The following is a 72089-nucleotide window of genomic DNA, read 5'->3' on the forward strand; positions in this document are numbered from 1 at the left end:
AGGGACAAGGTAACCTAAAAGTTTTCATGGACATCATCTTTTGTGTGCATCACTCTATGTCTATGGATATCCTTGTTTGTTCCTTGTGGGACTAACCCATGTAGGTATTGAAAGTGCAATTCACTCAAATGGATAGCTCCAAGTGATCTACATCAACATTGAGCATCCACATCTTCAACATCTACATGAAGTCATCATCGACAAAACCCAAGGTTAGTTCATCCCTCTTATGGGGGACATCACATCTAGGGGGAGCTTTACTCTAAGACTTGAGCTAAAGCAACTCTAAAGATGTGAACACAACAATGCTTTATGTAAAAGTGGTAACCCCACTTGAGCTTAAACGATGAGTATGACCTATGATCAAGTGTTCTCACTTGACTCCTAAGTCAATATACTCATATATAGATGACCTTGTCATCGCAAATTGCTTGATAGATGCTAGAATTGGTTGTGCATGCCTTGCCACATATTTCATTTGCCATCTTATTGTGTGAGCATGATGGTTGCATATTTTACTCATTCAAGGACATCCACTTGTTGTTTTGATTGTTTGGTTTTACTTCCTTTTGCCAAGTGGATGGACAAGAATGCCTAAGTACCTCCTCTAGCTATCTATGCTTTTCTCGTCTCAAACTCTATTCATGCTGCATCACAAAATTTGATCAAGTCAGATTCGAACCACTCTGTGTGAGGAGCGCTCGGAGTCCCCGATTCGTCATAGACTTAAACTTCCAAAACCTCTTTATGATTCTCGGTCTGACCGATACCCCACTTTCGGTCCTACCGAGATCATTAAGTTGATCTAGGTTTTCGATCTCGGTGTAACCGATTTGAACATTTCGGTCACACCGAGTTTCAGTAACTGCACGCAGTTATGAATCTCGGTGCCACCGAGTTGTTCCACTCGGTCACACCGATAGGGTCGGGCTATATATAGTCACGGGCAAAATTTTGGAAATTTCTCCGAACCCCTTCACCCGCGCGATAGCCTGCTCTGCCAACGTGGTCTCCGGATCGTCTCCTCGCCGCCAGCCGCCTCCAGCCACTGGTCTCCATCGCCGTCAACGGGAATTCTGCCCCGCCGTTGCGCCGTAGAGAGTCTCCGCCAAACTAGGGTATGGACTCGATCTTTGTGCTATTCCCCAATCTGATTCCTAGCACATTGTGATCATATTGATTCTAGCCACGTTTGATAAACTTCTATCCAGTCAATTAACTCATAGATTAGGTTTGATTCGAAAATTCTAGGTTTAGGTTTCTGCCGAAACCATCTCGGACCCACCGAGTTGAAAAACTCGGTCCCACCAATTTGGCTTATGCCATTGCACAAGTGAGACTCGGTCTGACCGAGAATTACTTATCGGTGTGACCGATTTTGGAACTCTGTGAAACCCTAGCAGTCTCGGTGCCACCGAACTGTGACTCGGTCCAACCGAGTTCACTAGTTTAGGTTCCAAAACAGCTTCGGTATCACCGAGTTTGAAAATCGGTAGATCCGAGATGATTTCAGTGGGAAACTAAAACTAAGTTTTTGGATCATTATTTTGCAAAAATCTCTGCATTTTGTGATGCTCATCCACTCTATCTCATCTATAACCTATTCACAGGGTCAGCAGTCAGAGTTTGCGGCATGTCTGATCAAAGTGATAGCCAGAATCTGTCAGAACAGCAAGTGGTGATGAGTGAGGGCACTAGTCCCTCAAGTTCTTCAGATGAGGGCAGCAGGAGCACCCCTAGCAACTTGCCAAAAGCTGCCACGAGACAGAGGAAGAAGAAAACTTCAGACTCCGAGGATGAAGATTATGTGGCAGAGGAAGAGGCCACTTCCAAGAGAGTTGAGCCAGCTCAAGGCACAAAGCCAGGCCTGAAAATCAAAAGGCCAGCAGGCAGGCAGCCCATGTCTAAGGCAAGAACTTCAACTGAGAAGCCTGCACCTAAAGAGCCAGTTGCTGCCGAGGGAAAGAAGAGAAAGGAAAGGGTCAAGAAGACCGTAGCCAGAGTGCTAGGAAAGGCTTCCATCATGGAAGAGGAAGAGGAAGAAGAGGTAGCTGCACCAGCACCCAAGGCACCCAAGCTGATGGGTGATGCCATAAGGTCAGGGGCTACTGCATCTAAGCCCAAAGCTGCCTCCAAGCCAAAACCAAAGAGGAATACAAGGAGCATTCTTGCAGCTGAGAAGAACAAGGCCCCAGTGCCTGAGACTATTGCTGAAGAAGAGGATGAAGAACAAGTTCTGAGAAAGCTCAAGCCCAAGATCCCAGACCACAACGATGCTCATCCTGTGGCTGAGGACATGAAGCTTAGAAGGGATTCAGGGCTGAGGAAGTGGAGAGAAGCAGACCCATATGCTTCAAGGAGAAGGACTGCTGTGGACTACAGATTTCACACCAAGGAGCAGCAAGATTTCTATGAGACTGTGCTGCTAGATAAGAAGCCCATTGTATGTGATATGAGATGGGTCGACTGGGAATATATCAAGGAAAACGAAGAGCACTATCCTGGAGTGCAAGACAACTTCATAGCTTGTGGAGTAGCTGACTTTGTTGGGCAGAAGCTCACAAAGTGGAATGAGGAGCTTATAATGCAGTTCTACTCCACGGCACATTTTTATCCAGATGGGAGGATCACATGGATGTCTGAGGGTACAAGGTACCAATCCATAGTTGCAGAGTGGGCACAGATCATTAATGCCCCAGAGGAGCATGATGATGACTTGGACATATATGCCAAGAAGAAGATGGACCATAACTCTATGTCCAATATTTACAAGGAAATTCCAAATGAAGCACTTGACACGTTCAAATTTGGCTCAGTGCACTATCTTCTGTCAGGATTGCCAACCATCAATTGGATATTAAGGCACACCTTATTTCCCAAGTCAGGTGATCACAAGATGATCAGAGGCCATGCGATCAACTTGCTACATGTATTTGATGTGCCTCAGAAGTTCAAGGTGATGAGCCTCATAGTGGAAACTATCAAAAGGACTGCAGCAGATCAGAAGAGGAGTTGCGGATATGCCCCTCAGATCCAGGAGCTCATCAACTCTAAGATGGGCACAGGCATATACTTATTGGACAAGGAACACCTGCCCATCCGTCCAGATTTTGAGGATAACCAAGTGGTCATGACTGAGAATGAGCCATCATCAGTTCAAGCACAAGCAAAGAAGGAGAAGGCAAGAAAGGAGAAAGCTGCCAAGATGCCAACTCAAGAGGAGGCATCTGAGTATTTCTTGAAGACTAAACAAGAGCAGCTTGGTTACTTGATTGCATCCACGCTGAGGATTGAGCAAGGTCTGGCCACCCTCACTCAGAATCATCAGAGCCTAGAGAGAATCATGGAACAGAAGTTCTATGACTTGGATGTCAAAGTAACGGAAGTTCAGTCTGCAGTGGAGCAGCTCCAGGAGGACATGCAGGAGAGGAGAGGCAGGACTACCACACATGCCTTTGCCAGAGTGCCACGAGGTCTGAGGTCGTCTGCCGTGCCAGTTGCTGACACAAGAGCCACCACCTCAGCACCAGCTACAGCCTCAGTTCCACTAGCTCCAGCATCTACTTCAGCTCCAACTCCAGCGTCTACTTCAGCGTCTACAGAAGCCTTCGTCCTTGGAGTGATCCGGACTCCACCACCACCTGAAGATCAAGCCTGAGCGTCGATCTAGTACTATGCATTTTCTAGGAACTTTTTGGTAACTTGTTGCCAAAGGGGGAGAAGATGTATAGATCATAGGCTTCGAGAGAGAGAGTGTTGCTTTTTCTCTCTTGCTTTATTTGGTGGTTTTTCAAACCTGTTTGCTTTTGAATGCTTGAGATACTACGTCATTATTTGTGAGACATTGATGATCATGTGTTTGATCATAAGCTACACTTAATGCTTGCTTAATGCTATCCTATGTGATCTTTCACTATTCTTGGTGATGAGTGCATGTATTTCATTCTTATCATTTTAAGCGCTCCACCAAGATGTATGTGACATGGAAGAGTAACCCATGACTCTAACTCCTTGTGCATTTGCAGTCCAAAGCAAATTTTAAATATGCACAAATTTAGGGGGAGCTCTTACTTGTCACATACTTCTCAAAGCGACGATATATTTCATGTTTATTATCATTTGTCGAAGCTTTGATCTATATGTTGTCGTCAATTACCAAAAAGGGGGAGATTGAAAGTGCAACTATCCCTAGGTGGTTTTGGTAATTCATAACAACATATAGCTCATTGAGCTAATGCTATTCCAAGATGATTATTTAAGGAAAGCTCAATGATTGGCATGGCATGGATGTGAAAGTGGAACCCTCAAAATGCTAAGGAAAAAGGATTGGCTCAAGCTCAAAAGCTCAACACTCTTCATTTTATATTTTAGTGATCCAAGATCACATTGAGTCTTTAGGAAAAGCCAATACTATCAAGGAGGGATGAGGTGTTGCTTAATGAGCCTCTTGCTTCATGTGCTTAGTGATATGCTCCAAAACCCTCAACTACTTTCCCATATCCACATTTGACCTAAACCCTAAGCCAAACTTGGTCCTACCGATTCTTCCTATCCGGCGCCACCGAGTTTCACTTGTCATTAGCCACTGCCAAACCCTAGCAATTCGGTTCTACCGATAGGGATCTCGGTCTCACCGAGATGGGATTGCAAACTCTCTGTTTCCCTTTCGTAACTTTTCGGTCTCACCGAAAGAGCGAATCGGTCCCACCGAGATTGCAATGTAAATTCAGTGCTTCCCCTTTGTAACTTTTCGGTCTCACCGAAAGAGCAAATCGGTCCCACCGAGTTTTCCTGACCAACTCTCTGTTTAGCTAATTACCAAATTCGGTCTCACCGAGTTTGTGTAATCGGTCTCACCGAGATTATGTTATGCCCAAACCCTAACCATATCGGTCCTACCGAGTTGCATGTCAGTCCCACCGAAAATCTCTAACGGTCACTAGGTTTACATTTTCGGTCCGACCGAGTTTGTTGAATCGGTCCCACCGAGATTGGAAAACTGTGTAACGGTTGGATTTTGTGTGGAGGCTATATATACCCCTCCACCCCCTCTTCATTCGAAGGGAGAGAGCCATCAGAACACATACACCATTCCAACTCATATGTTCTGAGAGAGAACCACCTACTCATGTGTTGAGACCAGGATATTCCATTCCTACCATATGAATCTTGATCTCTAGCCTTCCCAAGTTGCTTTCCACTCAAATCTTCTTTCCACCAAATTCAAATCCTATGAGAGAGAGTTGAGTGTTGGGGAGACTATCATTTGAAGCACAAGAGCAAGGAGTTCATTACCTACACACCATTTGTTACTTCTTGGAGAGTGGTGTCTCCTAGATTGGCTAGGTGTCACTTGGGAGCCTCCGACAAGATTGTGGAGTTGAACCAAGGAGTTTGTAAGGGCAAGGAGATCGCCTACTTCGTGAAGATCTACCCCTAGTGAGGCAAGTCCTGTGTGGGCGATGGCCATGGTGGGATAGACAAGGTTGCTTCTTCGTGGACCCTTTGTGGGTGGTTGCTTCTTCGTGGACCTTTCGTGGGTGGAGCCCTGTGTGGACTCGCGCAACCGTTACCCTTGGGTGGAGCCCTGTGTGGACTCGCGCAACCGTTACCCTTTGTGGGTTGAAGTCTCCATCAACGTGGATGTAGGATAGCACCACCTATCCGAACCACGGGAAAAACATCCGTGTCTCCAATTGCGTTTGAATTCTCCAAACCCTTCCCTTTACATTCTTGCAAGTTGCATGCTTTACTTTCCGCTGCCAATATACTCTTTGCATGCTTGCTTGAATTATGTGATGATTTCTTGACTTATCTTAAAATAGCTAAAATCTGCTAAGAACTAAAATTGGGAAAAGGTTAAGTTTTTGTTTGGTCAAGTAGTCTAATCACCCCCCTCTAGACATACTTTCGATCCTAACAACAGGGATCCAAAGATTTGGGTCCTTGAGTGGATGACAGGAAATGTCCATCATCAAGCCAAAGCTCTTGATATCATTGAGCTCACAGGCCTGCCCACTCCTGGTGAATACTATGAGCCAGGTTGTCAACAACACTAGAATGCTTTGGAGAGCATTTTTCATAAGCCAGATCCCAACATGAGTCAAATGCTGAGCATGATGAAGCCTTTGCCTCACGACACTGATTACCCATCTGAATTCTTTGTTGAAGACATAGAGTATCTGCCTCGCACCATTTATCATATCCTCAGAAAAACTCTATGGCCTGTCAAAGGACATTCGTCTGCAGCAAAGCTTGAAGGAGCAATGAAGAGTTTGGTTTTCTACATCTTCAATGGCATGAGCTTCAATGCTCAAGATTTCTTCATCAGGCAGTTGGCTGCATCTGGCTCCGACATTTTTGGTCTAAAGTTCTATGCTCCATGGGTAATGCGCCTTATCAAGCTTCACTCTGCCATTAACTATCAGCCGGCTGCGCGCAATCATCTTGTCTTCTTGCCAGAGGTTGATCTGTCTGTTGAAGCTATTTACCCAGAGCTTGCTAAGGATCCCATTTATCTTCACAATGCTGATCACCAAAGCTTCACCTAGCCCATTGAAGGAGTTCAGGCAGTCTCACGTGTTTATCCCTTGGCTGGCAACACACGTGCCCCTCGCGCTCAAACTGACGCCACTGGAAGCACCATTGCGCAAAGGCCTCGAAGGCGATCTTGTGTTCTCAATGGCCGAGAGCTTCTCGTCGCGTTACACCAGAAACCGACAAGCATCACGACTGGCTCAAGCATCAGATGCAAAGCCTCTTGGTGGATGTCAACCGCATTTGCAATCTTGCCACCAAGAATGCCTTTGTCACTCATGAAACCTGTCGGAGGTCGTGGAAAGTTTGACATTGCTTAGTGTTGAAGCTGATCTGCAGGACGATGGCTTCACCGAAAGATTCAAGTTTGAGTCAACTCCCCCAAGGAATGCTCACTTGCGTCGGACTCCCTCACTTGAAGACTCTGACTATTCGTCCTCAGCTGCGATAGTGAATGCCGGAGTCATCGATGACCAAGATGATGCAACTTCACCTCCTCCAACTTCAGCGCGTGTCGACACTGCACCAAGTTCTTCTGCACCACCGGACCTCAACGACGACCCTGTTGCCTCGCCTGCACCTCATGGGAATGAGTAGGCGCTCTATGTCTTCAAACCTTTTTGGTCCTTACTGACAAAAGGGGGAGAAGCATATGAGTTGATTGTCTTCAAGCGGGTCCATATGGGTGGTTGATTTACCTTTTGCTACTTTTGCCAAGTGCTTACAACCCTTGCTTTTCGATACATTTGGTTCTTTGAATTGTAACACTTGAACTCGATGGTCGTCTGCTACCTATTTGCTATTTTGTGATGCGATGATAAATTCCACATGTGCGATGATAACTTCCGCACTTAGGTCATTTTGCAGATGTCCATTTTTCATTATGCATGTCATTATCTTCGTTACATCAAATCATGCATGATGAATTGTCATCATAAGTTGAAGAGGATCTCCACAAGTACAACCTGCCATGTGTATTTGCCACTTATGAAGACAATACCCTATCCTTTACAATTTCACATATTTTATTCCCCGTTGAAAACTTCAACCAGTTTGTCATCAATCACCAAAAAGGGGGAGATTGTAAGTGCATCTAGTGCCACCCCTAGTTGGTTTTGGAGTATTGACGACAAACCTGGTTGAGGGACTATGGTGTTTGTGAGAATTGCAAGATAATACAGGTAGAAGTCCCTCATTGATTCGGTTTTCCTACCAGAGATGACCCCTAAAAATGTATGAAGACATTGAAGTCAAAGGTGGTATCTAAAGACATTCACATTGAAGACTATGACAAGAGAAGACATTGCGTGAAGACTATGGAGCACGAAGACTTAGTTGTTAATTCGTTCTTTTTCTTCTTTGTTGAATCATAGGAACCACCGTACTGTTAAGTGGGGTCCAAGTGAACCAGTCAGAATGACTGAAGTGATGCTTAACCAAAATCCTATGTCTTCGAGCAAAGACAATGAGAGCAAATCTTATCCAGAGCTGGATAAGTCTGCTTTGCTTGTAGCCCAAGTAAAGTTGCCGTGTGTGTTTGAAATCTGACTGTTGGAACACGTGTCAGTTCCTTAGTGACCCAGGGTCATTTCGGACAAATCAGGTCGGGTTGCCTAGTGGCTATAAATAGCCCACCCCCTACAACCATAAATGGTTGGCTGCTCAGAGTTAGTATATGGCTTTTGTCGTTTGAGAGCAACCCACCTCGAAGCTTTTGAGAGAGAATTCCTTGCGAGGACAAAGCCCTAAACACCCAGAGCCAAAGAGTGTTAGGCATCACTGAAATCTTCTTGTCTGTGTGATCTGAAGACTTATTACACTTGAGTATTGTGTATCCTCCAGCCGGTTAGGCGTCGGTTCTGAGCATCCAAGAGTCATTGTGGATCACCGGTGAACGAAGTCTGTGAAGGTTTGGGAGTCTACCTTGAAGACTTACCAGAGTGATTGGGCGAGGACTGGGTGTCCTTAGCTCAAGGGGAATAAGGTGAAGACACGGTCTTTTGAGTTAAATCTCAGCCTCCCTAACTAGACGTATAGTTGTCACAGCAACTGGAACTGGTGCAACAAATCATTGTCTTCAACGAGCTACTGGTTCTATCTTCCCCATCTCTTTATTTATAGTTTGTCCTTGTGAAGTCATTGCTTGTCTGCATTATCTTCTATCTTCACTGTGTGACTGCTTGTTCTGATTGGCTTCATACTATCTTCCATCCTAATCTATACTGCCTAGCTGCTATTAGTCTTTATGCTTTCATTTCATGGAATACTTGACTATGGCTCGCTTAGTGTAGTCTACCTTCCGTTGCATGGTAATAGGTTTATTTCTATCGTTTGTCTTCGAAACTTCCATGTTTTGAAGACTTCCAAAAAAATCGCCTATTCACCCCCCTCTTGTCGATCACTAGCACTTTCACATGCAAAAATGAATGAGCATTTAAAACATATTTAATGTTTGTCTCTGTATCTTCTGCTGACAAGGACGCAGCGAAGACATTCGACAGTTTCAATAGAATGCATATGATTTGGATAGATAGACTTAAGACAGGAGCATAGAAAGGTCAGGGTCTGATCACATTCACTTAGTTCAAAAGATTCAACTAGAAGACATAGCTATAACTAAATGTTGTAGAGGACAGAAACCAAATCAGTATATTGAAGATAAACATGAAGCCATGTTAACAATGAAGACAAACCAAATGCGAAGACTTTGCAAATGTAACGCCAACAAAAAGTATTCCAAACAAAAGTTTGGTGGTGGCGTTACCCACCGTATAGGAAGTGAAAGTGCGTTATATCGACTAGAGGGGGGGGGGTGAATAGGCGATTTTTATGAAAGTCTTCAAAACGTGAGAGTTATGAAGACAAACAGTGAAGATTATGCCTATTACTATGCAGCGGAAGTTAGATTACACTAGGCCAGCCATGGTCATGTATTCAATAGAGTGAAAGCGCAATGACAAACAGCTTCAGTGTAATAAGGATCAGGTAGGAAGAAGTTATGAAGCCAAACAGATCATACATTCATGTTGTGAAGACAAAAGATAAAGCAAGCACGCAATGGCTTCACAATGAATAACTGTAAGTAAAAAGGAAGTGTAGATGAAACCAGTGACACGTCGAAGACAATGATTTGTTGGACCAGTTCCAGTTGCTGTGACAACTGTACGTCTGGTTGGAGCGGCTAGGTATTTAAACCGAAGGACACACAGTCCCGGACACCCAGTCAAGGACACTTAGTCCAAGACACCCAGTCCTCACCGTTTTCTCCTTGAGCTAAGGTCACACAGACCTCGCCCAATCACTCTGGTAAGTCTTCAAGGTAGACTCCCAAACCTTCACAGACTTCGTTCACCGGCAATCCACAATTTCTCTTGGATGCTCAGAACGCGACGCCTAACCGTCTGGAGGATGCACAGTCCTCAAGTGTAATAAGTCTTCAGATCACACAGACACGAAGACTTAAGTGATGCCCAATTTACTCTGGCTCTGGGTGGTTAGGGCTTTTCTCCTCACTAGGAATTTTTCTCTCGAAGGCTTCGAGGTGGGTTGCTCTCAAACGACAAAAGCCGTGCACTGAAATCTGAGCAGCCAACCGTTTATGGTTGTGGGGGGTGGACTATTTATAGCCACTTGGCAACCCGACCTGATCTGTCCGAAATGACCCTGGGTCACTAAGGAACTGACACGTGTACCAACGGTCAAATTTTGAACTCACACGGCAACTTTACTTGGGCTACAAGTAAAGCTGACTTGTCTGACTCTGGACAAGATTTTCTTTCAAAGTCTTCGCTCGAAGATATAGGATTTGAATTAGGCATCACTTCAGTCATTCTGACTGGTTCTCTTGGACCCCACTTAACAGTACGGTGATTCCTATGACACAACATAAATGAAATAAAACTACGAAGGATCTAAGTCTTTGAGTTCCATAAGCTTCATAGGGAGTCTTCTCATGTCATTGTCTTCAATATGAATATCTTCATAAACCACCATTGTCTTCAATGTCTTCGTACATTTTTAGGGGTCATCTCTGGTAATAAAACCGAATCAATGAGGGACTTCTACCTGTGTTTTCCTGCAATTCTCACAAACACATTAGTCCCTCAACTAGGTTTGTCGTCAATACTCCAAAACCAACTAGGGGTGGCACTAGATGCACTTACAATCTCCCCCTTTTTGGTGATTGATGACAAACTAGTTGAAGTTTTCAACGGGGAAGATAATTTGTGAAATAGTAAAGGAATTTGTCTTCATAAGTTGCAAGGGCTCCCCCTGAAGATGTGCATATAAGTAATTTGCCTTTTGAATGCAAATGCACATGGCAGGTTGTACTTGTGGAGATCCACTTCAACTTATGATGACAATCCACTATGCATGTGAAAGTATATGAAGATAATGACATGCATAATGGAAAATGGACGTCTGCAGTAAGAGATGAGTGCGGAATTTATCGTCGCACATGCGGAATTTATCTTCGCATAACGGAGTGACAAACAGGTAGTAGACGGCCATCAAGGCTAAGTGTTACAACTCAAAGAAGCAAATGTAGCAAAAACGGGAGTTGTAAGCACGAAGCAAAATGTAGCAAAAACGGGAGTTGTAAGCACGAAGCAAAATGTAGCAAAATATAAAGGCACCCGCCCAAAGTGACCCGCTTGAAGACTATAAACATCATGCTTCTCCCCCTTTTGTCAGTGATGACCAAAAAGGTTTGAAGACATAGAGTTTTCTACGCGTTCCCAGGCGCAGCAGGATCGGTGGAGTTGTTTGGTGGCGGTGCAGATGAGCTTGGTGCAGATTCGACGTGTGTTGAAGCAGGTGGAGATGATGTCGCGTCTCGTCTTCTTCAATAATCCGGGCAGACACGGTGGCAGCAGAAGAAGAGAATTCTGACTCTTCAAGTGATGGTGTGCTTCGCATCACAGCTCTTCTTGGAGGCATGGAGTCAAATTGGAATCTCTCTCTGAAGCCATCCTCTTGCAGTTCAGCTTCATTGCTCATCATGGTGAGGCCTTTCCAAGTGCGGCGACAGGTCTCGTGTGCGACAAACGCATTCTTGGTTGCCAGATTTCTGATGCGATTGACGTCTTGCATGATGCTTCTCATCTGCCGTTTGAGCCAGTCGTGATGCCTATCTTGCTTTTGGTGAAGAGCCACAAGAAGCTCTCGGTCATTGAGTGCTCGAGCGCGCTTCTTGGGTCTTTTGGCAGCTGTGCTGTCAGTGGCTTCAGTTGATGTAGGGGCACGTGTGGTGCCAGCCATTGGATACACTCGGGAGAGAGCTTCAACACCTTCAATATTTTGAGTGAAGCTCTGGTGTTCTGCATTTTGAAGACTTAATGGTTGCTTGCCAGGCTCTGGATATATTGCTTCAGCAGATGTGTCCACATCTGGCAAAAATATCCTATGGTTGCGGGCTGAGGGTTGATAGGAGATTATAGAGTGAAGCTTGATCAGCCTCATAACCCAAGGAGCATAGAACTTTAATCCAAACAGTTCTGAGGCAGACGCTGCAAAGTGACGGATGAAGAGATCCTGTGCATTGAAGCATTTGCCATGAAGAATGTAGAAGATGAGAGTCTTCATTGCACCATCAATTGTTGCATATCGAGAGTGTCCCTTTACAGGCCATAGAGTCCGCCTTATGATGTGATATATTGTTCTGGGCAGGTACTCTAAGTCTTCAACGAAGAACCTAGTTGGATAGGGTGCATTAGGAGGCAGTGGCTTCATTATTGAGAGCATCTGACTCATATCTGGCTCAGGACGCTGAAATATGCTCTCAATTGCTTCAGCATGGAGTTGGCACCCTTCTTCAAAGAATTCGCCAGGAGTGGGAAGGCCGATAAGCTCAATTAGGTCGAAAGCATTGGCTTCATGATGGATATTGCCTGTCATCCACTCCAGAATCCATGTCTTCGGATCTCTGTTATAGCCTTTGATATGCAAAGTGGCATAGAACTGGAGCAGAAGCTCTTCGTTCCAGTGCTCTTCATCAGTGATAAATGGCAGCAAACCCACTTGCTTGAAGCAATCCAGTGCTTCTTCCAGACCAGGCAGACCAGCAACAGCTTCAACCTCAAGGCGCTTGTGAGGAAAGATGCGGCCTTGGTTGTATAGGATGCATGAATAATAGCTGCGCTGTTGATGACTCCAGAACCTATCTGATACAATCCGTTCCCTTGAATAAGGGTTCTTGGAGCGGTCGAAAAACATGTTATCTGCCCTGAAGCCGTTGATGTCGAAGGAACCAGGAGCTGATGCAGGACCTGGGAACCTTGGCAGTCGTGGGATCGGCTTCTGGACCTGGGGTCTGTACGCAATATGATAGTTGAATTGTGGTCCGGCAGCAGACTCAGGCACAGAATGTTCAGGAGCAGTAGCTTCATTGTCTTCTGAAGCTATTGTTGGGTTGGGCTCCACATTTGCTTCGGCGTTGTTTGTGGCAGCCTCAACATTTGCAGACTCAGGCATGTTCTCCTGGAGAACTGCTTCTTGTTGGTGTGGGGGAGTTGGAGCTTGTGGTATCTCTGCATGCTCTTCGGCTGATGCAGCCGGAATGTCGTCAGCAGCCTGAGCCCTTGGCCCTTTGCGAAGCCTACGGAATGTAGGCGCCGGTGGAGTTGTAGTGGGTTGGGGCTTATCTTCCTCCTGTGGGCGATCTGCCCACGATGCATCTTGTGTGATTGGCGTCAATGGACGACCAATACTGATCAGTTCGCTTGTCTCAAGCTGAGGAAGGGCTGCATCACCTTGCACATTGTCTTGGAGACCAATGTCTTCAGTGTTGGGTTCATGCACAGTCAACTGACAATCTGCGTCAGGATAGCGGACGGAGAGGGGTTCAACTGTCAAGGGCTCTGTGGGAGCAGCCCGAGATTTCTTGGTCTTGCGCTTCTTGATGATGGGTTCAGAAGGAGAGGCTTCAGAGTGTTTTCTCTTCTTAGCTTCAGCCTCTGCAGTCCGTGTCTTCTTGAGCTGTGAGGCGGTTGATCGACTCTTTGGCTTCGAGCCAGTCGTTGCAGCGGGGAAGACAATCGGAGCAGTTTCTGACCTTGGCGCTTCAGGTTCAGGCATAGCAGCCTTCTTTTTCTTCTTTGCGGCCATCCTGGGGTCAATGCCGGGACGCCCAAGTGCCTTGCGCTTCTCTGCCTCATTGTAGGCCTGCACGCAGCGATCAGCCAAAGTCTTCATGCACTCTCGCGAGCCTTGAGCTTCAGCACGCGTCTTCAGAAAGTTCTCTTTCAGCTCGTGCAACATGTTCTTGAAGTTTTTCACTTCTTGCACGCTGAGCTTGGCCACGTGCTTCTTGAACTGAGCCTTTTCATAATCAATTTTCTGCTTCAGTTCTACAATTCGCTGGGCTATTGCAAGTTCTGAAGCAATTGCACCTTGAAAGGCAACGCTGAGGCCTATGGGCAGCTGCAGATCATCGAAGCTTATGTCTGGTGTGTCAAACCATTCATCAATGAAGCTGTGGATGACGGCGACATCAAACAAAGGCAGATTGTTGAAGATTTCAGCCTCCTCCTTGCTCTTGATGAGCTGCTCAAGTGCGTCATCTCCAAGATCTTCATCGCTTGATAGATCAATGTTTTCGCAGCGCAGAACGGCAGCAGCTGTGAGCTCTTTGCCTGTGTGTGGCTGAGGCTTCTTGGCTTCTTGTGGCTTGGAGACTTGTGATATGTCTTCAGACTGCACACTGGCTTCAGGAGGTGCAGTTGCCAATGGCTTCGCTCGTGAGATTTTGGGAGAAGCGGCTGGCTTTGAAGCTTTTGGAGCTTTTGGCTTCTTCTGCTTTGGCTTCGGAGCAGCAGGGGCGTCATCTGACTCAGTATCTGCTGGAGGGTCATTCACAGCAGTCCCTTGGACTAGGATGCGAGTGATGAGGCCTGCAAGATTGGCATACGGCCCGATGATATTGGGATCGGCGTCGCGTGTGCCATCTGCCCTTGGTGAGGAGGGACCAGGGTTGAAGTCAAGCCCAAATTTCTTCTTGTTTATCTTCGCTGACTGTTGTGCAAACTGAAAGTTGCGCTTGAAGAGATTATCATCGCGGCACCAGAGAAGTGATGACGGATGTGCTTCAGCTAGCTTTGGTCCTCTCACCATGCATGGATAGAAGCCTTGAGCAATGGCTTCGACTCTGGACCTGGGTACGAGATTTTTGTATAGTACGTCTCCCCACGGTCTCTTGATGGCGCACTTCTCCGCATATTCCTGAGTGACGAAGCGGTAGTGGAACCATTGCTCTGCCCAATATCTTCGAATCCATTGGATTCGTGTCTTGCGCTGACCATAGCTTTCTTCAGGATCAGTTTTGTACATCTCTGCCAATTCATCAGGCAGATCTTTGGACATTTCACCACGTCGCTGTCTGCCTCCCTTCCTTGCTGCTGTTTCTGAAGCCATGAATAACTTGGAAGGCTTCAAGATGTTCAAAGGCTTCAAAGGCTTCCTTTTGCAAGAACTGGCTTCAGGAGAGTTGATGTGATGCTGCAAGTACTCTGCAAATGAATGCAGACTATGAGAACCAAAGGATTCTCCCACGGACATGTACCTGTGACAGCATTAAGGTGCGAGGGAAGGGGAAGAGGTCATATGCATTCTCAGAAGATTTTGAAGATAAATCGGTTTAGAAGACATAGACCTCATTGTGCGAAGACATTCACTCATAGATAAGAAGTTGGTTCCAGATTTGTACGAACCCACAGATCAGTACAAGTGAGGAATCTAACTACCTTATGAAGCACAAGTGAATATACTAGGCATGTCATGAGATGTAGCGAGATAACTAACTGATGTGAAGAGAAACTCCTTATGGCAGAAAGTGACTGAACTATGGGATCAAAAGAGGCTGTAAAAAGAGGTTTTATTTACCACACTTGGAACTGCTAGACGAAGTGACAGTTGAGGTCGAGCAGTTCGATCCTCCGTGCCCTAACTTGGCGACGGAAGACACCTACGGCGACGGCGGAGAGAGCGATGTCCGCTGTCGGCGTGAAAACGGCGTTGGAGAGGTTGCGGCAGTGAAGCGCTTCGTCGCCGGCGTCGTCGAGTGCTAGCGGTGGCGCTAGGGTTCGTGCGAGGGTGGAAGAAGGAGATAATGACCGCAGTGAATCGTATATTTATAGGGATAGAGATGGCACTGCGCTATTACGCAGGTACCCCTGGCGGTTCGCATTTGAGGCACGCGTGGCCAGTTAGAGGAAGATTGGGATTTGTTCCACGTCCCACGTACGCCTAAATTGTCGGGCGGTCGTTCCTGCTTCTCCGGATCTTATGTGGAGGAATGAGCATTAAAAACAAACTTTTATGGTTGTCACTATGTCTTCAGTTGACAAGGACACAGTGAAGACATTTGACAGTTTCAACAGAATGCATATGACTTGGAGAGATAGAGTTTGAGATAGAAAGCATAGAGAGGTTAGGGTCCGATCACATTCACTTAGTTCAAAAAATTCAACCAAGAAGACATAGCTATAAGTGAATGTTGTAGAGGACAGAACATCAGTACATATATATCCATATAATCAACGCAGTGAAGATAATCATGAAGACATATTGAGAATGAAGCCAAACCAAATGTGAAGACATTGAGAGGTAACGCCATGAGAGAAATACTTCAAAATGGAACGTTTGGTGGTGGCGTTACCCACCGTATAGGAAGTATTAGACCCAGACACGATGCACAATTATCGTGGCGCTCCGAAGTCAAATTCCACATTAATGTATTCACACTTAGAATGTATGTCTTCATTGTTTGAAGATATACGCTACTTCGTGTGTTGCACATCTAAGTCATCAATATGCATAAGTGTTAGGATGTGTGCCTGATCACAGGACATTTGAGGATTCCAAGATATTTAGCTCACACCGTAACTTGCAAAATCTCTTCTCATCCAAGGGCTTGGTGAAGATATCTGCCAATTGCTCTTCAGTGTTGACGTGTATGATATCAATGTTGTCCTTCACAACATGATCTCTGAGAAAGTGATGACGAATTTCAATGTGCTTTGTCTTCGAGTGCTGAACTGGGTTGTTGGCAATCTTGATGGCGCTTTCGTTGTCGCAGTAAAGTGGCACTTGCTTCAGATGAATGCCATAATCCTTGAGTGTTTGCTTCATCCACAGAAGCTGAGCGCAGCAAGATCCAGCAGCAATGTATTCAGATTCAGCAGTGGAGAGAGATACACAGTTCTGCTTCTTTGAAGACCAACATACAAGTGATCGTCCCAGAAAGTGACATGTGCCTGATGTAGACTTGCAATCAACTTTGTCACCAGCATAATCAGCATCCGAAAATCCAACCAAATCAAACTATGAGCCCTTTGGATACCATAATCCTAGAGTTGGGGTGTGAGCCAAATATCGAAGAATTCGCTTCACAGCTAAGTGATGCAACTCCTTTGGTGTCGCTTGAAATCGAGCACACATGCAAACACTAGGCATGATATCTGGCCTAGATGCACATAAATAAAGCAAAGACCCAATCATGGAGCGGTATACCTTTTGATCGAACTCTTTACCATTGTCGTCGGGACCCAGATGATGCTTGGCTGGCATTGGTGTTGTGAAGCCTTTGCAGTCTTGCATACCGAACTTCTTCAGGCACTCTTTAAGATATTTCTCTTGAGATATGAAGATGCCGTTGCGTTGTTGCCGTATTTGAAGACCGAGGAAGAACTTCAGCTCCCCCATCATGGACATCTGATATTGCTCTTGCATCATATATCCAAACTCTTCACTATACTTCTGATTGGTGCAGCCGAAGATAATGCCATCCACATATATTTGGCACACAAACAGTTCACCATCATATGTCTTCGTGAAAAGAGTGGGATCCAGGGAACCAGGTATGAAGACTTTGCTTTTCAGAAAGTACTTGAGTGTATCATACCAGGCCCTAGGGGCTTGTTTGAGGCCATACAGTGCCTTGTTGAGCTTGTATACCATATCAGGATGTTTTGGATTTTCAAAGCCAGGTGGTTGTGCAACATACACTTCTTCTTCAATCTTGCCATTGAGAAAGGCACTTTTCACATCCATCTGATAGAGAAGTATGTTATGATGATTTGCATAGGCCAGCAGTATGCGTATGGCTTCAAGCCTAGCCACAGGAGCAAATGTTTCATCGAAGTCAATGCCCTCCACTTGAGTATATCCTTGAGCAACGAGACGAGCTTTCATGCTCATCTTGCTTGTTGCGATATATCCATTTGGTGCCTATTATGTTGTGCTTCCGTGGATCAGGACGCTTAACCAGTTCCCATACATTATTTAGCTCAAACTGTTGAAGCTCTTCTTGCATAGCTTGAATCCATTCAGGTTCCATGAAGGCTTCTTAAACTTTCTTGGGTTCTGATATTGAGACGAATGCGAAATGCCCACAGAAGTTTGTTAGCTGAGTTGCCCTTGAACGAGTGAGTGGACCAGGTGCATTGATGCTGTCAAGTATTTTGTCAATTTGTACTTCATTTGCAACACGAGGGTGTGTAGGGCGAAGACTTTGCTCTTGCTGATCTATGTGGTCATTTGAAGGTATATCTTCAGGCTGAGCATTGTCTTCATGTGGATCAGGTGCTGAGATGATAAGTTCTTCTTCAGGATGAGCTTCAGAAGGTACAATCTCTCCAGTTCCCATAAGCTTGATTGATTCATTAGCTGGAACTTCATCTAGCACATTTGGCAATTGCTCTCTTTGTGATCCATTGGTTTCATCAAACCGCACATCCACTGTTTCAACCACTTTGTAGTGGAAGAGATTGAAGACTCTGTAGGAGTGCGAATCCTTTCCATATCCAAGCATGAAGCCTTCATGTGCTTTTGGTGCAAACTTTGAGGTGTGGTGTGGGTCCTTGATCCAGCATTTTGCGCCAAATACTCTGAAGTAACTGATATTTGGCTTCTTGCCAGTTAGGAGTTCATAAGATGTCTTGTTCAGAAGCTTGTGAAGATAAACACTGTTGATTGTATGGCATGCAGTATCAATGGCTTCAGTCCAGAATTTTCTTGGAGTCTTGTATTCATCTAGCATTGTTATGGCCATCTCAATGAGTGTTCCGTTCTTGCGTTCGACAACGCCATTCTGCTGTGGCATGTATGGAGCTGAGAATTCATGTGTGATCCCCAAGGTATCCAGATATGTATCAAGGCCAGTGTTCTTGAATTCAGTGCCATTGTCACTTCTGATGTGCTTTATCTTAGCGCCAAAATTGTTCATAGCTCGATTTGCGAAGCGTCTGAAGACATCCTGCACTTCAGTCTTGTAAAGGATTATGTGCACCCAAGTATATCTAGAATAATCATCAACAATTACGAAGCCATAGAGGCATGCAGAAGTAGTAAAAGTTGAGTAGTGAGTGAGACCGAAAAGATCCATGTGAAGCAGTTCGAAGGGTTGTGTAGTAGTCATGATTGTCTTCGAAGGATGTTTTGCCCTTGTCATCTTCCCTGCTTCACAGGCACCGCATAAATGATCTTTCTTGAACTTGACGCCTTCAATGCCTATGACATGCTTCTTCTTTGCAAGGGTGTAGAGGTTCCTCGTGCCAGCATGCCCAAGCCTTCGATGCCAAAGCCAGCATTCTGAAGCTTTTGCAAGAAGACATACTGCAAGTTGTGGTCCTGCTGAGAAATCTACCACGTATAAATCATCTTTCCGATACCCTTCAAACACTAGAGATTTGTCAGATTCCATAAGCACCAGGCAGCGATATTTGCCAAACATTACAATCATATTCAAATCGCAAAGCATTGAGACAGACATTAAGTTGAAGCCAAGGGATTCAACAAGCATGACTTTATCCATGTGTTGATCCCTTGAGATTGCAACTCTACCTAGACCCAATACCTTACTTTTACCAGTGTCAGCAAATGTAATGTGGCTCTTGTCGGATGGACGTAAAGTTGAGTCCATGAGAAGGCTTCTTTTGCCAGTCATGTGATTTGTACACCCACTTAAATAATCCATTCTGAAGACTTTGAAGTCACTGGTGTCGTACCCTACAGTGCAGTTAGGGGGATAGGCTTCACGAAGGGTATTGTGAAGCATAAACATTTGACGAACCAGTGGATTATGAAAACTTAAATCCAGATTAGGACTAATAGGGAGAGTAGCATGCGATTTAGGAACGAAGTACATAATGATGCCATTTGGGCATTTTATCTTGCACCCTACAAGATTTTTAAGGTCCCCAGCAATAGCATCAGAAGATTTTGGTTTTCTGCTGGAGACCTTTCCCTGCAAAAGAGAGTTAAGCTTTCTTAACCACCCACATCAAGGATGGCTTAGAAGCAATAAGTCTAAGTGCAGCATCTGAGAATTTTGGCTTTGAAGCCTTAGCAAACAGTCTAGCAGGTGGACAATAATACTCATAAGAATAAGCAGAATAATTTTTGGTCATATGAACATGACGGTTCGAAGAACCGCTCTCATATTCGTATGCCTGAGTATGGTTTCCCTGCAAAACATTATCGTTAGTGCGACTCAGGTGAGTCCTCTGTTCATATGAAGCCTTTGGACCGTATGAAGCCTTTGGTCTGAGGTTTGTCTTCTTCAAGTGAGGTGTCATGAAGACATTCATAGGAAGATTTTCCAGACACTTTTTCGGAACCCAGATCTTTTTCATAGGCGGTCCATTCCTGCAGTTAGTACCAATGTACCTGGCAAACACTTCACCATTCTGATTCTTAAACAGTTTATAGTTTGCATCAAAGGATTCATCAATGATAATAGGGTTAGCACAAGTGAAGCCAGATAAATTGGATGGATCTGCTGAAAGTTCCTTTGCAGCAACCCATGTAGTTTTGGGGTACTGCTCAGGTTTCCAGTAAGAGCCATCTGCATTGATTTTCCTCACAAATCCAACACCCTCTTTCCTAGGGTTACGATTCAGGATCTACTTTTTGAGGACATCACATAATGTCTGATGCCCTTGAAGACTTTTGTACATCCCTGTTTCAAGCAATGTCTTCAACCTAGCATTCTCATCAGCAATAGCAGTGGTATCCTCAGCAGAGGGGTTAGTTACCACATCAACATTTGAAGATATTCGAACAGCAGTAGCAGTGGAACATTCAGCAACAGAATTAGCATTATCGCGCTCAATGCATTTAAGACATGGTGGTTCAAATCCTTCCTGAGCGGGACTGATCTGTTCGGAGAAAAGTGACTCGTTTTCCTTTTGAAGGTCTTCATGAGCCACCCTCAATTTCTCAAGTTCTTGCTTCCTTTGAAGATAATCATAGGCAAGCTTTTCATGAGTTGTTGAGAGAGCATCATGACGATCTTCAAGTTCCTGATACTTAACGTGAAGGTTTTTTATGTCTTCAATTAAGGATTCAGATCGAGTCATTTCAGCACCCAACAGATCATCGCTTATGTCTAACAGTTTTTTAATATGTTCCATAGCTTTCTGTTGTTCAGTTGCAATTTTAGCAAGCGTTTTGTAGCTAGGTTTTGAATCACATTCAGAGTCATCGTCACTGGATGTTTCATAGCGAGTAGTGCGTGTGTTTACCTTGGCACCGCGGGCCATGAAGCAGTAGGTAGGAGTGGAGTCGCTCTTGTTATTTGTGTCGGTGTCGGTGATGCAGTCATTGTCTTCACTGTTGAAGATGGACTTGGCGACGTATGCTGTAGCCAGACTCGCAATGCCAGAATCAGACTCCTCCTCAGACTCCACCTCTGCCTCCTCAGATGCGGACTCCTCCTCTGAATCCATCTCCTTTCCAAAAAACGCACGTGCCTTGCCAGATGAGCTCTTCTTGTGTGATGAAGACTTTGATGAAGACTTGGAAGAAGACTTTGAGAATTTCTTCTTCTTCTTGTCGTCAGAATCATATTCCTTGCTCTTCTTCTTCCTTCTGTTCTCATTGTCCCACTGTGGACACTCAGAGATGAAGTGTCCAGTTTTCTTGCACTTGTGACATGTTTTCTTCTTGTAGTTATGAGCAGAAGCTTCATCATTCCTTGAGCTTGATCGTGAAGATTTCCTGAAGCCTTTCTTCTTAGTGAATTTTTGGAACTTCTTCACTAGCATTGCAAGTTCTCTTCCAATGTCTTCAGGATCATCAGAACTGCAGTCAGATTCTTCTTCAGATGAGGAGACAGCTTTTGCCTTCAAGGCACGAGTTCGCCCATAGTTTGGACCGTAGATATCTCTTTTCTCAGAAAGCTGAAACTCATGTGTGTTGAGCCTATCAAGTATGTCAGATGGATCGAGTGTCTTGAAATCAGGACGTTCTTGAATCATCAGGGCCAGGATGTCAAACGAACTATCAAGTGATCTTAGCAGCGTCTTGACGATTTCATGTTTGGTGATCTTAGTGGCGCCGAGGGCTTGAAGCTCATTTGTGATGTCAGTGAGCCGGTCAAATGTGTGCTGGACATTCTCATTGTTATTTCGCTTGAAGCGGTTGAAGAGGTTGCGAAGAACACTGATTCTTTGATCTCTCTGGGTTGAGATGCCTTCATTGACCTTGGAGAGCCAGTCCCAGACTAGCTTTGATGTCTTCAAGGCACTCACACGGCCATACTGTCCTTTGGTCAGATGACCACAGATGATATTCTTGGCAATAGAATCCAGTTGAATGAACTTCTTGACATCAGCAGCAGTGACACCTTCTCCAGCCTTGGGAACGCCGTTTTCGACGACATACCATAGGTCGACGTCAATGGCTTCAAGATGCATGCGCATCTTATTCTTCCAGTAGGGATATTCAGTTCCATCGAAGACGGGGCAAGCAGCCGAGACTTTGATTATCCCTGCAGTCGACATAGCTAAAACTCCAGGTGTTTAAACCGAATCACACAGAACAAGGGAGCACCTCGCTCTGATACCAATTGAAAGTGCGTTATATCGACTAGAGGGGGGGTGAATAGGCGATTTTTATGAAAGTCTTCAAAACGTGAGAGTTATGAAGACAAACAGTGAAGATTATGCCTATTACTATGCGGCGGAAGTTAGATTACACTAGGCCAGCCATGGTCATGTATTCAATAGAGTGAAAGCGCAATGACAAACAGCTTCAGTGTAATAAGGATCAGGTAGGAAGAAGTTATGAAGCCAAACAGATCATACATTCATGTTGTGAAGACAAAAGATAAAGCAAGCACGCAATGGCTTCACAATGAATAACTGTAAGTAAAAAGGAAGTGTAGATGAAACCAGTGACACGTCGAAGACAATGATTTGTTGGACCAGTTCCAGTTGCTGTGACAACTGTACGTCTGGTTGGAGCGGCTAGGTATTTAAACCGAAGGACACACAGTCCCGGACACCCAGTCAAGGACACTTAGTCCAAGAAACCCAGTCCTCACCGTTTTCTCCTTGAGCTAAGGTCACACAGACCTCGCCCAATCACTCTGGTAAGTCTTCAAGGTAGACTCCCAAACCTTCACAGACTTCGTTCACCGGCAATCCACAATTTCTCTTGGATGCTCAGAACGCGACGCCTAACCGTCTGGAGGATGCACAGTCCTCAAGTGTAATAAGTCTTCAGATCACACAGACACGAAGACTTAAGTGATGCCCAATTTACTCTGGCTCTGGGTGATTAGGGATTTTCTCCTCACTAGGAATTTTTCTCTCGAAGGCTTCGAGGTGGGTTGCTCTCAAACGACAAAAGCCGTGCACTGAAATCTGAGCAGCCAACCGTTTATGGTTGTGGGGGGTGGACTATTTATAGCCACTTGGCAACCCAACCTGATCTGTCCGAAATGACCCTGGGTCACTAAGGAACTGACACGTGTACCAACGGTCGAATTTTGAACTCACACGGCAACTTTACTTGGGCTACAAGTAAAGCTGACTTGTCTGACTCTGGACAAGATTTTCTCTCAAAGTCTTCGCTCGAAGACATAGGATTTGAATTAGGCATCACTTCAGTCATTCTGACTGGTTCTCTTGGACCCCACTTAACAGTACGGTGATTCCTATGACACAACATAAATGAAATAAAACTACGAAGGATCTAAGTCTTCGAGTTCCATAAGCTTCATAGGGAGTCTTCTCATGTCATTGTCTTCAATATGAATATCTTCATAAACCACCATTGTCTACAATGTCTTCGTACATTTTTAGGGGTCATCTCTGGTAATAAAACCGAATCAATGAGGGACTTCTACCTGTGTTTTCCTGCAATTCTCACAAACACGTTAGTCCCTCAACTAGGTTTGTCGTCAATACTCCAAAACCAACTAGGGGTGGCACTAGATGAACTTACAGGAAGTATTAGACCCAGACACGACGCACAATTATCGTGGCGCTCCAAAGTCAAATTCCGCATTAATGTATTCACACTTAGAGTGTAAGTCTTCATTAGTTGAAGATATATGTTACTTTGTGTGTTTGCACATCTAAGTCATCAACATGCATATGTGTTAGGATGTGTGCATGATCACAGGACATTTGAGGATTCCAAGATATTTAGCTCACACCGCAACTTGCAAAACCTTTTCTCATCCAAGGGCTTTGTGAAGATATCTGCCAGCTGCTCTTCAGTGTTGACGTGAATGATATCAATATATTCCTTGATGACATGATCTCTCAGAAAGTGATGACGGATCTGAATGTGCTTTGTCTTCGAGTGCTGAACTGGGTTGTTGGCAATCTTGATGGCGCTTTCATTGTCGCAGTAGAGTGGCACTTGCTTCAGATGAATGCCATAGTCTTTAAGTGTTTGCTTCATCCATAGAAGCTGAGCGCATCAAGATCCAACAACAATGTATTCAGATTCAGCAGTGGAGAGAGATACACAGTTCTGCTTCTTTCCAGAAAGTGACATGTGCCTGATGTAGACTTGCGATCCACCTTGTCACCAGCATAATCAGCATCCGAGAATCCAACTAGATCAAACTCTGAGCCCTTTGGATACCATAATCTTAGTGTTGGGGTGTAAGCCAAATTTCGAAGAATTCGCTTCACAACAAAGTGATGCGATTCCTTTGGCACCGCTTGGAATTGGGCACACATGCAAACACTAAGCATGATATCTGGCCTAGATGCACATAAGTAAAGCAAAGAACCAATCATGGAGCGGTATACCTTTTGATCAAACTATTTACCATTGGCGTCATAATCTAGATGACTCTTGTTAGGCATTGGCGTCGTATAACCTTTGCAGTCTTGCATTCCAAACTTCTTCAGGCAATCTTTTAGGTATTTCTCTTGATATATGAAGATGCCATTGCGTTGCTGTCGTATTTGAAGACCAAGGAAGAACTTCAGCTCACCCATCATGGACATCGGATATTGCTCTTGCATCATGTATCCAAACTCATCACTGTATTTCTGATTAGTGCAACCGAAGATAATGTCATCCACATATATTTGGCACACAAACAGTTCACCATCATATGTCTTCGTAAAGAGTGTGGGATCCAGGGAACCAGGTTTGAAGCCTTTGCTCTTTAGGAAGTCCTTGAGTGTGTCATACCAAGCACGAGGGGCTTGTTTGAGGCCATACAGTGCCTTGCTGAGCTTGTAAACCATGTCAGGATGTTTTGGATCTTCAAAGCCAGGAGGTTGTGCAACATACACTTCTTCTTCAATCTGGCCATTGAGAAAAGCACTCTTCACATCCATTTGATATAGAAGAATGTTATGATGATTTGCATAGGCCAGCAGTATGCATATAGCTTCAAGCCTAGCCACAAGAGCAAATGTTTCATCAAAGTCAATTCCTTCAACTTGAGTATATCCTTGAGCAACTAGACGAGCCTTGTTTCTGACAACTTGACCATGCTCATCTTGCTTGTTGCGATATATCCATTTAGTGCCTATGATATTGTGTTTATGAGGATCAGGACGCTTGACCAGTTCACATACATTATTCAGCTCAAACTGTTGAAGCTCTTCTTGCATAGCTTGAATCCATTCAGGTTCCATGAAGGCTTCATCAACTTTCTTGGGTTCAGATATTGAGACGAATGCAAATTGCCCATAGAAATTTGCTAGTTGTGTTGCCCTTGAGCGAGTGAGTGGACCAGGTGCATTGATGCTATCAATTATCTTCTCAATCTGTACTTCATTTGCAACACGAGGATGAACTGGATGAAGATTTTGCTCTTGTTGATCATTTTCATCGTTTGAAGGATTGTCTTCAGGCTGAGCATTGTCTTCAGGTTAATTTGGTGCAGAGATGATAAGTTCCTCTTCAGGCTGTACTTCAGATGGTATGATTTCTCCAGTTCCCATAAGCTTGATGGATTCACTGGGTGGAATTTCATCTAGCACATTTGGCAGGTGCTCTCTTTGCGAGTCGTTAGTCTCATCGAACCGCACATCCACAGTTTCAACCACTTTATAGTGAAAGAGGTTGAATACTCTGTAGGAGTGTGAATCCTTTTCGTAACCAAGCATAAAACCTTCATGTGCTTTCGGTGCAAATTTTGAAGTGTGATGTGGATCCTTGATCCAGCACCTGGCACCAAATACTCTGAAGTAACCGACGTTTGGCTTCTTACCCGTGAGGATTTCATAGGATGTTTTGTTCAGAAGATTGTGAAGATAAACATGGTTGATGACATGGCATGCAGTATCAATGGCTTCAGGCCAGAACTTCCTTGGAGTCTTGTATTCATCGAGCATCGTCCGAGCCATCTCAATGAGTGTTCAGTTCTTGCATTCCACGATGCCATTCTGCTGTGGCGTGTACGGAGCTGAGAACTCATGAGTGATGCCCAAAGTATCAAGATAAGTGTCGAGGCCGGTGTTCTTGAATTCAGTGCCATTGTCACTTCTGATGTGCTTGATCTCGATGCCATAGTTGTTCATGGCTCGATTGGCGAAGCGTCTGAAGACATCCTGCACTTCAGTCTTGTAGAGGATTATATGCACCCATGTGTATCTTGAATAATCATCAACAATGACGAAGCCATATAGACAAGCAGTGGTAGTAAGAGTAGAGTAGTGAGTAGGACCGAAGAGGTCCATGTGTAGCAGTTCGAAGGGTTGAGTCGTTGTCATGATTGTCTTCGAGGGATGCTTGGCCCTCGTCATCTTTCCAGCTTCGCAGTCACCGCATAAGTGACCCTTCTTGAACTTGACTCCCTCGATGCCTATGACGTGCTTATTCTTTGCAAGAGTATGCAAGTTCCTCATGCCAGCATGCCCTAGCCTCTGATGCCGGAGCCAGCATTCTGAAGCTTTTGCAAGAAGACATACGGCGAGCTGTGGTCCTGCTGAGAAATCTACCATGTACAAATCATCTTTCCGATACCCTTCAAAGACTAGAGACTTGTCAGATTCCATTGAACTAGGCAACGATATTTTCCAAATATCACAATCATGTTCAAATCGCAAAGCATTGAGACGAACATTAAGTTGAAACCAAGGGATTCAACAAGCATCACTTTATCCATCTGCTGATCCTTTGAGATTGCAACTCTACCTAGACCCAATACCTTGCTTTTACCAGTATCATCTAATGTGATGTGACTTTTGTCAGATGGACGTAGAGTTGAGTCCATGAGAAGACTTCGCTTTCTAGTCATGTGATTAGTACATCCACTATCAATAATACATTCTGAAGCAGCTGGTGTCATACCCTACAGTGTAGTTAGGGGGATAGGCTTCACGAAGAGAATTGTGAAGCATAAACATTTGACGAGCAAGTGGATTACGAAAGCTTAGATCGAGGTTAGGACTGATAGGGCAAGTAGCAAGCGACTCAGGAACAAAATACATAATAAGACCATTTGGGCATTTGATCTGGCGCCCTAGAAGATGTTTAATGTCCCCACCAATAGCTTCAGACGCATTTGATTTTCGGCTGGAGACCTTTCCCTGCAAAAGAGAGTTAAGGTTTCTTAGCCACCCACATCTTCAAGGGTAGCTTCGAAGCAATGAGTCTAAGTGTAGCATCTGAGAACTTTGGCTTTGGAGCCCTAGCAAATAGTCTTGCAGGTGGACAATAGTACTCGTAAGAATAAGTAGAGTAGTTCTGGGTCTTTTGAACATGGCAGTTTGACAAAACGTGCTCATATTCATAGGCCTGAGTATGGTTTCCCTGCAAAACATTTGCGTTAGTGCGACTCAGGTGAGTCCTCTTCTGTATGAAGCCTTTGGACCATATGTAGCCTGTGGTCTGGGGTTTGTCTTCTCACTCGTGGTGTCATGACGACATTCACAGGAAGATTCTCTAGACACTTTTTTGGCACCCAAACTTTCTTCATAGGTGGCCCATTCCTGCAGTTAGTACCAATATACCTGGCAAACACTTCACCATTCTGACTCTTAAACAATTTATAGTTTGCATCAAAGGATTCATCAATGACAATAGGGTTGGTGCAAGTGAAGCCAGACAGGGTGGATGGATCCCCTGAAGGTTCCTTTGCAGCAACCCATGTGGTTTTGGGGTGCTGCTCAGGTTTCCAGTAAGAGCCATCACCATTCATTTTCCTTTCGAACCCAACACCCTCTTTCCTAGGGTTTCGGTTCAGGATCTGCCTTTTGAGGACATCACATAGTGTCTGATGCCCTTTGAGACTTTTGCACATCCCTGTTTCAAGCAATGTCTTCAACCTAGCATTTTCATCAGCAATAGCAGTGGCATCCTCAGCAAAGGGGTTAGTTACCACATCAATAGTTGAAGATATTGCAACAGTAGCAGCAGTAGAACATCCAGCAACAGAAGTAGTGTTGTCATGCTCAATGCATTTAAGACATGGTGGTTCAAATCCTTCCTGAGCGGGACTGATCTGTTTGGCGCGAAGTGACTCGTTTTCCTTTTGAAGATCTTCATGAGTCGCTCTCAATTTCTCAAGATCTTGCTTCCTTTGAAGATAATCATAGGAAAGCTTTTCATGAGTTGTTGAGAGCGTTTCATGACGACTTTCAAGTTCCTCATACTTAACATGAAGATTTTTTATGTCTTCAATTAAGGACTGAGATCGAGTCATTTCAGCGTCTAACAGGTCATCGCTTTCGTCTAACAGTTTTTGAATATGCTCCATAGCTTTCTGTTGTTCAGTTGCAATTTTAGCAAGTGTTTTGTAGCTGGGTTTGGAACCACAATCAGAGTCATCTTCACTTGATGTTTGATAGTGAGTGGTGCGTGATTTTACCTTGGCACCGCGTGCCATGAAGCAGTAGGTGGGAGCGGAGTTGTCCTTGTCATCAGCATCGGCGTCGGTGATGAAGTCATTGTCTTCAGTGTTGAAGATGGACTTGGCAACGTAGGCTGTAGCCAGACTTGCAATGCCAGAATCGGACTCCTCCTCAGACTCCACCTCCGCCTCCTCCGACGCAGACTCCTCCTCTGAATCCATTTCCTTGCCAACAAACGCACGAGCCTTGCTAGATGAGCTCTTCTTGTGTGATGAAGACTTTGAGGAAGACTTGGAAGAAGACTTTGAGTACTTCTTCTTCTTCTTGTCGTCAGAATCATATTCCTTGCTCTTCTTCTTCTTCTTGTTCTCATTGTCCCACTGCGGACACTCAGAGATGTAGTGACTAGGTTTCTTGCACTTGTGGCATGTTCTCTTCTTGTAGTCATGAGCAGAAGCTTCATCATTCCTTGAGCTTGATCGTGAAGACTTTCTGAAGCCTTTCTTCTTGGTGAATTTTTGGAACTTCTTCACAAGCATAGCAAGATCCTTTCCAATGTCTTTAGGATCATCAGAACTGCAGTCAGATTCTTCTTCAGATGAGGAGACAGCTTTTGCCTTCAAGGCCCGAGTTCGGCCATAGTTGGGACCGTAGATATATGTTTTCTAAGAAAGCTGAAACTCATGTGTGTTGAGCCTTTCAAGTATGCCAGACGGATCGAGTGTCTTGAAGTCAGGGCATTCTTGAATCATCAGGGCTAGGGTGTCAAATGAGCTGTCAAGTGATCTCAGGAGTGTCTTGACGATTTCATGCTTGGTGATCTCAGTAGTGCCGAGAGCTTGAAGCTCATTTGTGATGTCAGTGAGCCGATCAAACGTGAGCTGAACATTCTCATTGTCGTTTCTCTTGAAGCGATTGAAGAGGTTGCGAAGGACACTGATCCTTTGATCTCTCTGGGTTGAGACACCTTCGTTGACCTTGGAGAGCCAGTCCCAGACTAGCTTGGATGTTTCCAGAGCACTCACACGGCCATACTGTCCTTTGGTCAGATGACCACAGATGATATTCTTGGCAGTGGAATGCAGTCGAACGAACTTCTTGACATCAGCAGCGGTGACACCTTCACCAGCCTTGGGGACGCCATTCTTGACGACATACCAGAGGTCGACATCAATGGCTTCAAGATGCATGCACATCTTATTCTTCCAGTAGGGATATTCAGTTCCATCGAAGACGGGGCACGCAGCGGAGACTTTGATTATCCCTGCAGTCGACATAGCTAAAACTCTAGGTGGTTAAACCGAATCACACAGAACAAGGGAGTACCTTGCTCTGATACCAATTGAAAGTGCTAGTGATTGACTAGAGGGGGGTGAATAGGCGATTTTTATGAAAGTCTTCAAAACATGGAAGTTTCGAAGACAATCAAAAGAAGCAAACCTATTACCATGCAGCGGAAGGTAGACTACACTAGGCAAGCCATAGTCAAGTATCCAATGAAGTGAAAGCACAACGACTAGTAGCAGCTAGGCAGTATAGATCAGGGCGGAAGATAGTATGAAGCCAATCAAAACAAGCAGTTACACAGTGAAGACAAAAGGACAATGCAAACATGCAATGACTTCACAAGGACCAACTGCAAATAAAGATATGGGAAATGATAGAACAAGTGGCTCATTGAAGACAATGATATGTTGGACCAGTTCCAGTTGCTGTGACAACTGTACGTCTGGTTAGGGAGGCTGAGATTCAAGTCAGAAGACTGCATCTTCACCTTATTCCCCATGAGCTAAGGACACCCAGTCCTCGCCCAATCACTCTGCTAAGTCTTCAATGTAGACTTCCAAACCTTCACAGACTTTGTTCACTGGCGATCCACAATGACTCTTGGATGCTCAGAACCGACGCCTAACCGGCTGGAGGATACACAGTCCTCAAGTGTAATAAGTCTTCAGATCACACAGACAAGAAGACTTCAGTGATGCCTAACACTCTTTGGCTCTGGGTGTTTAGGGCTTTGTCCTCGCAAGGAATTCTCTCTCAAAAGCTTCAAGGTGGGTTGCTCTCAAAGGACAAAAGCCGTATACTAACTCTGAGCAGCCAACCATTTATGGTTGTAGGGGGTGGGCTATTTACAGCCACTAGGCAACCTGACCTGATTTGTCTGAAATGACCCTGGGTCACTAAGGAACTGACACGTGTTCCAACGGTCAGATTTCAAACACACACGACAACTTTACTTGAGCTACAAGCAAAGCTAACTTATCCAGCTCTGGATAAGATTTGCTCTCATTGTCTTCGCTCGAAGACATAGGATTTTGGTTAAGCATCACTTCAGTCATTCTGACTGGTTCACTTGGACCCCACTTAACAGTACGGTGGTTCCTATGATTCAACAAAGAAGAAAAGGAAACAACGAAACAACTAAGTCTTCGTGCTCCATAGTCTTCACGCAATGTATTCTCTTGTCATAGTCTTCAATGTGAATACCTTCACATACCACCTTTGTCTTCAATGTCTTCATACATTTTTAGGGGTCATCTCCGGTAGGTAAACCGAATCAATGAGGGACTACTACCTATGTTATCCTGCAATTCTCACAAACACATTTGTCCCTCAACCAGGTTTGTCGTCAATACTCCAAAACCAACTAGGGGTGGCACTAGATGCACTTACAGGACCGCCAATGCTTATCTATTCACTGCTCTATGGAGCAAGCGATGATACCAACTTGAGAATGATCTCGGGGAACCAAGGAAGGACTTCATAATCAACTACATTGTCTTCATGGCCAATGTCTTCAGCTGCGGTGGTGTTAGCAACTAGAATGTCTTCAGACACACGAGCCTCTATGGGAGCAGGCTCATGAACAACCAGACGACGCTCGTAGTTGGAGGATGCGGGAAGGGCAACAGAAATGGGTCAACAAGCAGTGGCTCTCCAGGAGCAGATGAGGCAGTTTGTGTTTGGGCCCTTCTTGAAGCCTTAGAGTACTTCTTCAGCCTCTTTTGAGAAGGAGTAGCATCAGACGCTTCTTGATGCTTTCGCTTCTTGGCCTTAGCCTCATCATCTTTGTCATCTTCTTCTCAGAAGCAGCTGATGGGACCTTTTGCTTCGAGCAAGTCATACTGGCAGGGAAGACAATGCTTGGTCTTTCCTGCCTTGGAGCTTCGATTTCAGCTTCAGTAGGCTTCTTCTTATTGGCGGCCAATCGGGGGTCAATTCCAGGACACCCAAGGGCCTTTCTCTTCACGGCTTCATTGTGAGCCTGTACACACTTCTCTACATAGTACTTCATGCGCTCTCCAGAGCCTTTGGCTTCATTGCGACGCTGATGGAATTCATCCTTGAGATATGCCATCATCTTCTTGAAGTTTTGAACATCCGAGACACTGATCTTGGCCATGTGCTTCTTGAATAGAGCTTTCACATGGTCGATTTTGTTCTTTAGCTCAACAATCTTTTGAGCAATAGAACGCTATTTAGCTATGCAGCCCTGTAAGGTGACGCCGATGTCAATTGGCAGCTGCAGATCATCAATGGTGAGAGTAGTATCTTTGAACCATTCATCGATGAAGTTGTTGAGTATGTCAGCATCAAAGAGAGGCAAATCTTTGAAGATTTCAGCCTCCTGCTTACTCTTGATTAGCATCATCAGCAAGATCTTCATCACTAGACAGATCTATGACATCCTCTTCATTGTGTAGGATGCTTGCTGGAGTAAGGCCTTTGGCAATGGCTTCAGCCTTTGTATTTGGGTGAAGCTTCTTGTACACAATATCTGCCCATGGTGGCCTCACAACATTCTTGTCTGCATATTCTGGAGTCACAAAGTGATATAGGAACCATTGCTCTGCCCAGTATCTGCGAATCCATTGGACTCTAGACAATGGCTTCAGCCTTTGTATTTGGGTGAAGCTTCTTGTACACAATATCTGCCCATGGTGGCCTCACAACATTCTTGTCTGCATATTCTGGAGTCACAAAGTGATATAGGAACCATTGCTCTGCCCAGTATCTGCGAATCCGTTGGACTCTTCTGGGTCAGTCTTGTACATCTCATATAGATCTAGTGGCAAGTCCAAAGCAGTGTTGTCACGGCGCTGCCTGCCACCCTTCTTTGCAGATTTTCCAGAAGCCATCGGATTTAGACTGAAAGGCTTCACGACAGTGTTTGGCTTCAGGCGACTGTTCAAACAAGAACTAGCTTCAGGAGATTCAATATGATGTTGTAAAACTTCGCAAATGAATGTAGAGTATGAGAACCAAGGGAATCTCTCACGAACATGTACCTGTGACAACATTAGAGATGCGAGGGAAGGGGAAGAGGTCATATGCATTCTCAGAAGATTTTGTAGATAAATTAGTTTGAAGACATTGACCTCATAGTGCGAAGACAATCACTTATAGATGTGAGTTCATTCCAGATTTGTACGAATCCATGAATAAGTACAAGTGAGGAATCTAACTAGTAGTGAGCATAAGTGAAAGTACTTGCGAGTCATGAGATGCATAGAAGTAGAGATCTAGATTTGGAAGTGAAGAAACAACTTTCCGAAGTTACAAAAAGTTTTAATGGATCAAACACACGGTAAAAAGTGATTTTTTTTACCGCACGAAGAACTGCTAGACGAGGGGGATGGAGGCAGAGCAGTCCAATTTCCCGCACCCTAACTTGGTGGCGGAAGACACCTACGATGGCGGCGGGGGGAAGATGTCCGCGGTCGACGTGAAGACGACGTCAGAGAAGTCGCGACAGCGAAGTGCTTCGTCTCCGGCGATGACTGATGCTAGCGGTGGCGCTAGGGTTTGAGCAAGATGGCGAGGGGAGATGAAATAATGACTGCATGGGTTGAGTATTTATAAGGAAGAGGGACGGTGCAGTGTAATTACTCCGGTGCCCGAGGCCGTTCACATCTGAAGGACATGTGGCAAGCATGAAACATAATGAAAGTTGTGCCACAACCCCACGCACACCTGGTTTGTAGGGTGGTCATTCCGGCATGTCCCTTATTCAGGCAAAAAGGATAGAGATAGTAAAAGCAGTTTAAATGTTTGTCTCTATATCTTCAACTGGCAAGGACACAGTGAAGACAATCGACACGTGTCAATAGAATGCATATGAAGAGATAGAGAGAATTAGAGAGATAAGTATGGAAGGGGTTAGGGTCCTATCACATTCACTTAGTGCAGAAAATGACAATTTGAAGACATAGCTATAAGTGAATGTTGTAGAGGATAAAACACACACACACACACATTCACTTAGTGCAGAAAATGACAACTTGAAGACATATATATAGGAGTATAATTTTCTACAATAGCTTGCCACAGAACTAGTTAAGGTTTTCGACGGTGTAAATGTTTCCAAAAATCATGAAAAAAATACTGAAGCAACATACCTATAATATAACATGATCCGACAGAGGGATTGAAAAATTGTGACTGTATGTGTCCTCTACAAAAAAACCAAATAGTTCAGTATATATATATATATATGTCGCAGTGAGCTGAAATGTTTGTTTTTTTTTGCCGAGGACACGTAAATGCATATTTTCACAATCATACCATTGGATCATCTTGTTACATTATAGTGGTGCTCCACTATGTATTTCCAATTTTTTCATAACATTTACACCATTAAAAGCTTAGTGAGCCTTAACTAGTTCTGTGGCAACCTATTGTAGACACAATTTTACCTATATATCAGTGAAGACCAAATCGTTGCGAAGACAAAACATGAAGACTAGGCAATGTTGAAGACAAACCAACTTTGAAGATAATGTAACATGACGCCAAACTAAAATCTTCAAGAAAGGTTGGTGGTGGCGTTACCCACCGCATAGGAAGTATTAGACCTAGACACGATGCACAATTATCGTGGCGCTCCGAAGTCAAATTCCGCATTAATGTATTCACACTCAAAGGGTATGTCTTCATGAATTGAATACATACGTTACTTTCTGTGTTGCACACTTAAGTCATCAATATGCATAAGCGTTAGGATGTGTGTCCATTCACAGGACATTCGAGGATTCTAAGATATTTAGCTCACACCGCAGCTTGCAAAATCTTGTCTCATCCAAGGGCTTCATGAAGATATCTGCCAATTGGTCTTCAGTGTTGACGTGAATGATATCAATGTCTTCCTTCAACACATGGTCTCTGAGAAAGTGATGATGGATCTGTATGTGCTTTGCCTTCGAGTGCTGAACCAGATTGTGAGCAATCTTGTTGGCACTCTCATTGTCGCAGTAGAGGGGAACCTTCTTCATGTTGATGCCATAGTCCTTGACAGTTTGCTTCATCCAAAGAAGCTGAAGCGTAGCAAGATCCAACAACAATTTATTCAGATTCAGCAGTGGATAGTGACACACAGTTCTGCTTCTCTGAAGACCAACAGACAAGAGATCGTCCAAGAAAGTGACATGTGACTGATGTGGACTTGCAATCAACCATGTCACCAGCATAATCAACATATGAGAATCCAACTAGATCAAACTCTGAGCCCTTTGGATACCATAATCCTAGCGTTGGGGTGTCAGCCAAATATCAAAGTATTCACTTCATCGTGAGGTGATGCGATTCCTTTGGTGCCGCTTGGAATCAGGCACCGTGCAAACGCTAAGCATTATATCTGGCCTAGATGGACATAATGATGTAGGGTAGAACAGTAGATGCCCGATCTTTCACGAAAGGAGCGGATCCCGCGAAGAACACGAGGAACACAAGGGGAAAACACAAGGGGAACACGGGGAAAACATGGGAGAAATCACTCAAACCAACAAGATCCGGTTACACATGTGCTAGATCCTCGCAACACAAAGAGACACAAGATCCACAAACAACAAGGGACGATGCAAGTAGCATGTTCTTCTTCGTGAGGAGGTCTTGAGGGGTCTTCCCATGAGGGGTCTTGAATCCACTTGGGGGATCTTCTCTGTAGAGGTTGTGAACTCCTAAGGAGAAGGGGATCAAGTCAAGAACAAAGCCTCTCAATGATCTACTACTGTGCTAACCCTAAAACGTAGGTAGGAGAAGAGTATATATAGTCTCGGGGGCAAAAGGGTACACGGGCCTCTGCCCAAGTCACTGCGCACAAGCAGGGCCGGAGTTCCGGGCGAGGCCGGAAGTTTTGGGCTCCGAAAGTTTTGGGCCCCGAAGGTTCCGGGGAAGGTCCGGCCTAACCAGAGAGTTGGCGTGATGGGAGCTTGGTTAGTGTCCGAGGGCCGGAAGGTCCGGGCTGGTCGGAGGTTCCGGGGGCTAGAAGGTCCGGGCCATGTTTCGGGCTAGTGCCGCACTAACCAGAGAGTTGGCACACCCGGGCTAGTCTGGGTCGTCGGAGGCCAGAAGCTCTAGGTCGACCGGAGGTTCCGGGGGCAGGAAGTTCCAGGCTCTGGCCGGAAGTTCCGGTCTGGACAGAGAGTTGACACATGTCTCTTCTTCTTCAGCTCTCGGCTCCATGGCTTGTGCGTTGTACCTAATCACACATAGCATTTCGGACTTAGGCAGTAGCCATGTCTCTCTCGAAGGAAAGGGAAACTCAAGTAGGAGTGATGTCACCTCAGATTGAATAGCACGAGTTCTTGCCCTTGTCATGGGTCCACTTGGAACTTGGATAGTTGAGGTAGTGTCCATGGGGATGACCGTAGAATGCTCCACATCATCTCCCCCCCCCCTTGGGAAAGATCCGACCTTGGATCGAAATCCTCATCACCAAGATACGGGGAGAAATCTTTGACATTGAAGATGTCGCTCATGGAGTACTTGTCGCGTGAGATGTCGATCTTGTAGGCGTTGTTGGTGTAGAGTTCAAGCACCTTGAAGGATCCATCAGCTCTTTGTAGAAGTTTGGACTTGCGTTCGTTGGGGAAGCATTCCTCGCGAAGGTGTAGCCACACAAGATCTCCAATGTTGAATATCATGCGTTGCTTGTTGACTTTGAGCTTGGTCGCGAGTCATTGTACTTGGCGCTCGATGGTGTGCCTTGTATCTTCATGCATCTTCTTGAGGCAGCTCACTCGGGCACTTGCTTCCATGTTGATGCGCTCTTGTAGTGGTAGAGGAATAATGTCCAATGGGGACAACGGTTGAAGTCGTAGATGACCTCAAAGGGGGACTTGCCGGTTGTCGAATGTCTTGCGTGGTTGTAGGTGTACTCGGCGATGGGTAGACACTCCTCCCACTCCTTGATGTTCTTCTTGATCAACATGCGAAGTAGAGTGGAGAGTGTTCAGTTGGTCACCTCTGTTTTGCCGTCGGTTTGAGGATGGTATGTGTCGTGGAATTGTCACGGTAGATGTCCTAGAGCAAGGACTTAGTCGTAGGGCCATCGCACTAGGAAGCTTAAAGGGGTTAATTGGGACAAAGGACATGAGAGTTTTATACTAGTTCGGCCCCTTACGATGAAGGTAAAAGCCTACATCTAGTTGGGTTTCGTATTGCTGAGGTTTCGATCACCAAGAGGCTTAACTCGCCGGCTTGGTTATCGACTTGTTGTTTCTTGCCCTAAACCGCCACCGGGTCGTCCCCTTATATACACGGGTTGACGCCATGTGGCCTACAGAGTCCCGGTCGGCTCATAATTGTGTGTGGCTCAGTGACTTTCTTTACATGTCTTTCTGTATAGGTATTTCCTTACATGTGGCGTTTTACAATATCGGGCCTTAAACCGGCCCCAGGCCTTTGGGCCTTCTATAAGACTTATAAACTACAAACTTGGATGTTTACTGAACTTCTTGCGTAACCCGCCATTGAAGCTAACCCGACCCCTCCTGTGCGGGTCTCAGCTGATAGTAATATCCCCAACATTATGCCCCAGGTTGACTTTGAACTTTGTTCTTTGTCAATCTTCAATACTTAGGCATAATCCATCCTCTGTCTAAAAATTTCCTTAACCCGCCCTGACGTCATCTTTTTGAAACACAAAAAAAACTTTCATGACGTCATCTTCCAACGGATCTTTCATTTTTAATGCTTTCCGGGAATCGAGGCGTCTGTTCAGTTGGATAATCATTATTGGGTCTCCTCGATTTTCGCGCCCGCCGGTTCGCGCATTCCCTTATAAATAGGCATAACTTAAGTCTTTCTCATTCTCTTTTCTTCCTCATCTTCTTCCTCTCGCAACCTCCGTCGCTGCTTGAGCTCCGCCGTCACCGCAACTCTCATCATCGTCGTCAAGATTGGCCACTACATCACCCTGAGTTCATCCAGGGAACGCGGCGACTTTTCGCGGCAGGACTGCTTCCTGTAAGCTTTCCTCTCCCTCCCGCACCTAGATCTGTTTCTAGATTTCACGAGTTCTTCAGTGTTCTTCATCTGTTCATCACAGGCCATCTTGTAGATATTCTCCGCAACTTATTTTGATCCAAAAAAGAGATATAACTTGCACGGTAGCTGTTTGGCATTCGTTTTTGATATCAGTAGATCCATTTTACCTGTACATATGCTTCGTTATAGTCGACGAACACCTCTGTACTTTGTTTTTTAGGTCGAGAATATTTCCCTTTTTGAAACAGCCCTTTGATCCAAAATGATAATAAGAACTTGGTGAAACTTGTTTATGCCAACACTTAACTGAATTCTGCCTTCTGAGAAAATCTGTAGTCATGGCGGCTTACCACTCCAGCTTTCTTTTCCTTATATACCATTAGCCCTTAGTTAAACCGCCATTAGTTGCTTTATAATTGACCATAGACTGAACCGCCATATTGTTATTTATTTTTCAGTTTGTTGCTCATCATGCCGTCGAAGTCACCGACCGTCTGTAACTGGGTTCCTTCTTCCGTAACTGAGGAATGGTTAAAATAATTCTTCATCATTGGGTTTCTGCCTTCAAAGAATGTCATGTCTTATCGTGCTCCTGACCCGGAGGAAGAACAGCCCAATCCAAAAGATGGAGAAGTGATTATCTTTACTGACCACATGAACCGGGGATTTTCACCACCCGGTTCAAAATTCTTCAGAGAGGTCCTTCATTTTTTGAAACTCCATCCTCAGGACCTTGGACCCAACTCTATTTCCAAAATTTGTAACTTCCAAGTGCTCTGTGAGGCGTATCTTCAGCAAGAGCCCACCGTAGAATTGTTTAGAGAGTACTTTTATCCAAATCGCTAGAATGAATGCACCAACGGTTCTAGCTTAGAACTTGGAGGCATTTCAATTCAGCGCTGTCAGGGAGCTGTTTTTCCTCTCATCGTCTTACCGAGCCACCCAAAAGATTGGAACCAAACTTGGTTTTATTGTCAGGATACTTCTCCAGCAAACGAGAAGCCTCTGCCGGGTTATCGCCCTAGCCGTCTTGACTCCAAGTTCACCCTTCCGGATAAGCTTACCATCGTTAAACATAGGAAGCTTCTTCCCTCCATTAGAAGAATCAACGGCTTATTAGGTAATGGTCAAACCGGAGTAGATCTGACCCGTTGCTGGATCTCATGGTGGGTTATCCCATTAAGTCGTCGATCTCAACTGATGTATGAATATGACGGTAGCCCGGACCACCCTCTTCGTTACAGCCCAGTTGAACTCACCGAAGAATACATTGTTTCGATGTCGACCCTTTTGGTAAATGGGAAGTACGAAGATTGCCGTATTGTTGGGTTAAGTCCCTTCTGCAAGATTAATCCCGTGCCAGAAGTAAGTACATTCTGATCTCTTTTTCTTTGTGTTTTGCTCAGCTATTAGTACTTAATACTGATATTTCTTCTTGTCTTTATAGGCCAATTCTGACTTCTGGAAGGTGAAATATGACCATGAAGCTGTCAAGAAGGCGAAACTCGCCGCCATGAACGCCAAGAAAACAGCCCGGAAATCCAAGAAGAAGAAGAAGAAAACCACTGTTGAAGATTTAATGAAGCTTGACGACTCATCTGACTCAGAGGTAGCCCTTGACTCCCTTGGCCAATTTTTTAACACTCTTATTGACACTGATCCTTACCAGGATGACACTGGGGCCAGTCAGGCTGTGGAAGTAGAGGTAACTATTATTTCCTCTGACTCAGAGCCCTTACCAAGACACAAAGTTCGTCGAGTGATCCGTAAAGTAAGTTTTTCTAACCCTTTAGCTCACTTGGATCCCAACTTTCATTTGAAAAAGCAGCAACATGAAAACCGCCGTGAAGTTGGAATTGAGGATGAACCGGCTGTTGTCCTTCAACAGACCCCTCGGAAACGCCCGAACGAGGTTTAATTATTACTGTTTTAACCCGTTTTGATGAATCCTGCTTCTTACATTTCTTTTAACTCTTTCCTTTATCCTTTCAGGAGGTGTCTCGTTCTTCAGATGACTCATCTCAAACACAATTGCCGGCTTTCAAGAGTGCTCCTGGGTAATCAGAACTTTTCCTTTCTTCCAGGTTGCTCAATTGTATCTTAACGCTGACAATTCTGCTATATTATTCTTTAGTGGCCAGGCTAAATCCAAGAAATCAAAGGGGGCTAGACCGGCGGAAGACCCGCCAATACCAGCATCTGAGCCGGCTAGGCCACCTTCTCCATTAACTGCCGCCCCAGAAGACCCGCCTATCAATGAAGCAAATCCTTCAGAGCCGTCCCTTGACAACACCACTATGAATCCTTCCACCGTTGGACCGTCAAGCTCAACTGACCCGCCGTCTCCACGTGTTCAAGATGTTCAAATTACTGGGAGTCTCTTCGTTGAGCCGGGGAACCCAATGACATTGGCTAAGTGCACAGCTAAGCAGGAAGCATTGGAAAGGCAAAAGGTTCGCTTTGATGTTGCCAGCTACGACCGTCTTAATGCCAGTGATATCTTATCTGGCTATCTCAGTCATGTCCACTCCAGAAGTGAGTCTGAGATCGAGATGGTCAAGCAACTTCAGTTGAAGTATGAGGTATGTTATTTCCAGGTTACCAATATTCCTTCAGCCCCCTAGTCTTCAGCTTTATGAGAGAAGCGGAATAACCTGTAGACTTAAAATATAGGCCGAGACTTTTTACCTCTGAATCACTGCTTGATAGAAACAAAACTTGACCCATAGTCCCCAAGGACTGGTTTATTTTGAGCATTAATGAATCGGTACTTTTAGAACTAAAACCGCCTTCAAAATACTTAACACTCCGGTTTAAACTGGAAAAAACTTGCTGAACTGCATGCATTAGCCCCCAAGTGCCAAGTGTTGTTACTTTGTAAAGGACTTGGGACTTCAAATATGTTGGTAGAGTCATAAAAATTTGATTTAGCATACATTAGCCCCCAAGTGTCAAGTGGTTTATTCATAAAGTACTTGAGACTTGAATCTTGAAATTGGATACTGGAATTTGAAACCAAGTCTTGATTTATCTGAATGTTTTCACAAAATGCCTTGTCTGAACTGAACTCCCAATTGACTGATACAAAGACTCGGCTAGCGAACCAGGAATTAGAAATTAAATCTTCCACCTCCCAACTGCAAATAAGCCTTTCTAAAACGGAGAAGTTGAAGACCGACTTTGCTGCCAAAGAGAAAACTTGGGTAGATGAGAAGATACTTCTGACCCAGCGAGCTGAGACAGCCGAGACAGCTTTGAAGGAAATTTCAACCGAACTGAACGGTTTAAAAGGCCGGGTGTCTCAGATGGTCGCTGCTATCTTTGGTAAGCTTCCTGATTTGATCTTTCATATGTGTTTCTTGTCAAACCGGAATATGATCCGTCAACTGACTGTGAAAAATGCATGTAGGTCCGCGAAGTAAGAATCTAAACCAAGACCCGTTGATTAAGATGAAAGCCGTGTATACTTTAACTGCACAATTGTATATCGACGCACAACGAGCCCTGGCTGCCATCTCTCCTACTAATCAAGGGTCTAACCGGATCAGTGATGTCTTGAAGAAGCTGTCCATTCTCCCTGCCAGATTCCAAGAGGTGAAACGCTCCTGCGTGCGAGCCGAAGCATTGACTTCCCCAAGCCGCTCCAAGGCTTGGGTACCAGATCTAGACCCGGCAGACGTGGCAAGAGCTTATCCAACCGTGAAGGAGGACGGGTCTCCTTTTGATCAGGATGACTTTATAGCCTGCGTCCGTGAAGTCCGGCCTCAGGCGACTAGCCTTGGAGATGACGCCAATGTGGACAAGTATCAACCGGGTTTTGATAATGAGAATAAGAAGATGGCCCCTCCTTCCTATAAAGTAACCGACTTGATCCCACCGGTGAGAGAACACACATTTGCCCCGGAAGTTGATCCGGTTGGCCTGATTGACAACGAAGCTGAATTTGTCGCCATGAACGGCTATGAATGGTCAAAACCCAACTTCCAGAAGATTCAAAATGTTGAACCGGTGAGGGAAGGACAATGATCATCTTCACGGGCTTTAGAAAGCCTTGTAATAGCTTAGCTGCTAAAAACACCGTATGTCTGCTTATGCCATCGCGCATAAAACACTTCTATGTGAATCTGTGCTTCCGGGTGCCAATGTTTTAATGCTTTTCTTATGCCTCGTTTAATGCTTGTCTCTGCAATGTTTAAACTCTGTTCCTGTGAACACAAGGAAAAAAGAAAAGGCCTTGTCCTTGTGGATTCTTAGGCCGCTGGCTGAAATAACCCGGGTGATGAATTTGAGAATTCGATATAAAAGTTAAGACTCCTTGAACATTCAATAATCATCATATCTCAGTAGATCATACCTTCGGATCCTTAGACCACCGGCTTGGATAACCCGGGCGGCTGTGTTGCCCAATAATTGAGCCGGCGAAGAGAATCAGGCCATCTCATTTGTGATATTGAAACAACAAAAACTCAAAGGCAAGCAACAGATAACAAACATAATTTTAACTCTGTATTAAAAGATTGGGGGTTTCTGATTCGAATACGATCAGTAAACCGGACCAAAGGGGTTAAGCTAAGGTTCGAATACGACCATATAGCCCCCAGTGGCTTTTGAGTTGCGCTGATCAAGAGGGTACCGACAGCTATGTTCTCTTTGGTTCGAATACGACCTATGTTTGAACAGGAAGCCCCCAAATGACCTTGAGAGGTTTTTTAACGACCCTGATTCGAATACGATCCAAGTCGTCTCAAAAGGGGTTAAGCTATGATTCGGATACGATCAAGAAGCCCCCAAGTGAGTTTGGCCTTGAGCCGATCAAAAGGATTACGACAACTATGTTCTCTTTGGTTCGAATACGATCTATGTTTGAACAGGAAGCCCCCAAGTGACCATGAGATTTACAGCTAGATTCGAATACGATCATAAGCCGGACTAGAAAAGGTTAAACTTGATTCAAATATGATCAGCTCCTTAATAGTCATTTGTGAAAAAGTAATAAAGATGCATAATAGTTGAAATGAAAAGAGACCGATGGTCTTACTTTATTGCTTATCATTGTATATACAGGATGAACGTATGTACAGGATGAGAGCCGGTGGCTCAGGTATAGTACGGCCGAAGTTGAGCAATGTTCCAAGGCTGGCGGGTCTCCTCTTCCGACTTACGTGAGTCTGCATGATCTCGAACGTCAATGAGGTAGTAAGACCCATTGTTTAAATTTTTACTGACCACAAAGGGTCCTTCCCAAGGTGGGGATAACTTGTGTGCATCTGAAAGATCTTGGATGAGCCGGAGCACCAAGTCGCCTTCCTGAAAAGTCCTGGTCTTAACTCGGCGGCTGTGATAACGACGCAGGTCCTGTTGATAGATTGCTGACCGTGCTGCTGCTAAGTCTCTTTCTTCATCCAACAAGTCAAGCGCATCCTGTCTGGCTTTTTCATTGTTAGCTTCAACATAAGCCACCACGCGGGGCGAGTCATGACGGATGTCACTGGGCAATACTGCTTCTGCCCCATAAACCATGAAGAAGGGTGTGTAACCCGTAGACCTGTTGGGTGTAGTATTGATGCTCCATAACACTGAAGGCAACTCCTCTACCCAACAACCCGGCGTTCGCTGTAAAGGAACCATAAGCCAGGGCTTTAGCCCTTTCAAAATTTCCTGATTGGCTCTCTCAGCTTGACCATTGGATTGAGGATGAGCCACAGAAGAAACATCAAGACGGATGTGCTCCCGCTGACAAAACTCTTCCATAGCCCCTTGGGATAGATTGGTGCCATTGTCTATGATAATACTGTGTGGAAAACCGAAATGGAAGATTATTTTCTTCATGAACTGAACCGCCGTGGCTGCATCACACTTACTCACAGGCTCTGCCTCAACCATTTTAGTGAACTTATCAACAGCCACCAGGAGATGTGTCTTCTTGTCCTTAGACCTTTTGAAATGTCCCACCATGTCAAGCCCCCAGACTGCAAATGGCCAAGTGATTGGAATCATCCGGAGCTCTTGAGCCGGCACATGCGCTAGCCGTGCAAATTTCTGACATCCATCACATCTACTGACCAGATCTTCTGCATCAGCGTGAGCCGTCAACCAGTAAAAACTGTGACGAAACGCCTTGGCCACTAAAGATTTTGACCCGGCGTGATGACCACAATCGCCTTCATGGATCTCACGAAGGATTTCTTGACCTTCTTTGGGGGAAACACACCGTTGAAACGCTCCGGAAACACTGCGATGAAATAACTCTCCATCTGAAATCGTCATGGACTTAGACCGCCGGGTTATCTGTCGAGCCAGGGTCTCATCCGCTGGTAATTCTCCCCGGGTCATGTAGGCCAAGAACGGCACCGTCCAATCCGGGATAACATGAAGAGCCGCCACCAACCGTGCCTCCGGGCCAGGAACAGCTAAATCTTCTTCTGTGGGCAACTTGACAGAGGGGTTATGCAAAACATCTAAAAAGGTGTTGGGTGGTACCGGCTTATGTTGAGACCCCAGCCGGCTCAAAGCATCAGCTGCTTCGTTCTTTCGACGGTCAATGTGTTCCACCTGATAACCTTTAAAATACCCTGCAACAGCATCGACCTCTCGGCGATAAGCCGACATGAGAGGGTCTTTGGAATCTCACTTGCCAGACACCTGCTGAGCCACTAGATCTGAATCACCAAGACATCTGACCCGGCTCAAGCTCATCTCCTTTGCCACTCGAAGACCATGGAGCAATGCTTCATATTCTGTTGTGTTGTTAGTGCACGAAAACATCAATCGTAACACATAACAAAATTTATCACCTCGTGGGGAAGTTAATACAACTCCAGCCCCCGAGCCCTCCAATTGCCTGGACACATCAAAATGAATAGTCCAATACGTGTTGTCCGGCTTTTCTTCTGGCATCTGCATCTCTGTCCAGTCATTGATGAAGTCAACCAGGGCTTGAGACTTAATCGCAGTGCGTGGAACATACTTCAGCTCATGAGACCCAAGCTCAATTGCCTACTTGGCAACTCGCCCTGTAGCTTCTCTGTTTTGAATAATGTCTCCCAAAGGAGCAGAGCTAACCACAGTGATTGGATGTCCCTGAAAGTAATGCTTAAGCTTCCGGCTTGCCATGAACACCCCATAAACAAGCTTCTGCCAATGTGGATATCGTTGCTTAGACTCAATTAGCACTTCACTGACATAATAAACCGGCCGCTGAACCGGATGCTCCTTGCTAGCCTCCTTGCGCTCTACCACCATAGCCACACTAACGGCCTGTGAGTTGGCAGCTACGTATAACAATAGCGGCTCTTTCTCAATTGGAGCAGCTAGGACCGGCGGCTCAGCCAATTGCGCCTTTAGATCCTCAAAAGCGGCGTTCGCAGCATCGCTCCAAACAAACACATCTGTCTTCTTCATCAACTAATACAGAGGCATAGCCTTTTCCCCTAACCGGCTTATGAACTGGCTCAAAGCAGCCACACGACCCGACAGTCATTGAACATCATTGACGCAGGTTGGTTTAGCCAGGGATGTAATTGCCTTGATCTTCTCCTTGTTAGCTTCAATACCTCGGTTGGATAGCAGAAAACCCAAAAGTTTGTCGGCTGGCACTCCAAAAACACACTTGGCCGGGTTAAGCATCATCTTGTAAACCCGAAGATTATCAAAAGTCTCTTTCAAGTCTGTGACCAAGGTTTCCTCTTCCCTGGACTTTACTACTATATCATCCACATAGGCATGAACATTGCGCCCAATTTGATCATGAAGACAATTCTGCACACACCGTTGGTAAGTCGCCTGAGCACTCTTGAGCCCAAAAGGCATAGACACATAGCAGAAAGCCCCAACAGGAGTTATAAATGTCGTCTTCTCTTGATCCTTGACTGCCATCTTAATCTAACGATACCTGGAGTAAGCATCTAAGAAACTCAACCGTGCGCAACCTGCCATAGCATCAATGATCTGATCAATACGGGGAAGAGCAAAAGGATCTTCCGGACAGGCCTTGTTTAAATCTGTGTAATCCACACACATACGCCAGGTGGCATTCTTTTTGAGCACGAGCACCGGGTTAGCTAACCATTCTGGGTGAAAGACCTCCACAATGAACCCGGCCGCCAAGAGCCGGGCCACCTCTTCTCCAATGGCCTTGCACCTTTCTTCATTGAACCGGCGAAGAAACTGTCTGACAGGTTTGTACTTTGGATCGATATTAAGAGTGTGCTCAGTGAGTTCCCTCGGGACACCCGGCTGTCTGAAGGTTTCCATGCAAAGATGTCCCGGTTCTCATGGGTGAACTCGATGAGCGCGCTTTCCTATTTCGGATCCAAGTTCGCACTGATGATGAACTGTTTGGATGAATCGCCAGGCACAAAATCAACCATCTTAGTGTCATCCGCCGATTTGAACTTTAACTCCGACTCATGCTCTGTTGTTGGTTTCTTTAATGATGTCATGTCCGCCAGGTCAACATGATCCTTGTAGAATTTCAACTCCTCTGTTGCACCAACAGATTCAGCATAGGCATCATCCCCCTCTTCACATTCCAAGGCGATCTTCCGGCTCCCATGGACTATAATGGCGCCCTTGTGACCCGGCATCTTGAGCTGTAAATACACGTAACATGGCCGAGCCATGAACTTGGCATAAGCCGGTCGCCCAAACAGAGCATGATATGGGCTTTTGATCTTAACCACTTCAAAGGTCAATTTTTCTGCCCTGGAGTCATACTCATCCCCAAAGGCTACCTCCAGCTCGATCTTACCAACTGGGTATGCCGACTTACTGGGTACTACACCATGAAAAATAGTGTTGGATTGTTTAAGACTTTTATCCGTCAATCCCATCCGGCGGAATGTCTCATAGTAAAGGATGTTGATGCTGCTGCCTCCATCCATGAGTACCTTAGTAAACTTGTACCCACCAACCTGAGGTGCCACTACCAAAGCCAAGTGACCCGAATTATCAACCCGGGGCAAGTGATCCTCTCTGCTCCACACAATAGGTTACTCCGACCAACGTAGATAACGTAGGATTGCCGGTTCAACGGCATTGACGGCCCTCTTGTGGAGTTTCTGGTCTCTCTTACATAAACTGGTAGTAAAGACATGATAATGTCCGCTACTCAACTGCTTTGGGTTGCTCTGATAGCCGGATTGTTGCTGCTGTTGATTCCCTTGGTTGTGTTGCTGATTATATCCTCCCTGGTGACCGAGATGTCCCTGACCATGAAAACCTCCTCCGCTTGAACCGGCACCCTGGCCCTGAAAGCCCCCTCCACCTGGGCCGCCACCCGGGCCGTGACCCCCATCAAATGCGTTTGAATTTTTAAACGCCTTCATGATCGTGCAATCCTTCCACAAGTGGCTGGCTGGCTTCTCTCGGGTGCCGTGTTTTGGACAAGGTTCATTCAACAACTGCTCAAGGGTGGGGCCTGACCCGCCCGATCGAGGGGGTTGTCTGCCCTTGCACCACTGATTACCACCCTGTGCATTAGTATTAGCAACAAACTCATCAGCCTTACGCTTATTACCTCCTTGATTTGCCGGGTTATGCTGGTGACCTTTGCCGTTCTTCTTTCCCTTCATTGATTTTTCTTCATCAGATGCCGGGTCTTTGGTGGTGTCAGAATCGGCATACTTAACAAGAGCCGCCATCAACGTTCCCATGTCATTACAGTCACGTTTAAGCCGCCCCAACTTCTGCTTCAGAGGCTCAAAATGGCAATTCTTCTCCAACATCAAAACTGCTGAGCCGACATCCATCTTATCAGATGAATGTATTATCTCCTTGACCCGGCACACCCAATGGGTTGTAGATTCTCCATCCTCTTGCTTGCAATTGGTTAGATCCACAATCGACATTGGCTATTTACACGTGTCTTTAAAGTTCTGGATGAACCGTGCCTTTAACTCTGCCCATGAGCCGATGGAGTTGGGTGGTAATCCTTTCAACCAGGTCCGAGCCGTTCCATCCAACATCATGGTAAAATACTTGGCCATTGCAGCATCACTAACCTCCAATAGCTTCATAGCCATCTCATAATTCTCAATCCAAGCCCCCGGCTGTAAGTCAGCCGTGTAGTTAGGCACCTTACGAGGCCTCTTGAAATCCTTGGGCAACCGCTCATTGCATATGGCTGGGACCAGGCAAGGTACGCCTCCGGTTCTTGTAGCCACCCCTGCATCAACCGAGGTCGCTGGATAAGCCGGAAAGGTTTGGTGAGCCGCCTGCTCTGCTGCTATCTGAGCCGCCCGTTCTGCCTCTTGACGAATCCTCTCATGATCCGCCAAGTTAAGAGCTCCAGCCCGCACCGGCTCATACCTATATGGCCGGTTGTGACGTTGAGCATTACTTGACATTTCTGCAGATTCCATGCGTCTACTGTAACTCGGGCTCCGGCTTGGGTGAGGAGTTGAATGAATCCTGTCTCAGCTGTAGGAGTATGCATCCTGCTGGGCCAAAGCTGTCTGAAGTAGTTCTCTTACCCTCCGGGTTTCAATTGCTGCTGGCGAGTCGCCTTCCATCGGGAGAGCTACCAATCAAAACGATGCCGCAATGAGGTTCTCCATGGGGTTGGAGAAGTGACCCGGGGGTGTTGATATATAACGATGAGGAGCTGTATTCATGCGCGGCGGCTCCATGGTGCGTGGCTGAACTGGTGCTCCGGGCGTCTCGACCCGGTTTACCTCCGGCGGGTTGCTCCCTCCAGCTCCGGGTGTATGGAACAGATTCCTCGGATCCAGTGTTAGAGGAAGACGCGATTGAGTTTTCTGACGCCTCCTCCTCATGACTTCATTTGACGTATAAGATCCACGGGGAGCCGGAAGGTTTCCGCTTGAAGCTGCTGAGCACGAGCATCCAAAGCTACTCGTTTTGCTGCCATCCGTGTTTCCTCTGCAGCCAAATTTTCCTTAGCTTGCACCATCTCCCCCCGCACGCGTGCCACTTCCGCGTCATGCTGGGCTTTATCCGCCGGCTCTACCGCAGCGGTTAACAGTGTCGTCAGCTTATCCATGAGGTCCATGAGAACTTGAGCCGGGGGACGCGCGGGGTCTCCTAACCCGGCAGCTGCCGACCCGGTGGCCACCGCTGTCGCTGTGGTGGAGTTCTGCCCGGGCTGTGTCCCTGCCATGAAGACTCCGGCCCAATTCAGCGGCTCAAGGGGGTCCCGAATACTGCTGCCATTGGAACAGCCCCCGAGCATGCAGTCTTGCAGTTGGTACAATGAGTCCGTCTCACCCGTTGAAGATGCAGTATCAGAGTAGATGGCCGTCTCCCCGCCTTCCATCGATCCTTCGGAGTATTCACCGCCATGGACGCAGCCTACGAAGGGATGCTTCATGTCAGATTGAACACGGGCGGACCCGGCACGCTGAGCCGTTTCGATGAGGTCGGTGTGGACATCCGGCTCAGGGCGTGACTCGCCGATCTGGCCGATGAAGACGTGGATTCCGCCGAAGGGGACCCGGTACCCGTACTCGATTGATCCGGCCTCGGGGCCCCAGCCTTCGTCGTCGATGTAAATCTTGCCGCGACGACTCTTGCTCTTCCGGCCCACAACGTACCCCTTGAGCCCTTCGAAGTAGCCCTTCAAGAACTCAAATCCACTGTGCGCTGGCCCCACGGTGGGCGCCAACTGTCGTGGAATTGTCACGGCAGATGTCCTAGAGCAAGGACTTAGTCGTAGGGCCATCGCACTAGGAAGCTTAAAGGGGTTAATTGGGACAAAGGACATGAGAGTTTTATACTAGTTCGGCGCCTTACGATGAAGGTAAAAGCCTACGTCTAGTTGGGTTTGGTATTGCTGAGGTTTCGATCACCAAGAGGCTTAACTCGCCGGCTTGGTTATTGACTTGTTGTTTCTTGCCCTATACCGCCACCGGGTCGTCCCCTTATATACACGGGTTAACACCAGGTGGCCTACAGAGTCCCGGCCGGCTCATAATCGTGTCTGGCTCGGTGACTTTCTTTACATCTCTTTCTATACAAGTATTTCCTTACATGTGGCATTTTACAATATCGGGCCTTAAACCGGCCCCAGGCCTTTGGGCCTTCTATAAGACTTATAAACTACAAACTTGGCTGTTTACTGAACTTCTTGCGTAACCCACCATTGAAGCTAACCCGGCCCCTGCTGGGCGGGTCTCAGCTGATAGTAATATCCCCAACAGTATGCGAAGGTGAACAAGAGATCTATTCTGAGCTTGGCGCGTAGAGTCTTCCAAATGTAGCCCAATAACTTGACGTCGCGGTCCGAGACAATAGTCTTTGGAACTCCATGGAGGCGCAAGATTTCTCTACAAAAAATATTTGCCACATGTGAAGCATCATCTATCTTGTTGCAAGGATTGAAATGAGCCATCTTAGAGAATTTGTCCACAACAACAAACATGGAATATTTGTCATTTCTAGTTTGAGGCAAACCAATCACAAAATCCATGCCAATATCTTCCCATGGGTGATATAGAATAGGAAGTGGCATATACACATCATTGGATTGAGCTTTAGACTTAGCTTTGCGGCATGTAGGGCACCGGTTGGTGAGGCGTGAGACGTCACGGAACATCTTGGGCCAAAAATAGTTCTTGGAGAGCGTAGCGTATGTCTTGTCGCCACCAAAGTGTCCCATTGGTCCTCCTCGATGAGATTCTTGCAAAAGTAACAAACAAAGAGAAGGCTCGGGAATACATAGTTTGTTAGCTCTCATAAGATAGTCAAACATTTGGCATATGGAATAGAAAGTAGGATCATGCGCATACAAGTCTTTTATGTGTTCAAAACCGATGACATTCAATTCAAGTTTGGTAACAAGCATGCATATGCGGGAAAGAGCATCTGCCACAACATTTTCCTTACCTTTGATATATTTGAAGACATAAGGAAATGACTCAATAAATTCACTCCACTTAGCATGACGCTTTTTCAACTTAGTTTGACCCTTAAGGTACTTAAGTGTTTCATGATTGGTGTGAAGAATGAACTCATGAGGGCGGAGATAATGCTCCCAAACATGCAAGACTCTCACTAAAGCATATAGCTCTTTGTCATAGATGGGATAATTGAGTTGCGCTCCAGAAAGTTTTTCACTAAAGTAAGCTATGGGTCGCCTCTCTTGCATTAACACATCTCCTATGCCATAACCGCTAGCATCGCAATGGATCTCAAATGGTTTATCAAAGTTGGGTAGAGCAAGCAAAGGAGTATGTGTAAGCAAATTCTTAAGCTCATTGAATGCGGTATCTTGAGATGGTCCCCAAACAAAGGGTGCATTCTTCTTACTCAAAGCATGTAAAGGTAAAGCAATGGTGCTAAAAATCCTTCACAAATCTACGGTAGAAACCGGCTAGGCCAAGAAAACTACGCACTTGTTGCAAGTTGGTTGGTTGGGGCCAAGTTTTAATAGCATTGATCTTAGGTTCATCTACATAAACACCCTTAGAAGACACAACGAAGCCCAAGAAAACAAGCTTATAACACCAAAAGGACATTTGTCCATATTAGCATAAAGGCGCTCTTTCCTAAGGGTTTGCAACACGGTTCTAAGATGGGTGACATGATCTTTAAGAGATTTGCTAAAAACAAGGATATCGTCAAAATAGACCACAACAAATACGTCAATATAGGGTCGAAGAACAAAATGCATGAGTCACATGAAAGTACCGGGTTCTTCGGATAAACCCATTGGCATAACAAGCCATTCATATAAGCCAAATTTGGTCTTAAATGCGGTTTTCCATTCATCACATTCTTAGATGCGTATTTGGTAGTACGAATTTTAAGATCAATCTTAGAGAAAATTGCGGCTCCGCTAAGCTCATCTAGCATATCATCTAGCTGTGGAATGGGGTAACGATAATGCACAGTAATTGCATTGATGTGACGGCAATCGGAACAAATGCGATATGTAGCATCTTTGTTGGGAACAAGGATTACCGAAACGGCACAAGGGCTTAAGCTTTCATGAACATGGCCGTTGTCAATGAGTTGTTGTAATTGCCGTTGGATCTCCTTGGTTTCCTCGGGGTTGACGCGGTAGGGAGCCTTGTTAGGAAGGAGTGCTCCGGGGATGAGGTCGATGCGGTGTTCGATGCCTTGTAGTGGAGGTAGACCCGAAGGTAGCTCGTTGGGGAAAACATCTTGGAATTCCTGCAATTGAGAAGATAACACTAAAGGTAGATTGTGAGAGTTGTTAGTTTTGGGTGCCTCGTCCTTGCACAAAAGGACATAGTGCATGACACTTGATGGGTTCTCACACACTTCTCTCATCTCACTTTTGGTGGAAAATAGAACTAAGTTCTTCTTGTCGCTCATCATGGAGGCACAATATTTGTGCTTGTGGCGCTCATTCTCTTTTTGGTGGTTCACTCTCTCACTGTTCTCTCCACAATGGGTGGCTTTCTTGTCGGCGATCACTTGGCTTGGAGACATAGGTCGTAGCACGTACTCCTTCCCTTCATCTTGAAGCTATAGTGATTTGTTCGCCCGTTGTGGATGACGCCTCGGTCAAATTGCCATGGTCGTCCAAGAAGGAGGTGGCAAACGGACATCAGGACGACATCACACTCCAAAGTGTCTTCGTATTCTCCTATCTTGAAGGAAACTTGCACCATATGCTCAACTTGGATAGTGCTGGAGTCGCTTAGCCATTGTACCTTGTAGGGATGTGGGTGCTTCATCTTGACTAATTGGATCTTGGAGCATAGTTCTTCACTTGCTAAGTTATGGCAACTTCCTCCATCGATGATGACCTTCACGAACCTTCCATTGATGCCCACTTTAGTGTGGAAGATATGGCATCTTTGGTCTTCGTCTTGTTGATGTTGAAGTGTCAAGACCTTGTTGACAATGAGAGTGGGGCTCGAATCTTCATCACAAAAGACTTGATCATCTTCATCTTCATTCATGCGCCAGTGCATGGCCACTTGCTCAAGGGCTTCCATCTCATCTTCACTCATGGAATCATATGTTCCGTCGTCTTTCAGGATCATGATGCGCTTGTTGGTACACTCAAAGTACTTGTGGCCTCGGCCGCTGCATGTGAAGCACTTGATTGAACTTGTCTTGATGGTCTCATCAATTGGAGTAGATGATGATGAAGCTCTCGGCTTGAAGTTGCTTGTAGTAGGACTACTTAAGGTTGTCGAAGTTTTCTTGTAACTTGACTTGTCACCGTTGCTTGTAGAGGGTGTTGGAGTCATTGAAGCTTGGTTTTTGGAGAAGCCATGGGACTTGGAAGAGAACTTGGCATACTTGAAGTCATCTTGCACTTGTCGCTCCGCCTTGGTGGCTTGGTGCACTAGCTCGATGAGGTTGGAGTAAGGTTGGAAGTCGGCAATCTTCTTAATAGGATGGTTGAGTCCATTCAAGGAACGTGCCATAGTTTGCTCATCATCTTCCATGACATTAGCTCGTATGATGGCAATCTCCATTTCCTTGTAGTACTCTTCAATGCTCTTTGTTCCTTGCTTGAGGAGTTGGAGTTTCTTGAAGAGGTCGCGGTTGTAGTAGGTTGGTACGAAACATGCTCTCATGACATCCTTCATTTGTGCCCAAGTAGTGATGGGGGAGGGGTTCACCTCTTGCCTCACGGCGCTCAATGACTTGTTCCCACCATATGAGGACTTAGTCTTGGAACTCAAGGGGTGCCATGGGGATCTTCTTATCTTCCTCATAGTTGTGCAAGTGGGAGATTTTGTCAACCTTTAATGCCCATGAAAGGTACTCTTCGGGATCATTGCTTCCGGTGCACTTGGGCATAGTGAACTTAAGCTTGCCGTAGCATTGCTCTTCATTGTGTCGGGGTTGGAGATAATGACGCCCTTAACGTGGAAGGTTGTCAACCTCATGTTGCTCCTATCGTGGAGGATTCCATTGTCTTCTTGCTCTTGGCGGACTTGAGGTTCTTGTCGAGCTTGTGGATGAGCATGTCTAGCTTGTGGAGGAGCTTGAGGAACTTGACGATGCACTCATGATTGATAAATCCTTTCTTGAACTTCATCGCGAAGAGCTTCTTCTTGTTTGCACCTATGGCGGTTACGTGCGGCAACGGCGCGACTTGTGTCATGGAGTGCTTGTTGCACCTCAAGTGCTTGAGTTTCTCTCCGTAGTTGTTATTGACGTTGTGCCTCGGCATCTTGTTCATCTTGGTGTTGTTGCGCTCGCTCTTCCACTTGTTGGCGTAGACGTTGTCGTTCTTGTGCTTGCGCAAGGGTAGCTTGATTTTGGGAAAGTCTATGTTATTGCGCTCAAAGTTTCTCTTGATGATCGGTGTCATGTAGAGGATTGCGGTACTTGATGGTCTTGGCACACGACTTGGTGAAGAGTATTCGACATCGGTGTACTTGAGTTATTGAAGGAGTATCGACTTGAGTGGCTCTGTCTTGAGTATGACAAAGTGGTAGAACAACGGTTGACCAACACGGCACGAATCTCGTTCATTCTTGCACTTCTCTCTTGTTTTTGCTCGTAGAGCTTGTTGTTGAAGTAGTCTCTTGTGCGTTGCTCGGAGAGTCGCAAGTCGGTGGCGTGATTGTCGATGCGGTCGCTCAATGCTTGTTGTTCTTGATGCAAAGCTAGTTGTGCTCCGAAGAGGTGGTTCTTGGTGACGTAGTTGTTCGCATCCTCGTCTTGCTCAATGAAGAGTGGGTTGGTAGAAGAACTTGGCCTGTCCATCATTCCAAGCAAATATGTGAGTGGGAGAAAGAGAAGAACTTATACCAAATGTACCTTGACCGATGTTGAGGGTGGATCAAAGATCACTCAATGATGTAACAAGGAAATAGCACAATTGGTACCAATTCTTGTTGGTTCTCACACCTACATAAATAAAGGTTATAGTGGATCTCGGTTAGGATGGTGGCGCAAAATTGATGCAATTGTTAATGAGACTCAAAAATGTTGGAAAAGATTCGCAAATTTGTAAATGCAACAAATAGTCCGATAGCAATATATGGTACACGGAAACACACACATGGATAGATAAATGGGGTCGTGCAACCAAGGAATGAGCCAAAATGTGGAATCCACGAAAATGCTCTTGTTGCAACACAAGAGAGACGCTAGACGATTGCATAATAGGCGGATACGGAATTTGTGCACAACCTATAAAGCAAACATGCAACGACTTCTATCCCAAGTATGATATATGTATGGTATTTCTATGATATGATCCGAGATGATCAAGTATGACAATCTTAATGTAGTATGATGCTATGGTTCTCGCTTAAAAGCTCTTTGCTTATCTTTTCACGGTTGCTTAAAAGCTTGTTTGGCTCTTTCTCTTTTGAGCTCTTTCTCATGCAAAATTTGATGAACCAAGATAGCAATTGTGTATATGCTATGACAACCTTGTGACACAAGAGCTGATATCAAGGTATGGCTACCAAGATGATATTATATATGCAACAAGATGATGATCACTAATGTGCACAAGTGACATTGCTGGCAATACTCAAAGGCTAGTCTCGATGGGTAAGCGACGCAAAAGGAAGGCTGTGGGGTTATCAATCCAATGGCAAGGAGTACATGAAGTGTCGTCGAGATTACAATTCTTGGTTACGATTGAGAGTGTCAAAATGATGTGATTGTTGTCAATTTCGTAGTGCATGGTCTTCAGTGCGTTGGCGAAGATGCTACTGCACCGTAGTCAGAGTTGTCGAAGTAGCAGAAGTCGTCAAAGATGCATGAACTTTTTGTCTATGCCGGAAGTTCCGGGCAGGGCTGGAGTGGTTCGATGGCCAGAAGGTCCATGTGCGGTCAGAAGTTCCGGGGGTCGTGATTCTGCAAGAACAGGAAATTGGGGATCGTGGAATTGGGCGGAAAAACTTTGGGAAAAACCCAAATTCGAGGGGGGGTTTTAGGTAGATGGAAGTGTGGGCAAGCTAGATCTACGTGCCACACACGAAATCCACGGATAAAATCCAACAAAACTTCATCACACCAACAAATGACAAAAAATTTGGGAGGGCTATTTTTGTGGGGATTTTCAAAATTGGGATAAATCACAACAAAATTAGGCTAGAAAACAAAGAGGGAGGCTTCGAAATCGTGATCAACGTGGCTCATGATACCAAGATGATGTAGCATAGAACCCTAGATGCCTGATCTTTCACGAAAGGAGTGGATCCCGCAAAGAACATGAGGAACACAAGGGGAACACGGGGAAAACACGGGAGAAATCACTCAAACCAACAAGATCCCGTTACACATGTGCTAGATCCTCACTACATAAAGAGATACAAGATCAACAAACGACAAGGGACGATACAAGTAGCACGTTCTTCTCCGTGAGGAGGTCTTGAGGGGTCTTCTCGTGAGGGGTGATGTGGAGCGTCCCAAGGTCATCCCCATGGACCTATCTACGTCCCCTACGGCACCACTTGGACCAATGAGAAGAGCCCGAGCAAAGCCTATCGAGGATAAGGTGAAATCGCTCGTCTCCGAACTACCACTTTCTATACATGAGACATGGCTACTACGTCAAGTGGAAACACTATGTGTAATCAGGTACTTGGAGGAAATCCACAGAGCAGCTACATCCAACGGACAAGACGACGAGGACACCAAGTGCCAAGGACGAGAAGAAGAGCTGCCATCGAAGCTACAACCACCGGACGACCGGTTGGGACCGGACGTCCGGCGCCTGAAGCCCTAGCCTGCCCAGGTCCTAGCCAACGCAAGCTATAGCGAGCGGACGTCCAGCCAGGACCATACGACCGGCATCACCACACCCGAGCCAAAACAGCGGATGTCCGACAAGACCGGACGACCGGCCAACTCCAGAAATCCGGTGCCACCTCAACCGAGCCAAAACAAGCGGAAGTCCGGGGACTACCAGATGTTCAGACGCCCACGAGCCACTGGACGACCATAACCCACCGGACATTCGGTACCTGTTTGCACACAGTCTCGGGCCCGAGGCCCATTTACCCCTTCACTTCGCCCCCGTTTGCACTAAGACTATAAATATACCTCCTCCTCCTAGTTAGGGTTAGCATTGTGATAGCTCATATGTGAGATGGAGCCTCGCTCATCCATCCAGATCTACTCCATCGCGAGGGACCATCACCTCTTCGGAGAAGATCCAGTTGGATTCAAGACCCCTAACGAGAAGACCTCAAGACCTCCTCTCAGAGAAGAACCGGTTACCTATGTATCGTCCTTTGTTGGATTTGGACCGTGTGATCTCTATGTGTACTCGGATCTAGCATATGTGTGACCATATCTTGTTGGTTTGACTATTTTGTCTCTTTCCTCTTCGTGTTTTCCCCTTGTGTTCTTCGTGTTCATTATGGGACCCGCTCCTTTCATGAAAGATCGACCGTATAGGGTTCCACCCTACATCATCTTGGTATCATGAGCCACGTTGATCATGATTTTGGAGCCTCCCCTCTTCGTTTTCTAACTTGATTTTGTTGTGTTCTTCTCCAATTTCAAAAATCCCCACCAAAAATAGCCCCAATTTTTTTTGTGATTTGTTGGTGTGATGAAGTTCTGTTGGATTCGATCCATGGATTTGCTTTGCCACGAGTGGATCTAGCTTTTCCCCCATCATCCCCACCTTTTCTGTCATGGACTTCACACGGTAGATGTCCTAGCGCAAGGACTTAGTCGTGGAGCCGCCGCAACTAGGTTAGCTTGAAGGGGTTAAGCGGGACAAATGACACAGAGAGTTTACCTAGGTTCGGCCACTCTCAACGAGGTAAAAGACTACTCCTGTTTTGTGTTGTATTCCTAGGGTTTCGGTTACCAGGGAGCGAATACGCTTGACCTAGCTCTCGATTCTTTTTACTTGTCCCTAAACCGCCACCGAGTCGTCCCTTTATATACACAGGTTGACGCCCGGTGGCTCACGGAGTCCTGGGCGGCTCATAGACAGCGTTCATCCTCTTGGGCCTCAAGTCGCCTCTAGGTCTTGGGCCGTCAATGGGCTTGTATGAGCCGCCATCTTCATTGATAAGTCGCAAGTGGTATGACCCAGCCCTTCCTGGGCGGTTCTTACCCAGTAATTATATCCCCAACATTAGGCCCCAGGTTGATTTGAACTTGTTCATATCAATCTTCAATACCGGACTTGTCAAAATCTTGCATCGCTTGTTAGATAAACCATGTTGTAACCCGCAATGTCGTCAGCTCATAGAATCTTCTTAAACTGCCATGACGTCATTTCGCATTAATTTCACATGAGGCCCAGAATATCTTTAATTGATCCTTATCTGAATGACCATCCCGAAAATCGAGGCGTCCATCTAGCCACATGATGATTTCGACCTCCTCGATTCCCACACATGCCTTGTATCCATCCTCTTATAAATAAGGAAGGGGTCTTTTTCATTTTTCCCCCATTGGCTCTTTGCCTTCGTCTTCCTCTGCCGCCCGAGCTCCGCCGCTGCGACCTCTGACCACTACACCAACTCAGGCCGCTGCATCGACCTGACCAGACCAGAGAACTCCAGCGCACCACCGCTGTCCCTCATCGCCTGTAAGTGCTCCTCTCGTTTTACCTCAGATCTGCATTAGGGTTTCCTCAGTTCATCGGTGTTCTTCACCATTCTTCATTTTCTCCTTCAACTCAAGTAGCTTTTAATCTAAACAGGTCATGAACCTTGTGCGGTAGTAGTTTAGCATTCATTTTTATCATCAAAATAACTTCTTTCCATAAAAGATCTCGACGGAGCACCCAAACTTTCTGCTACCGCCACCTTAGGCTTTAGAATTTTACTGTCTTTTCTGAATTGTTGTAGATCCAAAATCATGGCCTCAGTCTATGAAATCTGTTTGTCCATCACTTAGCAAAATTTTCACTGATAGATTTGAATTACCATAATTGCCATGGCAGCTTATACCGTAAATCGTGACCCATCATACAACAGTAGGGCCTATTTAAACTGCCATCATATGCTTCATAGCTGGCGTAACCCGGCAATACTTCTCCGGTTTAACCATGCTTGCTTATTTATCCTCATAATTTGGCTCTGCACAATACACTTAACCTTTAAACTCTGTCCGGCTTTAACAACAGAAACCTTAACCTGGTGGGTACCATTAGTCCCCTTTTAAGCCGCGAATATGAATATCCCCGTACTTCAATGCTCATCGTCCGGCTTAACCTGTCAGCCGTTTATAGCACCTTATCTTTGAATCCATGGCCCGACCTAACAGTACAGTTTTAAACCGGTAATGTTTCTTTCTCTTAGGCTTTCAATCTCCAAATGGGCAAAACTGTCACTGCTTGCAATTGGGTCATTTCCCGGGTCACCGAGGAATACTTGAACGAATATGTTTAGATAGGTGTCCTAGCCAAAAAGGACATCATCCATTGGAGGGTCCCAGGCACTGAAACTCCTCCCGAGCAAAATCATGGTGAAGTAATTGTCTTTATTGATCATATGCTTCGGGGCTTCAGCCCTCCCGGCTCTAAATTCTTTCGCGACGTGTTGCATTTCTTCAAGCTCCATCCACAAGATATTGGCCCAAATTCTGTTTCAAACATCTGCAACTTCCTAGTATTCTGTGAGGTATACCTTCAACAGGAGCCCACCATAGAATTATTCAGGGAGTTTTATTATTTAAACCGGCAGAACGAGTTCACAGACACGCCCAGCCTAGAGCTAGGCGGCATTTCTATACAGCGCCGGAAAGAAGCCACCTTCCCAGCCGCCACTCTTCCCAGTCAAGCCAAAGACAGGAACAAAAATTGATTTTATTGCAAAGATACTTCTCTAGAAGGGGAAAATCCCTTGCCGGGTTATCGTGCCAGCCAACTTAGTAACAGATATCCTCTTCCAGACTACATCAGTACAGCAGAGCAGAAGAAATACATGCTAGTTTTTTCAAAGATTCGGGCCTTAATGGCCAACGGCTTGACCAGAATTGATCTGGTTCGATGTTGGGTCGCCTGGAGAGTCTTGCCTCTAAGCCGCCGTCCCGGCTTAATGCATGAATACACCGGCGAGTTATCAGATCCTCAACGCCACTGTCAGATTGAATTGGTTAATGAAGACATCATTAATATGACCAAAACTCTGTAGAATGAGAGCTTGGAAGACTGCAGTAAATTTGGATTAAATCCTTTCTGCATTCTAAAAAAACCACCAGCTGTAAGCTTTTCACCAATTTCACGATTGAAACATATCTTCACTTATACTGCCTTTTCATACCCATTTAATCTTTGCAGGCCGATTCACCTTTTTGGACTAGAAGGCTGCAGGATACGCCGGCCAAGAAAACCCAGACAAAGAGCAAGGCTATCAAAAAGCCTACTAAAAAGAAAACCAATCCTGTCAAGTTATTCAATTTGGATGATAAAGATGATGATGATGAGTCGGAGGTAGAACTTGACTCCCTTGGCTCGTTTTTTGTACACCTAATTGACAATGACCATTATCAGGATGATGCAGAGGCCAGCCGTGTAGATGATGAAGAGGTAATTACTCTTTCCTTTGGCTCAAAACCTCTGCCAACATAGAAAACTCGACAAGCAAGCCAGAAAGTTATATTTTCTCACCTTTTATCTTACTTGGATCCCAACTTTCTTTTGAAGAAACAGCAACATGAAGCTCGCCGCACAACCCGGAATAGCGGCGGTGGAGTTTTATCCTACGGTTTGCTGAACACCCCAGCACCTCGCAAATACCGACCGAAGGTTTCATATATTTCTTACTTATCTTATCCAAAGGCGAGTCTTTTTCGACAATGTGGGGACCCCGACTCATAAGTTGAGATCACCGAATGCACGTGTACAGTGATCCCAGAGATCAATGCTCACTGAACACACAGAAGCTGAATAATAAGAGTCTTACATCCATACATACCGTCTTACACAAATTATGACCATTATGGTCAAGTCTTACATTGATAAAGCCTTAAGGGCTGAACATCAAATGAAACGCAAGCAGTGGAAATCTTCGTCGATAAGTAGAACCCATGCCATCTGCCTTAACCCTACAGGCATTCTGACTGGGAAACGTCCTAGCTCGCATGTTCGTCACCGAGGTACTCTTCTTCATATCATGTTCTTTCATGCCTGGCCAATAAAATAACTAGTGGCAAGCCAATGAGTACTTTGAATGTACTAACAAGCAACCCATGTTTTGGTTCAAGATACAACAATGCATGATATAGGTAAAAATTTTTGCGGAAAGCTAGTTTTTGAGTGCAATGACATGTTCAACAACTCGTAAGACTTGCATCAGGAGAATTCAAGTAACCAAGAGGACAGGTTACAGATATCAACACAAAGGGAGTGGGCTCCAACCCAACTCATCCATGTCAAGTCCTTTGACTTGACCCAAGTAGTTCTTCCCACACACTGGTTTGTAAAAAAGTGGACGTAGCCCAAGAGCGGTTACCCAACTGTCCTTGACCGTGGACACGACTATTCGAATAGTTTTACACTCTGCAGAGGTTGCACACTTTACCCACAAGATCCGGGGAACTTCCGTGTCATCCACGACCCGCGGTACCTCAAGTACCCGGGGTAAGCACCCAATCACTATCTTTCCCTAGACGACACTAACATGGAGTCCACTCGATTGGTAGTAACCCCCGTGCCCAACCTTTCATAACTTAAAAATTGTGGAGCCTTGCTCCCATATTCATCACATACCACTGGCACAGGGTACCAACGGTGTGTCCAGTGCCCCATAAAAATGTTCTTGGCCGCCCTACCTGGCACGACCCCGTCCCGAGAGAGAGCACCAACTCTCCCCCGTCACTAGTAATGCGGGCTCCAAGCTAGCATCGGCCTAGGTAATCAATAATGCCCTTTCCCATATAAGGGTAGAGTGGTTGCGCATGTAAGGTTGGAATAACGGTCGCAACTTAAACCAATCTGTTTTTGAAAGCAACACACACACTTGCCTCGGTACACCACTTCGTCATCAAGTGGCTACCCAACTCATCATCTCCCTCGGGGATAAGTGGCACCCAACGGGGTTTTCGAAAAGTCCTTTGAAAATACTTTGTCTCCATTACCATGCATATTCCCATCCCTTTTGCGTAGCACTACTTATCATCCTATCTACTCCCACCGGCATAACCCTCATAAGGAGGTAGGGTCATGCACAATGCAAGTATCAACGAGGAAGTAACAGAGGCAACCCATCAAAGTGGTTACCATCTCACCATGATTCCGATGCAACACTAATAAAGTGCTATATGACATGCATAAAAATGGTTTCATAAATATGGTCAAAGGGCTGCTTGCCTGTTTTAACAAAGTCTTCGAGGTCTTCAAATATCTCTGGTCCAACTCCAAGCATTTCGTCTACTTCACCAACTATCGTCGAAAGCAACCATAATAAGCAACACAACAAGGCAGGAAATGAAAGTGCTCTAAAAATATTGATTTGACTTTTCTAGGACATCTCTGGTTATATGAAAATTAACCAGAGTGGTTTCATTGGAATTGGGTCAGTGGATATTTCTAAACATTTGGATATGATGGAATCAAGGGGTTTATGGATTTGCAAGAGGTGTATAGAAATATTATTTTGAAAAATGAGCAAGGATACCCATTTAACAAGGAATGATTTCGGAAGCATCTAGGAGTTGGTTTCACTGGATTTGGAGTTCAAATGATTTCTCTATGAATTTGCAAAGTTGACAAATATTAAGAAATGGCTCATTATTTTATGTGGGACAGAAAGTATTAATAAAAATGTTCATAAGCTAAGTTATGAACTTAGAAGCATCTAGGAATTTGAATCATGGCATTTGGATCAAATTTTGAACTCTCTGTGATTTTCTAAAGTTTATGACAGAAATGGAAAATGGTATTTGATAATTATTTGTGAAAGAAATATTTCTGTAAAAATGTGAAAATAGCACCATGAGATAGGGCATGAATTTAGAAACTACTAAAAATTTGAATCATCAAATTTGGAGCACTGTTGAATTATTTATGGATTTTACAAGTCTACAGAAAATAAAAAGGAAATATTTAGGCTTACACCTAAAACACGCATCGGACGAGGGATAGCCACTGGGCCGGCCCGGTGGCTCAGCTGCACGCGGGAAGGGCCACGTCGAAGGCGCCCTCACGCTTTACACTTTCGCTGCCGGGAAACGGCCCGCAAAGAAACCGTGTCCACTTAACTCTTGGGCCCGCCCCACTGTTCCGCTGACGCGAGGGGCCCACATGTCGGGTTCGTCCCCCACCTCCCACTCTCGAACAGTGGCGAGGCAGGGAGGCAGGGCCGAACGCTTGCGGGCGTGGGCTCCGACGGCACAGGCCACCTCTGGCGATGCCCGGCACATCGGCGGGTTCAGGAGAGCGTGACGCACCCGCCAAGGTGCACCACGACTGCTGGGGCAGTCGGATGCGGGCGGTGCATCACCCGCGGCGGATGGAGGCGGCGGCGAGATTAGGGCATGGCGCTGCAGCCGCGGAGAGGAAGAAGTGGAGCGGGGGAGATATGAATGATGGCGGCGGCGATGTTATGAGACGACGAGGTGGAGAGTAGGGGCTCAGGTTGTGCGAATTTAAGCCGAGGCCGACGGCAAGGCTCCGGCCATGGTGGTGGATGGAGGGCTCGGGGAGAGGTTTGTCTTCGTTCCGTGGGTCGCTGGGAGGGAGAGAGGGCGAAGGGGATCCAGAGGGAGGCCTGGGGAGGCTCTATATGGCGAGGCCACGGCTCACCATGGACATGGCCTACAGGCACCCGCGCAAATGGCCGTGGTGGCCACGGGAGGAGGCTCGGGGTTGTATGCGGCGCTCGTGAGCATTGAGTAGGGCTCCAGGAAGAGAGAGCAGGAGCAGGGCGAGCTCGAGGGGGTCCTTGGCATGGGCGCATGCATTGGCTGAGCTAGGCGGCGTCTGGCGCGCGCCTCAGGGGATGAGAGAGGGGGGGAAAGGAAGGGGACATCACGGTGGAGTGTTGCGGACGTCGAGGCGCCTCGACTGGCGCAAGGGGGAGGCTCGAGGTGGTCGGGTGGCTTGGGCAGAGAGCAGCTACAGTGCGTGGGAGCACTGTAGCGCGCTCTGGAGCACGCCTTTGGCATGCCATGGCATAAAAAAGGGGAATTGGGCGCGGCCACTTGTGTCCAGTAGTGCTAGGGAGTAGTAAAGAAATGTGGAGAGGCATTGGATGCCCTGGAGAGCCAGTAGGAGAGGAGAGAGGTTGAGGGGGAGAGAGAAAATGGCTGTCCAGAGAGGTAAATGGGGGTGTTTCACCCCCCAATCATTGAGCAATGGCCAGGGGAGAGTTATTGGAGGTAGGAGAAGACTAGGAGGGGCTGTGGTAAAAAGATAGGGTCATGGAGATTAGTAGAAGTGGTCAAAAGGTGGTTTTGGAAATTTTGCAGAAGGTGTTTGTTGTAGGTTTGGGCAAGTAAATTAACTCCACTTGACATGAGAATTAACAGGATCAAGTGTCACACATAATTGAGGTTGACCACCAAGTTTGAGTCCATTTTAATAAAGTTGCCAATGCAACTTTTGTAAACCCTAGAAATCAGCAGAAATGGCTTTACCAAGATTTAGTCATGCAAATCTATTCTCCTTGATGCACCACTTTGTGTAGTGTCATCATTTGAGGATTTGAACATGTGCACAAAAATTCAGATCAAAAGGAAACACTTGGCAATGTAGAGTTGTTCAAATTTGGTTCTGGACAGAAAGGGTTTTGGGGTACTTTGATCAAGATAACATTCTCTCCAACTTGTGCCATTTGGTCTAGGTCAGTTTATTACACCATTTGAGCATGTGCACCAAGTTTGAGAGCATTTGGTCATGTTTGACAGTGCAAAAATGTTCAAACTTGAAAAAGGACAGAAGTGGTTTTGAGAGGGTTTCATGGGGTTATACTATTCTCCATGACATGGTACTTGGCAAGATCATCAAAAATGTCATATGTGACATGTTAGAATTTTCTTGGATTTTTATGAAAATATTTCCTGTAGAAATATTTCAAATCCTTGAAATGAGCAGAAATGGTTTTGGGAGGTTTTGTCCAATATTTTGATCATGACCATGTGTTGAAACTCATATATATGGAAAATATATGTCCATTGAGTCTCCCTAATTTTTCTCAAATTTTCTTAAAGCTTTAAAATAATTTTAACCTATTAAAGACCATTTCTGGCCTTAAGAAAAAGCCTTTAAATCAAATAGGAAAATAACTTTTAAAATTATATTTTTGTGGTTTCTGGGAATCCTATATCTAATAGGTTTCAAATATACCTTTTGAAAGATTTTTCACTCCTCAAATCAAGTACTTGCAGTGCAAATCTCAATTCAAGGGTTTTGGAAAACTAATTTTAGAATATACTTTTTGGCCAAATTATTTTTGTAAGAAATTATTTTTATGTCCTATACACATGGCATGATCATTGGTTCAAGAGTTTGGAGCAAGGAGATGAAGTATATGAGTTGGAGGATTTATTTGTTTTTTAGAGCCCTTGCAAACAGCAAACAAAAACCAATCAAGGCAAGGTCCAAAACAATCAAAAGTTTTTGTCAAACCACATTTTATCATGATTGTTAGCTTTAGTGTTGTGGCATGAAAATCAGGGTGTGACAGACAACCTCTTAACCCGTCCAATTCAAACTATCAGGGAACCTCTCATTCTTCCTCCGTCGCCTCAACTGGGACTCAAATCCCGACCTTCAAAACTATGCCTGGGTGAACACATTAAATCTTATCCACTTTGCATCATGCAATTAATTGTCATATTAACTCTATCTCATGCTTCCTTTTGAGTGCTATGGCCAAGCGCAGCAAGAAACAAAAAATCGACAATCCGGCTGAAGAGCCCAAAAATGTTGACCCGGAGCAACATGCCAGAACTGAGACTTTGCACTAGGTGTCAGAAGCTGCCATGGACGATAGTTCTCCAGAAGATCACCCTGCCACTCAAGACACCATGATCGCTGATCCAGAAAATGATAAGTCGCCCAGTCCTCCTCAGTCGGCTCATGAGACTGATGATATAATGATCACCCGGATCGCTTATCAGGCCCTAGGCAACCCCATCGCCATGTCCAAACACAGTGCCAAGGAGGAGTTCTCTACTATTCACAAAGGAAAATGGAAAGTTGATATGGAAGGCTATGCTCAATTTAATGCTCAATAAATTCACTCTGGCTATTTGAACCGCCTTCACACCAACCGTGACTTCAAAGTCGGCTTGGTCAACCTGATGAAGGAGCGTTTTGAGGTAATCCAACACATTCCTCTTCATAAATATATCTCTATCACCCGCCAACTCTTATAGGATATGATAGAATTGAATATCTTGTAGGCTTTCAGATAGTCCCAAATAGATGAATATCATTACTAGTAGCCCCCAAGGGCTGGCTTAAACTATCAAGTTAAGCCGGGACTTCAATTAGCAGTGATCAACTTTGCATCTGTAGCCCCCAAGGGCCAGTTTAATCAGTATGAATAAACCAGGACTTGTCACCATGGCTGAATAAAATCCAATTATGTAGCTATTATAACCGGGATCATACCATTTTACCTGGGCCATCATATAAACTTGTCTTGAAAAGAGCAATAGGCATTATCCCCCAAGTGCCAAGGAAAATACTTGTATTGTGCTTGGGACTTTAAAAAATAATCATGATCATAATACCTTCCATGTTGTTCATGTCCCAGGCTGAACTAAATGGGAAGGAATCCCAAGTCAAAGATCTGAGGGCCAATATTCAAACTCAGCAGTCTGAGACTTTAAAAGCTAATTTAGAGCTAAAGACTACATTGGAAAATATTGAGCAGTTGGAACAAAACTTTAGCAATGATAGAACCGGTTGGGAGACCGAAAAGGCAGCATTATTAAAGAGAGCAGAGGATGCCGAGGCGGCCCTTAAACCAATAACTGATGAGTTGTCCGGTTTAAAGCATCAGATCAACAACATGACATCAGCCATCTTCTGTAAGTAGCAAAAATGACTCCTTTGTACCAACTGGCATATCATAATCATTTGTTGGTTTATCAATAATTTTACTGATGCTGGCCCCCGAAGTGTCAAGTTGAGCTCAGACATGTGCATCAAGCTTAAGGATGTCTATACTCTTGTAGAATAGCTATACACTGGTGCTCAACGGACAATTGTTGCTACTATTCATCAGAAACATCCGCCTACCCTCATCAAAGAAACACTGGAAAGGCTATCTATGCTGCCCCAAAGAATCGAAGATTTAAAATAAGCAGCCGCCAAAGCCAGCGCCATGACTGCCTTAAGCCGGGCAAAGGCATGGCAAGCAGATCTTGATCTAGAGGATTTAGCCAATGGTTGCCCCAGTGTGAAAGAGGACGGGTCTCCCTTCAGCGCTGATGATTTTGCATAAATAGCAAGCGCAATACGTCCCATAGCAACCAAGCTAGCCGAAGAAACAGATCTTTCCCAATACCAAGAGGCTTATGACGCTGAGAACAAGAAAGTGAAGGCGCCTGTTCATCAGGAGGTGGATCTCATCCCGCCAACTCGTAAGCACACCTTCGCTCTTGACATTGATCCATCAAGTCTTATAGATAACGAGGCTGTGTTTAGAGCTTTGACCGGTATCAACTGGGCTACGCCTGACTTCCAGCCAATGGATAATCAAGGAGCTGAAGAAGAAGAAGCGTAGGATGATCCGAAGGCTTCAACCCGCCAAGAGAAGAAATCTTAATTCATGAGCCGATTTACCAGCCATAGCATATGGATGCTATGACTTCGAAAACACTTATCCTTTTGGGCCGTCAGGTGCCTTGTAATAGGCTAGTTAAAACAATGATCTGCTGTGCCATCGTGCATGTTTTATTTGCATAACACTACTGATCCATCCTTTAAAGATCTGCCACTTATGCGTATAATACCATTGATTATGCAGAACATACTTATCATTTTTTCTTGCACATAAACAAATAACAGGTGCCCTGGCAGTTTATCCCAGCGCGGGTCATAATACCCCTTAGAAAAAACCACTGGTGACTGAATAGTCCATAACCAGGGCCGGTTTATCAAAACCTCATATAATCAGAACAGAATAAATATCATACCTGTGATATTTGTTCACACTGTCGGTTTAGCATGCATCGTGCAGTAAGGGTCACAGCCCAAAGATTGAGAGCACAACACTCTGTGCAATTTATTCATACCGCCGGCTTACAACGCCATAGGCAGCAAGGGGTAACATCCCAAGACATAGAGCCAGAACTCCAAACACATATTCATCATACACTGGTGACCTAAAGTCCAAAGCCAGGCCGGGTTAAGAAAACTCAGGATAAATTCATATATGAACCATAAGGCAATGTGGCCCTACTCAGTTTTCAACCATATATCAATATGGCACAAAAGATGAACCTCAAAAAATGTTTAAACCAAAGCATAAACCAGAAAAATAAGGCATTCATAGGCTGCCAAGCCTCAATGTCAAGTGCTATTCAAGGGCCGCACAACCGCTGAGTTAAACCTTAATTCAAACCCATAAGCCGGACCTCACATGACCAATCGCTGTTTTAACTTTGACAAATTCAGGGTCTTTATAAGATTGATTGTCAAGAGTACGGCGAGTCATTCCAGGATCACCTGGTCGGAGTGGCAGGCAAACTAAGGCATGATAACCCGGATTTTTGGTGAATATACCTGGCGTCCAAGCCTATCACAAGGGTCAACAAAGCTTTGTTCATTAACAAGGAGCCCCCAAGTAATATTTCATTCCAGGCGTATAAGCCGGATTATAGGGTAGTCATAGCTATGCTCAATGAGAGGAAGCCCCCAAGTATTTTGTAATCATGGCGTACAAGCCGGATCAAGAGGGTAGTCATAGCTATGCTCAATAAGCAGGAAGCCCCCAAGTGATCGTATGAAGGGACAATAAAGACTCATATTCTTAGAAATGAAACGACAGAGGACCTGAATTATGAGGAATGTCGGCTTTATTATATTTATCATAATATATATATATGGACAAAGTATGTACATCACAAGAGCCGATGGCTCGGGTGTAATAAGGCTGAAGATGAGCAATATTCCACGGCTGATGGGTCTCTTCCTCTGACATGCGTGATTCCTTGTGGTCTCGAACATCAAAAAGGTAGTATGACCCGTTGTTCAGATTTTTGCTGACCACAAAGGGTCCTTCCCAAGGTGGGGATAGCTTGTGCATGTCGGTTTGATCCTGGATGAGCTGGAGCACCAAATCTCCTTCTTGGAAGGTCCTGGTTTTAACCCGGTGGCTATGATAACGTCGCATGTCTTGCTGGTAAATCGCCAAACGAGCCACCGCACGGTCACACTCCTCATCCAACAGGTCAAGAGCATCCTGACGTGCTTTTTCATTATCAGCTTCAACATAACCCCCCACATGGGCGAATCGTGACAGATGTCACTAGGGAGAACCGCCTCTGCTCCGTAAACCATGAAGAAAGGCGTGTAACCCGTAGATCTATTGGGGGTAGTATTGATACTCCGTACCACTGAGGGCAATTCCTCCACCCAACAACCAGGCGTCCTCTACAAAGGGACCATAAGCTGGGGCTTGATGCCTCTCAAAATTTGTTGATTGGCTCTTTCAGCTTGATCGTCTCTGCCTCCCCCCCGTTCCCCCACACCGATACATCGAGCACTCTAGTCATGTCTCCCAGCCACACACAAACCTGCCCTCCGCCCTCTCACGTTCCAGTAGGTCAGTCGCCTTATATCTTTGACGTGCACACACACAATTTTGATGGCTCTCTTCATCGATCTCGCACCCACACACTTGATCCTCTCTTCGACTCTATCGGTATCTATGACCCCTCCCTCTCTTCTCGTGGATCGCCCCCTCTATATATGATATTGATAGGCCTCTATTTCACACACATTGCATGTGTCAAAGTTTTGTTTGAGATATCATCGACACATATTCCCACAAATACATTCACGAAATCACCCCCCATAACAAAAAACACTCACGAACGCACACACCATCTCTCTAGGTTTCTATCTCTCTCTCTCACACACACATAGGTGGGGGACGTGCACGAAGAGAAGAGGTGCACGCACGGCGCACATACTCCCATCTCTTTCCCAACCACACCCGCACAGGTACACGGTGGAGCTCATTTCTGTATGAAAAGGCAGCCCACATGGTAATTGGACACATGTACTGGTTGTCCACTTGATGGAGGATCGTGTACCACGGGTGAACTAGCAAATTGTGACTTGATGCGTTATTTAAAAAAGAGGCAAACCATGTGGGGCCTACCTTAGAGGCAAGGCTCTATACACTAGAGATGCTCTGTATTACTTTTGATGTGTTCCGTCAACACAGAGAATAAGGAGAAGCTTGCTTAGTACGCCCTCTCCCCCACCCACGGGCGCGGTGTCCCGCAGAGTCGCAGGACGAGGAGAAGCTTGCTTACTACGGCTACACCCGGTCCCTCGCCCACGCGCGTGGTGGCTCGCAGGACGAGGAGAAAATGTTACTAGTCCCTCTGTTAGACATATATATACTCCTCGTCCCTACCTTGGTTATAGAGATTATCATATTGTTTGAAATATGTGTCTTTTAGCAGATTTCAATATGAACTACTAGTACATACTCCAAACACTGATGTATATAGACGTATTTTAGAGTGTGGACTCACTCATTTTTCTCTGTATGTAGTCCATATTGAAACAGACGTAGTAGTACGCACTCTCCCTCATCCCTCAGCCCTCGCCCACATGGTGGACATGCAGCAATTCATTCGGTCTCAGATAGCCAGAACCATATACTGTAGTACCATCATTGCTCGACTTCCCGAAGAGGCAAAGAGCCAAGCGCAAGTTTAATATTTTTTAGATGACAAGCGCAAGGTTTATAGGAGAACGAGTAGTAGTAGTACTAGTAGTATGTACTGTATGGAGGAAGAAGGCACCAAGAATGCATGTTTTGCGTGACAGTCTCTTCTTACAAGACGTGCTAGACCTAGTGGACCTCACAGTTGCAATGGGGGTCCTATCATAGATGGCAAGATTTAGAGTGGTGGGCAGCGGGAATAATTCGGAGCTGCTTAGTCTTAAACCCCATGAAGAAGTCCCATCGAAAGGAATTGCCATCCTCTACATGTGCTCCTATGTAAAATGTCTAAATGAGACAAAAAGAGAAAGGGACAAAGTAAAAAAATCACCAGCCTTAGAGCCAGCCCTATTGTATTAGTGAATGCTATTTCTACGTCGTGATTGACATGGCTATATTATTAACCATGTTGCAGAGGTAGTGCGGATTTTTATTTATTTGCGGAGGTAGTAGCAGATGGATATTCAATGAGGAGTGAAATGATGGCAGCTTCCTCGGTCAAACATAGAGAAAGGTGGGCCTCGGATTTGATGGCTCATTAGTCATTATTACTGCCTATAATCTTTGCCCATATAATAACCGCGTGGTAGAGTAGTGGGCTATACTTTCAATAACCATGCTCAAAGAGAAGAGGTGCACGCACCCACTTACGTAGTACTAGTAGCACTCTTTGCGTCTTCCCGAACCACACACGTGACATGGCAGAGCTCATTTCTATATGATGATGCAGCCCACGTGATAATTCGACGCGTCTAGTAGTAGTTACTCACTTAATGGAGGGTTGGGAACCACACATGAACGGTGTCGCGTCGTTTATAAATAAAGTTTTTTCTTCTTCAGCGGCACACATGCAATATAAATAGATTCATATGGAGAGAAAAAGAAACCGCTCTACTATATGCATAGCCAGGACGATCCTACACGGTTTCTTGCTGGGGTTGCTCTCTTCACACTCTCTCGCACAAAATGATTGTGGCCACATCTCTAACATCCGGGCAGATCATGTCCGTTGGGGGAAGGGGTGGATGCGTTGTGTAGATGTGGTTGCTGTAACACCCCGGTGTAATGATGCTACAGTAATCCATGAGATCAAGCTAATCATTTTGCTATAACAGTGCTTAGTCACTTTGATCAATATTCCATTTCAAATTCCAGTTGAATTCAATTTCAAATGCTAAGTGAAATTCGAAATTGCTCAAACATAAAAACTAAAATGTTCATCTTGTGGAAAATAATCATTTGTTAATATTGGTGGTGAACCAACATTTTTGCAAAGTGTTAAGTGGCCTAAGCTGCTTAAAACAGTGACCTAAGCAATAAATTAAATGCCTTTTTAATTTATAAAATTGGCAAACTTTTTCAAAAAGGTCTCACAACATTTTGTGGCAGTGCACTTTAATTCTTTGGAATTGTTTTGGCCTTTGGCATATTTTTGCAAAGTCAATTGTGGCTAAAAGGAAATGCAAAAGCTGCTATGTCGGTGTAC

This window comes from Triticum urartu, chromosome 6A (assembly GCF_056163025.1).
Source record: "Triticum urartu cultivar PI428250 chromosome 6A, HENAU_Tu73, whole genome shotgun sequence".
Lineage (NCBI taxonomy): Eukaryota > Viridiplantae > Streptophyta > Magnoliopsida > Poales > Poaceae > Triticum > Triticum urartu.